The 72089-nt window shown below is 40.5% G+C and overlaps 2 protein-coding genes across 4 annotated transcripts in view; both read left to right on the top strand.

The window, feature by feature from the left end:
• The window catches only part of xilr2.L (Ig-like receptor 2 L homeolog), a 17555-nt gene extending 3708 nt beyond the window's left edge, over nt 1-13847 (top strand). Inside the window, exons 2-7 of one of the 2 annotated variants that reach the window (XM_041568319.1) lie at nt 985-1408; nt 2123-2158; nt 4117-4392; nt 5947-6231; nt 7958-8230; nt 13075-13847. In XM_041568319.1, coding sequence (XP_041424253.1) covers nt 1372-1408; nt 2123-2158; nt 4117-4392; nt 5947-6231; nt 7958-8230; nt 13075-13298 — 1131 coding nt within the window. In that variant the 5' untranslated portion in view covers nt 985-1371 and the 3' untranslated portion in view covers nt 13299-13847. 2 annotated transcript variants of the gene reach the window in all.
• Nucleotides 13848-27671: 13824 nt separating this feature from the next.
• Nucleotides 27672-67963, top strand: LOC108695904 (immunoglobulin superfamily member 1). 2 transcript variants are annotated; one of them, XM_041569610.1, is made up of 8 exons: nt 27672-27728; nt 44307-44465; nt 58010-58045; nt 58162-58437; nt 59823-60110; nt 61439-61714; nt 65348-65617; nt 67323-67963. In XM_041569610.1, exons 2-8 carry the CDS (start codon nt 44429-44431, stop codon nt 67556-67558), a joined length of 1419 nt encoding a protein of 472 aa, XP_041425544.1. In that variant the 5' UTR covers nt 27672-27728; nt 44307-44428; the 3' UTR covers nt 67559-67963. The 2 variants fall into 2 exon arrangements, with proteins under 2 accessions (XP_041425544.1, XP_018080342.2); XM_018224853.2 differs by lacking the exon at nt 27672-27728 and having other exon boundaries at nt 44260-44465.
• The last annotated feature ends 4126 nt before the right edge of the window (nt 67964-72089 follow it).

Here is a 72089-nt window from a genome sequence, read left to right as displayed (position 1 = left end):
ACCATATCCCTGATCTCCTTCAGATATATAAAGGCTAAGGGCTTCTGTCCTGTATTCCTCATAATCCATGGTAACAATACCACCCCCTTTATCTGCTGGTTTTACAATCTGTAGTTTATCATTAGCTAACTCTTGTATGGAAGTTATTTCCTTATGTTTGACATTACTCCCATACCGATGTTTACGTCTGGCATATTGATTTATATCACGTCGTACGTTATTAGCAAATGTTGTAACTGACCTATTTTGTGTCGGTGGCATGTATGTAGATTTAAGTCATAGTTGATTAGTCATATTGGAAGTCAATTGCTCAGTCCCAGACAATGTCGGCTCATCTGCAGGGGTAGAAGCAAAAAAAGATTGTAAGTTTAATTTACGACAAAATTTAAATAACAGATTTCGGAAGTGTGGATACACTCCTGATGTGATCGACCAAACAATTTCAAAGGTAAAGACAGATGTGAAGACAGACAGTTCTGCCTTTTTGATTTTTTGTTTATTTTGTGCCCCTGAGGAAGACCCTTAAGGTCGAAATGCGTTGGGCTCACTTTATTTTTTAATTTTTTGTACATTATTTTTGCATATTTTTCTTTTTTGTAATAAATTCATTGCTTTTTCAAATCGGGTGTGCTATCCATTATTTTTAGATTTCTAATTCAAATGGAGACCCTTATGGGGAGTCGCCTATGGATTTAGCACCCTGTAGTTTAACTTTAGGGTGTGCGCCTTCTATCTTTATTTTGTGAGGTTGTGCCTGTTGCACTGCCATCTTGTGTGCCTGGTTACTGGGGGCTTGGGGTGTCACCAGGTTAAGGAAAGCAGACTCATATATACTACGGCCAACACCTATGGGTGCGCTATACTAATAACAACCAATAAGATTTTTCTTTATTTTCTTTTCATTTTCTATGTACTAATATGGACTCTTTGCCGGAAGGCTTAACTAGGACAGACCTCTCTCAAAAATATTATCATTATTTTTAGGTTCCCTTCACAAGTTTCTATGAAGGTGTTACTGACTCAACTTGTAGATACAGCCTTGCCTCAGTTGCTGCTGTATCTAGAACCAAAAAGGAGGCACAACCTTGCATCCGAGGGGTACTACAGAAGTTTGGAAAGAATACCAGAATACTGGCACCATAATGCATTGCCCGTTCAACTCAGTCATATGTTTCCTCCAGCTGGAAAGTTCCAAGCTCAAAAGATGTGTGCCACCAGCCTAAAGATGTTGTCCTAGCTGGTATACAACCAAAGAGGAAGCAAGGCTTATTAAAAAAAACTTGTAGTTTCAGATTGAGTGGATGTGAAAGTTCCTTATAAGAAAACACGGGGGCAAGATCACATCACAGCAAGAAATCAGCAGGACTCATCATGAGACCGTTCAGTATGTTAATGTTTATGACAATATGTAAGTATCTGTTCTCTTCTTCTCCTTGCCTATCTATATTCTGCCTATAGTATGCTGACTATCGTCTTCCATCGATGCTTTCCTCTCAGTACGCCAACAATAAGGGATTCAAGAAGCAATGATAGATCCCATCAAACTGGCATCTTCAGATATTTCTATAGAGGATTTTGCTAACAAATGCAGTTACTGCTTCATGTTTCTATTTATCTGTTCTCTATTATTTACAAAGAGTGGGCATAACAAAAGAAGGTCCATAGGGACTATTTAATCAGGAGGCAATTAACATGTCTCTATGTTTATGGAGTGTGGGAGGAAACTCAAAGGAAACCCACAAGGAAACGGGGAACATATAATCTGCTGGAACAAAAACTCTAGGTTCTAATCAAACTCGGGACAGACGTGTTAAACTGTAACCTGTAATTGTTCTCTGAAAACAGCAGCAAAGACAGAATTTGATTTCATTTTGATTATGTTTGTCTATGTAGTGTTCTTGATGTACACTGGGCTTCGCTGAATATTTAGTTAACGGTTTGGTGCAAGCCAACTCCTTCTTCAAGAACAGTCAAAGGGCTAAAGCCAAAAGTATAATAAATGTATGTATAATTGTGACGAGCAAGGGAAAGTTGTGCTCCTGAGTAGGAGGTTGTTGTTATTTATTTCTGTCTAAAAAACAAAATTTCCTGGATTTGGTTAAGTAAGATTGCTTTTTTACAGGTCTTCTATTGATCATGGGACAGCCAGCAATAAGTGGTGAGTATATTAAAAAAATGAGTAAATACAATTGTTTTCACTTTAGAATCAGAATCTCCATTAGTTTTGCTTCCGTTAGCCTGTTTTTGTGTGGTGGACTGTTTATATTAATGCCTGTGGCTAGGGATTGCAAGTGCTCTGTCTTTGCAAGCACAATGCAACATTTACCCATGAGGTTTGAGTTGGTGAAGTGATCTTGTCTGGTCTTCTGCTCTGAGATTGCAGAGGAACTGGGATTGATATAAATATACACCCAAACAAATGGGGGGACTTTTTAAAATTAAAGGGATCCTGTCATCGGAAAACATGTTTTTTTTCAAAATGAATCAGTTAATAGTGCTACTCCAGCAGAATTCTGCACTGAAATCCATTTCTCAAAAGAGCAAACAGATTTTTTTATATTCAATTTTGAAATCTGACATGGGGCTAGACATTTTGTCAATTTCCCAGCTGCCCCTGATCATGTGACTTGTGCCTGCACTTTAGGATAGAAATGCTTTCTGGCAGGCTGCTGTTTTTCCTTCTCAATGTAACTGAATGTGTCTCAGTGAGACATGGGTTTTTACTATTGAGTGTTGTTCTTAGATCTACCAGGCAGCTGTTATCTTGTGTCAGGGAGCTGTTAGCTGGATACCTTCCCATTGTTCTTTTGTTTGGCTGCTGGGGGGAAAAAGGGAGGGGGGTGATATCACTCCAACTTGCAGTACGGCAGTAAAGAGTGATTGAAGTTTAGTAGAGCACAAGTCACTTATGACTTGGGGCAGCTGGTAAATTGACAATATGTCTAGCCCCATGTCAGATTTCAAAATTGAATATAAAAAAATCTGTTTGCTCTTTTGAGAAATGGATTTCAGTGCAGAATTCTGCCGGAGCAGTACTTTTAACTGATTCATTTTGAAAAAATTATTTTTTCCCATGACAGTATCCCTTTAACGACACTCAAAAACCACAAATAATAAAAAAATGAAAACCAATTGCAGCTTGTCTCAGAATATCAATCTCTACATCATACTAAAAGTTCATTTAAAGGCAAACAACAACAAGGCCCACAATCCTACTTTGCAAATGGTAGGTGTCAGGCAGAATTGTGGCTGATGCAGCTTGGAGGACAAATGCAATTATGCTGGAATTATGTAGAATAACATGGTAATTTGCATCTGAATGTGCACTTTGCATGCTGCTCTTGTGTTTGTACGATCCATAATGTTTTTTCTTAATAGTCTGATGGGTGGTGAGGTCAGAAACAGTTAGTTTTGCAGTTTCCTTGTTGCTGCTATGGCATTTGGACTATTATCACCTATAGCCCACCCACAGCAACAGGAATTTAATTGCAGCTATATGACTTGCTTTTTACATAAAAGGGAAGGCGTACTGCAGAAATCAATATTCCGAGACAGTTTATATATGTTTTCTTTATGTTTATTGTTTTGTATCTCTTTGTCTTTCACTTCTGCCCCTCTAACCTGAACCTGAAAAATGTGGTTGCCGTGTGACTCAAAAAGCAACTACTAAGTGTTCTACCATTAGTCATTCAGTCTTTAACTGAAACCACTGCTTCGTGGCTAGGGTAAGTGGAACCCTAGCAACCAGACATCACTCTGGTTTCCAAACTGGTAAATCACAGAACTCAATTTTAAATCATCCAAAAATCACAAAAAATTGGGTTACAATTTGGGTTAAAATTACATTTGTTGGATATTGCCAACACTGAAAACAAATAAGAATGCAATTTCTTAAAACGTACCCTGTGAAGATGTAGCAGCAGCCATGTTTGAGGAACATGGACTCCACTCTGACCTCTTTGGATTTATAAGTGGTCCTCAAGTGAGGCTGGTTTCACATAACCGACCCCTTTAAAATCATATACATTTTAATAATGAGGAAAACAAAAAACTTCAAATTGATATATATATTACAAATATAATGTATTGAACCTGTTTTCTGAATTTGAAATCCAGAAGGTCTTCCTCAACCAACCTTATCGGTAATCACAAATGATCCTGATGATGTGATTATGGAGGGCGACACAATCAGCTTTTTCTGTGAAACCACATACGGGAACGCAAAGAGGTTCTTTTTAACAAGTCTCGGCACTAATGAGACAAAAGAGCAGAGTGGATCACAGTTTACTATCAGCCAAATCACCAGTTACTATTCTGGAGCACACACGTGTAAATACTGTGACCAGTCTTCATGCTCGGAGCCTAGTGACCCTGAACACATCTATGTTCGAGGTAAGATTAAAATCAGGAATGGGTGGCAGTTGGCACGGTTTATTGGTGTTTTAAAGAACCTGCTCTGGGATCATATATTGCTATATAATTCAGCAGTTAGCCAGTAGTGATGGGCGTATAAATTCGCCTGGCGCATTTCGCAGCCAGCGAATAAATTCGCAAATTTCGGTTCAATTTTCGAGTTTCATGAAATTTTCACAGTTTCGCGAATGGGAGAAATTCGCCCAACACTATATAGCCAGTGAATAATAACAGAATCAGTTGGATTATAGCCTTGAAGTTCTTGGAGGCCAACTTTTGTACTTCTTGTGTCATGGTATTGTTCCAATAACTAAAACTCCACTTTTGCGCCCGAATAACGTTTTTCATGACATTGGCACCGTCACTGTTAAGATATACAGTTATATGTAAAAGGATGTGGATCCATAGTTTATTAACTGGGGCTGTCTAATCACAGGCTGATCTAGATTCAGTATGAAATGTAAGGTGGCCCATACATGGGAAGATTTAAAGGAGAACTAAACCCCCCATACCAAAAGCCCCCTAAACTGTCTGCCATTGCCCCTATCCCCGCACTGTGCATTAGTAAAAAAAAACAACCCCAATTAAAAATTCTGACCCCAAAATGCAGAGCAGCGCCGGAGTTCCAGGGCACCATCTTCCACAGCATCTTCCATGAAAATATAATGTACTGTTTTGCTGCACTGGTTAAACTGTTGTATTTGTTAAGAAAAACGACTATAGTTCATATAAACAAGCTACTGGGAGCAGCCATTAAAAGCTGAAAAGGGAGAAAAGGCACAGGATACACAGCAGATAACAGATAAGCTCTGTAGTATACAATGGGATTCTTCAGAACTTATCTGTTATCGACTGTGTATCCTGTGTTTGAATGGCTGCCTCCATGGCTACACAGCAGCTTGTTTATATAAACTATAGTTGTTTTCTAAAGCATACACAACAATTTTACCATTACAGGGCAACAGTACATTATATTGTCATTCCTTTAATATACTTTAAATTTTTGATGTTACTATTCCTTTAAGGGGGGATTTTTGGCACTGGGTGGGTTTAAGTACTCCTTTAAGCTGCCGATACGGCCACTTCAGCTTATCTGCAAGTGTACGGGACACTTCAACATGCCTGCTTGTTCAATATCTGGACAAAAATTGGTCAGGTTTAAAAGTTGATAGGGCAAGGAACACACCAGATGGTTGATATAAGATCTCGGTGCTCGGCATGCACAAACTGCGCCGCTCTATGCGCATGCGTAGATGGCGCTTCGTGGAGCTGAAATTTTTTTTTTGTACTATCCTGAATATGGGGAGAGGAGGTCTGGGCCCACCGGGTTTTTTCCGATGGCCTGCAATCCTGTCATTGTGGTCTGAACAATTGAACTGCCCTATATTGTCCTTCTCAAGGTGGACATATCGGGAAAAGATCCGCTATTTTGCTGCTGTATGGTTTTCGAACTACACTCAACAATAGTTCTACCTTAAAGTATTATTTAATTTCATACTTTTGTATACTTGACCTTTCCATTTCATTTCGCAGACACATTCCCAGAGCCAATCATTTCTGTGCAACCACGCAAAATTGTCCACTCTGGAGAAAGAATGACAATCACATGCAGTGCTCACTTCGACAATATCATCTTTTTCATCTACAAAGACAATGAGTTAGTTATGGAAGCCGCTGCCAGCAGGAATACAACTTCATATGAAATACAAAGCATGGCAAAGCAAAATGCTGGTCAGTACATGTGCTGGTATAAGAAAACAACAAACAACAGGCTGATTCAGTCTCACCCGAGTGACCCCCTGATGATACGGATTAAAGGTAAAATACCACAGTTATATCTCTGCAATGGCACACAGTCATTTCAGTCCAGTCCTTGATTCTTTACTGCAATAAATGAGAAGGGGAGGGTTAGTCCCTAAAATCTGAATTTATCTCATTTGTAAAATAAAAAACCACAACCAAATTCGCATACCTGATTTTACCTTATTTGATATTTAAAAAGAGCGATTTAATCGGTTTCGGTAAAAAAATCAGGCGAAAAACTGAATTTGGGTTTTTTACCGAAAAGCCCAATTTTTAGGCTACTTCCAGCACAGACCACAGAAACGTAAAAATACGATAGGGACCTCTGCCATTGACTTACATACAACCTAGGCAGGTCTGAGATGGAGGATTTTCGGATTTGGACTTTTTGCAGCATTGCGCTTTAATTAATCACGAAAAGTTTGAGGTTTTTTTTTAAAAAAAAAATGAAAAATTTGTGTTTTGACCCAAAAATCCCTATCAGAGTTAAGTACATAACCCCCTAAATGTTGAAAAACGTTGTTCATCATTTGCATGTATTAAAGTGAATGGCCCAAATTATAATAGTTTGCACTATAGTGTTTTTAAAACCCGTCCTGGAAGTGACAATACCTCCACTAGTTCTAGTTCAATTGTGTCTATTTTGACGCAGCTCGGGCAACAGTTTTAATTATGCTGGAATTTTTTTTAAAACTCTGTCGGTACAAAATCATGATCAAAAATCATGTCCAAAATTTCACTTTACATGCATTCGTAAATGAGGCCAATTTAAAGGGGAAGATTTACCTTTAAGTTAACGTAAAGGGGCCCATTTACTTAGTTCGAGTGAAGGAATAGAATAAAAAAAAGTTGGAATTTCGAATGTTTTTTTTGGCTACTTCGACCATCGAATTGACTACTTCGACCTTCGACTTGAACGATTTGAACTCAAAATTGTTCGACTATTCGATAATTGAAGTACTGTCTCTTTAAAAAAAAATTCGACCCCCTACTTCGCCATCTAAAACATACCGAACCTCAATGTTAGCCTATGGGGAAGGTCCCCATAGGCTTTGTAAGCTTTTTTTGGTTGAAGAAAAATCATTCGATCGATGCATTAAAATCCTTCGAATTGAACGATTCGAAGGATTTAATCGTTAGATCGAACGATATTTGAAGTCGATGTATTTAACTTTGGCAGTTGAATATCGAGGGTTAATTAACCCTCGATATTCGACCCTATGTAAATCTGCCCCTTAGTATGTTATAGAATGCCATATTCCTAGCAACTTTTCAATTGGTCTTCATTATTTATTTATTTATATTATTTGGTTTTTGCTTCTGACTCTCTCCAGCTTTCAAATGGGGGTCACTGACCCCATCTAAAAACAAATGCTCTGTAAGGCTACAAATGTATTGTTATTGCTACTTTTTATTACTCATCTTTCTACTCAGGCCCTCTCCTATTCATATTCCAGCCTCTTAAAGCAATGTGTGGTTGCTAGGTAATTAGAACCCTAGCAACCAAACTGCTAAAATTGCAAACTGTAAAGTTGCTTAATAAAAAGCTAAATAACTAAAAAAAAACATAAATAACAAAAAATTAAAACCAATTGCAAATTGTCTAAGAATATCTCTCTTTACATCATACTAAAAGTCAATTGAACAGCCCCTTTACAGAAAGCAGCAACATTTTACAGAAAGCCTTGTAGCTTTAAATTTTGCTTATTAAAATCTGATTTTGTGCTGTGACATTTCCTAGACCTGCCCAAACCTACAGTTGATGTGGAAATTCCTAAAGCAGAAGTTACAAGTGTCAGAATTAACTGCACAGTTCTGGGTACAAACAGGAAGTTGTGGTTCCAGTTATTAAGGGAAGATAAAACAGTTGAACAGGAAGTAGAGGACACAGAACAAACCAAAGTGACATTCACAATCATGGATCGGAATGAAAAATATTACTGCATTTACCGGATACGCATTGGTACTGACTTTGCTGACTCTGAATTAAGTGACATGATATTCCTGGGAAAAGGTAAGTGCTAGGGTGCTTCTGTTGCTTTCTTTGCTGGTTCATGGACCTCCCTTCTCACAGTTGTTCCATGTAGTGGTGGGCGAATTTGGGGCGTTTCGCTTCACAGAAAAATTCTCAAAAAATTTGCAAAACGGCGCTGGCGTCTCGTTTTTATACACCGGCACCATTTCGCTGGTGAAAATGCACCGGCGTTATTTTGGACGCCGGCGAATTTTTGTGGCGGTTTCACGAATTTATTCGCCACAAATTCGCGCCTGCCGAATAAATTCGCCCATCACTAGTTGCATGGTCTATTACTGTACAGCTCAGTGTTTAATTACCTGTGACCTTTATATGGTCATGGAACCCTTTAATAACTTCTAATATCTTCATATTTTGCAACACGGAGGACATACTCCCCTGTATAATACACAAGAGCTATAATTACCCTGTAAAATATATCCTTATAAAGAGAGCTTAGTGATGTCATTGGTTATAATTGGTGTTTAGTGATGTCATTTACGTGCAAGTTTAGGAAAACAGTGGGAGTTTAGGGAGCTTAATGCGTGGCTCAAGTCTTGGTGCAGGAAGGAAGGGTTTGGGTTCCTAGAGCACTGGGCTGATTTTTCGTTGGGGTACAACCTATACAGTCGTGATGGTTTGCACCTCAATGGAAGGGGGTCCGCGGTGCTAGGGGAAAGAATGGCTAAGAGGTTGGAGGAGTGTTTAAACTAGGCAAGAGGGGGGTGGGTGAGATAAAGAATTATGGGGGAGCTAGGGTAGAGAGGGCAGTGGGATTAGTAAGGGGTCATGGGGGAGGAGTAAGGGGGGCATACAGTTTACCAGCTAAGGAGGTCCCTCTGTTACAAGGAAAACAGAATAATACTAACTTAACGTATAATTCTTCACTAAGTAATGCAAATTTCAAAAGTAAAAGTAGTAACCTCCGCTGTATGCTGGCAAATGCACGGAGTTTGTCAGGTAAAATGGGAGACCTGGAATTAATTGCATGCTCTAAAAATTATGATATAATTGGTATCACTGAGACCTGGTGGGATGAAACATGTGACTGGATTGTGAATTTAAATGGTTACACCCTTTTTAGGAGGGACAGAGGGATTAAAAAGGGTGGAGGAGTGTATTTGTATGTAAAGCCTGAATTAAAGCCATGCGCTAAAGAAATAACAATAGCTGGCACTGGTGAGGGTGTAGAATCACTCTGGGTAGAGATTTCGACTGGGTAAAAGGTAACAAAAAGAATTATCATTGGTGTATGCTATAAACCACCTCGTATAAGTGTCGAGTATGAAGCCCAGCTACTCTTGCAGATACAAGCGGCTTCACAGCTGGGTCAAGTTGTTGCTATGGGTGACTTCAATTATCCAGACATTGACTGGGGTAATGGGGTTGCTAAGACAGAAAAAGCTAGTAGGTTTGTAAATATGCTGAATGACAACTTTTTATTCCAGCTCGTTCAAGAACCTACTAGGAATAACTCTCTTTTGGACCTTGTAATAACTAACAATACTGAACTCATCTCTAACATTTGTGTGGGGGAGCATTTAGGGAATAGTGATCATAACATGGTCTCCTTTGAGATTCTGTTGCAGAAGCAATTCTATAAGGGAGTAACTAAAACACTAAATTTCAGACGTGCAAACTTTGACAGTATAAGGGCATCTCTGCAACATATTAAGTGGGAAATGCTTTTCACAGGATTAAACACAGAACAAAAATGGGAAGTCTTTAAAATGCTGCTTAATAAATATACTTGTCAGTATATTCCACTTGTAAGCAAGGAACGTCATTGCAAAGCAAAACCTTTTTGGTTCAATAGAAGCGTTGGTGTTGAGGTGGGTAAGAAAAGACGTGCTTTTAAGGCTTTCAAATTAGCTGGTACAGCCGAAACATTTATAAGGTACAAGGAGGCCAATAAAGAAATAGCAAAGAAGCTATAAGGCAAGCTAAAATTGCTATAGAAAAGGATATTGCAGCAAGCAGTAAAAAAAATCCAAAATTATTTTTTAAATATGTTAATAGTAAAAAAATGAAGCAGGAAGGGGTGTGACCCTTACTATCAGAGGGGGGTCAGCTGGTTGATGAAAACAAAATAAAAGCGCAGATTCTAAACTCATATTTTTCATCTGTCTACACAAATGAGGAATCAGTAAGTGAAGGTTTCCTTCTTAACAGTCCCAATTCTAGTAATACAACTAATGATGCATGGTTCACACATGAAGAAATTCAAAAGAGACTAGAACATGTTAAGATTAACAAAGGTCCAGGGCCAGATGGTATTCATCCCAGGGTAATTAGCGAGTTTAGCTCTGTGATTGCCAAACCTCTTTACTTAATTTTTCAGGATTCATTGAGATCTGGCATAGTGCCGAGGGACTGGCGAATTGCTAATGTGGTGCCTCTATTCAAAAAAGGATCCCGTTCTCAGCCTCAAAACTATAGGCCAGTTAGTCTGACGTCAGTGGTAGGAAAGCTTTTCGAAGGGTTAATAAAGGATAAGATACTGGACTTCATAGCAAATCATAATACTATGAGTTTGTGCCAGCATGGTTTTATGCGTAATAGATCTTGCCAGACTAACTTAATTTCTTTTTATGAGAATGTAAGTAGAGACCTCGATTCTGGGATGGCAGTGGATGTGATTTATTTAGATTTTGCTAAAACATTTGATACAGTGCCACACAAAAGGTTACTGGTTAAATTAAGGAATGTTGGCCTGGAACATAGTATTTGTACCTGGATAGAGAACTGGCTAAAAGATAGACTACAAAGAGTGGTGGTAAATGGAACATTTTCTAATTGGACCAGTGTTGTTAGTGGAGTACCGCAGGGCTCTGTACTATGTCCCTTGCTTTTCAACTTGTTTATTAATGACCTGGAGGTGGGCATTGAAAGTACTGTTTCTATTTTTGCAGATGATACTAAATTGTGCAGAACTATAGGTTCCATGCAGGATGCTGCCACTTTGCAGAGTGATTTGTCTAAACTGGAAAACTGGGCAGAAAACTGGAAAATGAGGTTCAATGTTGATAAATGCAGGTTATGCACTTTGGCAAAAATAATATAAATGCAAGTTATACACTAAATGGCAATGTGTTGGGAGTTTCCTTAAATGAGAAGGATCTAGGGGTCTTTGTAGATAACACGTTGTCTAATTCTGGGCAGTGTCATTCTGTGGCTACTAAAGCAAATAAAGTTCTGTCTTGCATAAAAAAGGGCATTAACTCAAGGGATGAAAACATAATTATGCCTCTTTATAGGTCCCTGGTGAGGCCTCATCTGGAGTATGGGGGCAGTTTTGGACTCCAGTCCTTAAGAGGGATATAAATGAGCTGGAGAGAGTGCAGAGACTAAGTGCAACTAAATTGGTTAGAGGGACGGAAGACTTAAATTATGAGGGTAGACTGTCAAGGTTGGGGTTGTTTTCTCTGGAAAAAAGGCGCTTGCGAGGGGACATGATTACACTTTACAAGTACATTAGAGGACATTATAGACAAATAGCATGGGATCTTTTTACCCATAAAGTGGATCACCGTACCAGAGGCCACCCCTTTAGACTAGAAGAAAAGAACTTTCATTTGAAGCAACGTAGGGGGTTCTTCACAGTCAGGACAGTGAGGTTGTGGAATGCACTGCCGGGTGATGTTGTGATGCTGATTCAGTTAATGACTATAAGAATGGCTTGGATGATTTTTTGGACAGACATAATATCAAAGGCTATTGTGATACTAAGCTCTATAGTTAGTATAGATATGGGTATATAGAATTTAATTAAAAGTAGGGAGGGGTGTGTGTATGGATGCTGGGTTTTGATTTGGAGGGGTTGAACTTGATGGACTTTGTCTTTTTTTAACCCAATTTAACTATGTAACGTCAAATGATTCACTAAAATGTGTATATTACAAACATAATATATCACTGTTGTAAAATATAAGGCTGCTGGATGCTACATCAGATCAGAGTATAAAAGGGGTTGTTCCCCTATGAATTAACTTTTAGTATGATGTAGGGAGTGATATTCTCAGGCCCGGATTTGTGGCGAGGCCACATAGGCCCAGGCCAAGGGTGGCACATTTTTGGGGGCAACATGCAGCCAAGCCGCTCTGTGGGGAGCCTGTGCTCCCCAGTGCTCCGGCGCATGGTGGCGCTTTTGCGGCAGCATGTGGTAGTGCGCGCGGGCGCTAGGACCGCCCGCCCAGCGAATCCGGCGCTGGATATTCTGAGACAATTTGCATTAAAATTTTTTGTGTTTTTTGGGTTATTTAGCTTTTTATTCAGTGGCTCTCCAGCTTGCAGTTTCAGCAATCTGGTTGCTGAGGTCCATATTATCATAGCAACCATGCATTGATGTGAATAGGGGAGGGTCTAAATAGAAATATGAGTAATACGTTGTAGCAATAAGAATAAATGTGCAGCCTTGCAGAGCATTTGTTTTTAGATGGGGTCAGTGACCCCAATTTGAAAGCTGGAAAGAGTCAGAAGAAGAAGGCAAATAATTCAAAAACTATAAAAAAATAAATGATGACAACCAATTGAAAAGTTGCTTAAAATTGGTCATTCTATATTCTACAAAACTTTTACTTTTTTTATGGTCATTGAACTGCTCAGTGGCTTCTTATATTTTACAGTTGGGGGTACAATGTTCACTATATAAGAAGTCAACCAGGAGTTTCATGAGCTGTTTAAAAGCAATGATTCTACAGATTTGTACCATTAAATGTGATCCTGAAACTCCTTTGGGCTCAATTATGACCACAACTGGCAAAAATAGATGTAATTTTTGTGTATATTGACACTATTTATGACTCTTCTAGCTTCTCTCTAATGTGATATCCCTTTCATTTTAGGGCTAGCTGATTATACCATGGGCAACTGTTTCCATGTAGTTCTCTCTGCCATCCTCCTTATAGCCACTGGCCTCATTCTCTTCAACCACATCAGACAAAAACAGAATCGCAGAGAACCTGTCCCTGACCTGCCCGCTGCCCGACTCCTGATTGTCAAAGAGTCAGAGGAACTGGAAATGGAGATCCAGCGGGAACCTGCTAAGGAAAACGAATATAAAGACTGACATCTTCATTTTCAATCTGTTAAACACAATGGATCTCATTTATCAACACTTGCAATAACCTAATCATAGAATTGCTTTCATTATTCTGCCTGCAGAAGACTAATGATGTAAAAACAAAAATTGAGAGTTTCTCCAAAAAAGAATGAACCGAAAATTACAATAACTTTTATTAGGCCATTACAGATGAAAGCCTAATGTGTTTCTTGCCTTCGTCGTATGAGTAAGTGTCCAAATAGGCACGAAACGCATCCTAATAAATGTTTTTGTATTTTTAACCATTTGCGGTTGATTCTTGGTGGTAAAACTCACAATTTTTGTTTTTGCCTCATATACATGCACCCATAGACTGGGATGAACTGTGAGTATTCTCTCTCTCTCTCTCTCGTTGTTATTGTTTATTTTTGTTATTGGACTTTAATATACTTCGGTATGGCTTACATTTCCATTGCCATCTTGTACCATTTTCTTTAAATGTTGTATGCAGAAGACTAATTACAATTAGCACTTGATATACTTATTCTTCATTAAATAAGCGTTTTTTTTCTTTTAGAGGGACATTGTTAGTGGTGCTGTAAGCGCTTTCCATTATTTAACAGACACATTAGACAGCCAAAGCCCAATTTTAACTTTTTTTAAGGGGACCAGGAAAAAAAACAAAAAACATGGGAAAATGCAGGAGTGCTTTGGTGGCAGCAGCATGCAAGTTACCAGGGGTGGTAAAAAGCCGCATGCATCCAATCCGATGCAAATAAATCTAAGCAAGGGGGGCGGCATTGACTTGGCAGTACATGGTCCTAAAACACCCCTGGGAAAATTTAAAATTAGGGTGGTTTTCCTGTAAAAATGGTGTAAACTGCAAAAAAAAAGACTTAAAATGTGATAAAACTAACAAGTCGCAAGTTTTAATGCAAATAGGCCAAAATTATAGAGTAAAATGCAGGAAACCCAAATTAAAATCTAGGAAATGCTCTCATTGAAATGCATTAGACCATGAAGGGACAGTTGAAAAAAAAACATGAAACTGTAAATCAGGGGATGTTAAATTGGGGTTTGACTGTATTCATACAATGAAAATAGCTCTCACTGGTCTTCATTCTACTGCTAGAGACTCCATCATATCAGACTATTTGCAGTTAAACATGGGAATGGGAGCTTCCATACTGTTTTTATAGATTTGAGTATCTGTATGGGGCAAATTTACTAATGGTCGAATATTGAGGGTTAATTATCGAATTATCGAAGTCGAAGGATTTATCGCATTTCCTGCGATCGAACGATTGAAGGAAAAATCGAACGATTCGAAGGCTTTTAATCCATCGATCGAACGATTTTCCTTTGATCAGAAATGAGTTAGAAAGCCTATGGGGACCTGCTAACATTGATGTTCGGTAGGTTTTAGGTGGCGAAGTAGTTGGTCGAAGTTTTTTTTAAAGAGACAGTACTTCGACTATCGAACAATTTTTAGTTGGAATCGAATTCGAAGCCGTAGTCGAAGGTAGAAGTAGCCAATTCGATGGTCGAAGTAGCCAAAAAAAACATTTCGAAATTCGAAGTATTTTTTCTTCTATTCCTTCACTCGCGCTAAGTAAATGTGCCCCTGAATGTCTAATGTTGATGATCCTGTAATACAGCTCCTGCACCCCAATATCCCACCCTTTGTCAACTGAAATAGTTTGGGAAGGGACTAATATGGTTGGTCTCTGATGGGCATGGAGTCTTGCGTAACTGTAATGCTCTGTAGTTAGGCAGTGTGCATCATGCAGGAAACGTAAACAAACAGCTTTATGTATACATATCCAACATCTGTAAATATTCACTTATACTCAGAGTTAAAGCTGCACTGGATATCATTGTGGCAATAGGGTCCTGGGTTCGATTCCAAACAGGGCACTAGGCGTGTGGAGTTGCCTCTGGCAAATTTAGGGGTCAATGGGGGGCGTATCGCTAATTCAGCAAGTGTTATTGTGCTCCCTAAGACTAATTTCTGTTTTAAAAAGAGGAAATTTGGCTCAGTCAGTGCAGAGAGCACAATAACACTAGCTGCATTGACCCGCTCAGACACTAAAGTTCTATGCACAGAGCGGGACAGAAGAATACCTCCCAACATTTGAAAATCTGAAAGAGGGACAAAAAGTTCTGCCTCACATAGCATGGCGGAAAATATTTTGATCACGCTCATTTCTTTGCCACACCCCCTAAATACCATGTCCATATTACCAAATTTGGCAGATTATGGACAAATTTCTGGGGGGTTTAGGGTCATGTTTTAGGTGTTATTACAGTTTTGCTAATTAAAAAGAATTACTCTTTAAGCTGCAAGTCTCAGTTCTCCCAAGAGACCTGCTTATCTTAAATAGTTACAATTGTATATCAGCTTATCTTAAATAGTTACAATTGTATCTTTGCTTATCTTAAACAGTTACTATTGTATCTTTGTGTATCTTAAATAGTTACAATGGTTTCTTTGCTTATCTTAAATAGTTACGATTTTATCTTTGCTTATCTTAAATAGTTACAATTGTATCTTTGTGCATCTTAAATAGTTTCAATTGTATCTTTGCTTATCTTAGTTACAATTGTATCTTTGCTTATCTTAAATAGTTACAATTGTATCTTTACTTATCTTTAATAGTTACAATTGTATCTTTGTGTATCTTAAATAGTTACAATTGTTTCTTTGCTTATCTTAAATAGTTACAAATGTATCGAAGTGCAAATGTATTCATGTCTCTGCCAAAAGCCTCTTTTAATTATGTTTTAGAGACTTTGTACCTTTTTCTGGCGTCAGTGCAGGAGATCAAAGAGAAACTCAGGAGGTTTTAGTAAGAAACCGAGGACTGCGGTCAGTTGGGAGGTATGGAGAAGGACGGCATTGGGGCTGCTCCCATCGGAGGAATCGGTGCTGAATGTGACAGAGATTGATGCAATTTATTAACTTCCATCTCTGTGACACAGTTACCATTATACGTAAAGTGTATTTATACAAATAAAGAAGTAATACTCATATCAGATCTCTGTGGTGGAATAATTAGCTGACTTGATGAAACCAAAGGACAAAACTTCTCCTTTCTCGGACAAACTGTCTCTGCTCAGACTTGGCAGGGTTCTGTTTGAATCAATGTGTCCTGCTGGAGAAAATGAAAGCGGTTGTTCACATTCTAAACACTTTTTTTCAGTTCAATTGGTTTCATATTGTTCACCAGCAAAAAAGACTATTTACACTTGCTTTTTTTTTATTTTTTGTTTTTTTTTAAAAAAAATTTAAGTTTAAAGTTGAATGTTTCCGTCTCTGGTGTTTCAGCTCAGTAATTCAGGCGCAGACTCTAAACTGTCACAATTTTGCAACATTGAGTTGATACATTTCTCAGCAGCATCTCTGGAGTATTAGCAACTATTGTATCAATTCTTACAGCTGCCTGTAATGAAACTCAGAGATTCTGCTCAGCAGGGACAAAGATAAGAAATGTATCAACTAAATGTATCCATTTAGAACAGTTACAGGGTCGGCGACCCCCCTCCCAGAGCTGCTTTAGAAATTAAACTTTACACCTAAATATTAGAAAAACGGTCACGCATAGAAATAAGAAAGTAATTGGAAAAAGTCTTTATTTCTGGTGAACTATCTGAAACCGACTGAACTGAAAAAAGTGTACGAAGCTGAACAACCCCCTTTAAAGCTGTGTGAGGTGTTACTGCAAAATTCTCTAAAGCAGGCACTCAGAAAGGCAGACTTCCACCAGGCAAAGGTTTTCAAAGTGAAAGGTAATTTATTGTATCCACAGCCTTACGCGTTTCGTGTTAACAAACACTTAGGGGCACATTTACTAATGGTCTTATATCGAGGGTTAATTAACCCTCGAAGTTCCCCATAGGCTAACATTGGTGCTCGGTAGGTTTTAGTTGGCGTAGTAGGAGGTCAAAGGTTTTTTTTAAAGAGACAGTACTTCGACTATCGAATGGTTGAATAGTTGATTTTTAGTTGGAATCATTGGATTCGAAGTCAAAGTTGTAGTCGAAGGTCGAAGTAGCAAATTCGATGGTCGAAGTAGCCAAAAAAATACTTCGAAATTCGAAGTATTTTTTATTCTATTCCTTCACTCGAGCTAAGTAAATGTGCCCCTTAATCAAGAGGTGTTACTGCAGCCTCACAGCCTTTTCTTTCACTTTAATACTCCAGTACTGTACCAGTCCTATTTTTTTTTTTATTATTATATAAACACTGCCCAAAATTTTCCATTAATCTACAAAAATGTCTGCTCCCAGTTTAGATTCACTGGCTCCTTCTGATACTACAATATACCTGGCCGCAGCCTGTCATGGTGCACTGGGACTTCTGTAACATTGTTTTAATATGACTGCTGAACAATGCAAAAAGCATTTGACAATTAAAATCAAGAGAATTCCAACATACGCCCAATGCAGTTCAATTCCAAATCATCAACATCTTTCAGGTTGGAATGTGTTGTGCCTGCGTTGCCTATGTCTGGATTTAATACATTTTGTATTATAAATTGAGTAGGCAATGTGTTTTATTTATAATTTCAGTGACTTCTACGGAGTTGCTCTATGGGTCTTCTCCTCTGGATTTGCACTTCAGCACATAATTGGGTGGACACTGGCAATTGCATCTTATTCTCCTTTTATTATCACTGCTGAATCTCTTTATAGGAAATGTAAAACTGCTCAAAACTCTCTTCTAAGCACTTTTGCTATCTGCATTATTTATTTATTTTTAGTTTTTATTTTGTTTGCAAAATGTAAGCATTTTTTCAATGTTGAGCTTGATACAACATGGCCACCTGCTGGACATTTCGCCTAACTGCCTATAGTCGGCTATAAATTAATTTCCTTATGGAAAAAAATTTATGTCATGCCCTGCGTGCAAAATCAAGTTAGTGAACAGAGAAGATCCATTTTAAATGTATCTGGTCAGTTCTAAGCAGAATAACATCACAAGACCTTTTCTCAGGAAATTATTTTAAAGTTTGTAGACAGCCGGTAGAAATGACAAGTGGGTGGTGCTATTATTATTATCAGTTTAAAAAGAGTGAATATCTTGAAAACTAGAACAAAAAGTGCTAATCATTCATGTAAATTGGAAAAGTGCTCAGAAGAGCATTCATTTGTTTGGAAGGTTTATATTGCCTTTAAAGCCGCCCTGCCTTTGTTTTATGCCTAAAGCTCAATAACTTGATATAACCTGAAAAATATCATATTGTGTTCTTTTTACAATAAGTTCAGCAAAGTGAGTGCAGAGTCTCACAAAGGGGCATCTCCATAGAGGCGCAATGACTGGACAATAGAGATGGAGATGTTGATGTCCTGCAAATATATAATTACTGTCACTAAAGCTGGCCATAGACGCAAAGACATGATCATACGAATCAAGGATTCGTGCGATTTTCGAACCATGTGTGGAGAGTCACGACATTTTTCGTCCGGCCGGGATCGGTCGGGATCGGTCGTTCGGTCGATCGTCCGATCGTCCGATTGTACGATCTTTGCGTCTATGGCCAGCTTAAGATTGATCTCCCCCCCAAAAGCCCTTAAATTGACTCCATCCACGTCATAAGGTTCAGCCACATGATTAGCAGTGCGCAAAACCACAAAGTTGCAGTTGTTATTGTTTAATTCTACTTTTAAATGTGTCCTTTTGTTCAGTAAACAACACATGGTAACTGCATGGGTACTCCCTAGAGTAGGGACCTCATTGACTTGTCACACTTTGGGAAGAAAACCCCCCTCTACAGATATGATACATTAACGATGATGAGTTTATAACACCAGCCATATAATAAAGAAAATAATGAGGAGAGCTGGCTTTTGCTACATGGTTTGAAGTCTAATCCAGCAGTGCAGATAACAACTACAAATACTGTTTTCAGTTGGAGTTCTGCTTACAAATACATGGAATAATTATTATTATAATATAATATATTATATATAATTAATGAATTAACTAATATATTATTATTATTGCATGGAATAATTGTAATTAATGTTTATGGAAAGTTGCTCAGGATTACATTTTCTTTTTATATGTAAAAAAAATGTCATTCGTCTGTTTTTTTTCATTAAGCCCATCAAGTTTAACCTTCCGCAGATCCCAGTATGAGGACCTAAGAGAAGTCAAAAAGGAAAATGAAAGAAAAAAAAAAGATATCAAAGTTTTACCCTTTTCAGTTTAATGTGAGAACATCGACAGTTAGTCATCTGAATTTCTACCACACGCACAAGCACATTTCCTCTTCCGATCTCAACCAGATTCTGACTCTTACTTCTCCTTTCCCTCCAGCCCTTTAAGTGTCTCCCTGTACATGTAAGGGATCCATTATCCGGAAACCTGTTATCCAGAATGCCCAGACCACAGGGTCTGTTTCCTCTATCGTGTTGATATCCCCTTCGGGGTGCGTGCAGGAGTCCCTATGCGCGCTGGGTCCTATGGTTTCTGGGTGAGATTTCTATGACCCTATGATTACAGTCTAGATGCAGAGTCGATGTCCTGAAGAGTCAAAGTCCTGAAGAGTCGAACAGCCAAAGTCCTGCAAAACGAGAAAAGACCCAAAGCCACGAAAGGAACCGAAGTTGAAGTCTCGAAGCCACAAGGCTGCTTCTGGTTAAAAAAAAAAATTAGAAACATTTCTCAAGTGTTTTCTAAGCAGAAGAGTATCAGAGCAGCCTCTTTCTCCTGACAACTTCCTTGACTACTTGGTGGTCAGACTGGTCAAGTAGTTGTAACAAAATTCATTCATATTAACAGTATATGTATCTTTTAAGATCTTGGAATTTAAAATAATAATAATAATGAATGTACATCCCAAAAGTGCTTAGAATAGCCCCCTCATCAATTTTACATTCACTTGTTTTCAAGGTTTACTTATCCTTTGAGAGACGACCCATAGGCTTATGCTGAAGATGATATCTATGCCCTACTGTGAAAGACAAGAATGCGTGTAGTCACAGGTCATGGACAGGCAGAAATTAGTGATGGGTGAATTTATTCACCAGGCATGAATTTGCGGTGAATTTCTGCGTTTTCGCCGCCGACGAATAAATACTGATGCCCGTGACAATTCTAGGCGCCCATTGACTTTAATGGGCGTCAGAATTGTCGCTGGCGTCGGAATTGTTGCTGGCATCTAAAATTTGCGTTTTTCTAATTTTTTGCCATTTCGCAGGAAATTTGCGAATTTTTCTGGGAAACGAAATTCGCCCATCACTAGCAGCAATGAATTGAAATCTGAACGGAGGTCAGTGCAAACACTACAGATTCAGAATAGATGTAGGGGATTGGAATTGGGTGCCTAATAGGCCGCACCTTCAGTGAGGGAAATTATTTTTCGTAATAGGTGCCCTTTAACCAGGGCAAGAACTTGGGGTACGCAGAGTAGGCAGGTGCCTAGGGCGCAAAGCTGGGAGGGGGGCAGGCACGTACCTGCTGTGTCGCCTACACCGTGTCTGGTACCGTCTGTCCCCGACTGAGGCTGGATTTTTTTGCTCAAATGGGCTTCTGCGCATGCACGCACACCGTTTCGCGCAAGCACGCTCAATCGCAGTATCGCGCATGCGCACTTGAGAGCATTTTCACGCATGCGCAACCAAGAGTGCACTCAGCCGGCGCCGTGGCTGGCCGGGTTGGCCGGGTTGGCCGGCTCTGCCTTTAACTCCACAATGATATATATACTATCATAACAGCTGAGTCCTAACACATACACATTACACATTCCCTCATATTCAATCCATTCTTTCCTACCTAGTTCGGTCCACAAGAAAAATATCCAACATGAGAGAAAATTATATTCTCTGCTTTCAGATTGTAATGTAAATGACTTGTTATTTTCATCCAGTCAAGTCAAGTGGATTTTATTGTCATTTCAGCCATATACAGTAAATACAGTACATAGTAGAAACGAATTGATGTTTCTCCAGAACCTCCCGGTGCTATACAATAACTCTAGTACACGGACATGCTGGGCAAAGTGGACATTTCAGTTCCTTATGAATATATTTAGTTCAGTCCTTGGGAGTTGAGATACCTGATGGCTTGTGGAAATAGACTGTTTCGCATTCTGGAAGTCGGCACTCGAGTACTGCGGTATCTTTTACAGGATGGCAGGAGGGTAAAGAGATCATGTGCAGGGTGGGTGCTATCCCTGACAATGCTGGTCACCTTCTGGAGACAGCGGGTGTGGTAAATATCCATAATGGCAGGAAGCGAGACCCCAATGATCTTTTCCGCTGTGCTCACCACCCGCTGCAGGATCTTGCGATCTGGTACAGAGCAGTTTCCATACCAGGTAGTGATGCAGCTGCATATTGTGACATTTCTATTCTATGTGTACTGTATATTGTGAGTGGGTCCCTAAGCTCAGTAAGTGACAGCAGCACAGAGCATGTGCAGTGAATCAGCAGAAAAGAAGATGGGGAGCTACTGGGGCATCTTTGGAGACACAGATCTTTACTGCTAAAGGGCTGTGGTTGCCTTGGGCTGGTACAGAAGCACAAAACATAATGTACAACATTTCTAGCTACTTCTTCTCCTTTTAAAAAAAGCTCTTCACTTGTGAGGTTGAGACATAAGGGGTCATTAAATTAGACCCTGGACAGAAGTGCAGCATTACTCTTATCCATTATGAATACAGAGCTGCAAATGCAGGCAGTGCTGTATTCTATATGCAGGGCAGTTTGCAAAATCCAGAAAGCATGACTTATTGCTCTCGTTTCTTGCACTTTTCTTCCTGCTCTGAGCATAATGTACATAGTGACTCCTAAAACGACTATATGAGTTATGGTGGTGAAGCATAAAACTCTTACCCTTCATTATTACACTTCAGACTTGTTAAAGCAAAATGCAAAAAAAAAAAAAAAGCTCCATGATGCATTTCACCCATCAAACTGTTAGGTGAATTCTGATTGGCTCCTACTATATGAGTGTAAATGAGCTGCCCATGGTGGGTATTCACATGCATGCGTCCTACTCCATGGTGGCTAAGTAGGAGCACCTGCAGGGGTTTGAGGAGTAATGTATTATGTATAATGTATAATGTTTATTTATATACCTTTGTGTGTTCTATGGGTCTGGCTCATAACATAACAGGAATCAATTCTCCTTTAAGTCTTTTCTATGTTTAAGCAGTCAGAGCCAGCAGCGCAGAGAATATAAACCAGACAGATACCACTTTCAAGAGCCATTCCATGTCCTAATGACTTTGGGCTAAGGAAAGTAGGTGCTGTTAATAGGAATGAATTTTGTTACAACAGCCACGCCTGTTTGTCAGTTTCTGATCGTGATCCAGTCAAGAAACTTATCAGAAGAAAGAACCAGGGCTGGTGTGATTTTTATCTGGTTAGGAAACCACATCAGAAACTTCAGATAACTTCTCTCATGGTTCCCTAAACAGAAGAACATCAGACCGGCCCCCTTTTTTTCTTTTCTTCCGACAACTTCCTCGACTGGATCACACTCATAAACCATAAACATATCCCTCAATGTTGGAATCTTAAAAAAAAATAGTTACTGTAAATGACAAAAGTGCTTAGCACTTAGCAATTTTACATTCACTTATTTTAAAGGTTAACTTATCCTTTAATGACTGTATTTTGGCATACCTCCCAACTGTCCCTTTTTCGGAGGGACAGTCCCTCTTTTGACAGCTCAACCCGCAGTCCCTCATTTGTACTGGAAAGTCCCTCTTTTCTCTGCACTGAACAGCCAGAAAAAGAAACAAAGTTTCTCACTTAACTGGCTTTTAGCAGAGAGCCCAGAACAGCTAACAGGTGCAAATAAGATACTTTGTAACAATTTTGAGACACAAAAATACAGTTTAGATAAGGAGAAATATTTTCAAACTTTTATAACCTGCCAAATTTTGTAAACCAAACATGGTAATTAGGGGGTGTGGCCACAGAAAGGGGTGTGGTCAAAAAAATTACTGCGCTATGTGCGGAAAAAAATTTTTGTCCCTCTTTTTACTTCCAAAATGTTGGGAGGTATGTTTTGGAAAGCTGCTAAGCATATTTTCTTGTGCTATACAAAAATAAATTTAGACCTCTGTAAGTACAGGATTCTCTTGTGCCACTTAGAGCTGTTCTCTACCCATTGTTATTTCAACATGGGAAATGGATCTGGACAGGGTCGGACTGGACCAGCGGGACACTGGATAAAAACCAGATGGGCTCTGCCTACAGCCTGTGCTGCCAACTGATCGCAACTGCAACTACAGCATAGGAACCCATAGGGACCCTGAGTGCAGGTGGGCACCCTAGGCCCACTGCCATTCGTCGCTCCTGTCCCCTCCCCTTTATTCTTGCAAATATTCATCATCTGGATGGGAGCAATGGGGGTTGGCACATGGGAATTAAAAAAATTATTGTATTTCCAGCGCATCTCCAGTGTTTTTGAACCAATGTGGGTGTGGTTGGGCAGTATGCCGCCCCCCTAAAATCCTGCCGCCCTAGTCCCGGGCCTTGGTGGCCTTTCCACAAATCCAGGCCTGCCTGAGTGGGGTTGTGGCTGGGATGGGGGGCCCCTAGAGGGGTGGCAACAGAAGTAGGGGGCCTGGAGTGGGGGCAGGGGAGCCCAGCGGGGGAGCCTGGAGGGTGAGGTGGGGGGCCCTGTGGTGGAAGCCCCGGTGGTAGGGTTGCCACCTGGCCAGTAAAAATTATGGCTTATCCTAATGTTATTAATAGGGAAAAAAGATAAATATATAAAAAGGACAGAAAAGGTGGCAACCCTACCCGTGGGCCTCCAGTCCTGGGTCTGGGTCAGTATCTAGCATGACAAGGCGAAGGTATTGCTGTATAGACTGGGTGCTTGTTAGTGATGTGCGGGCAGGCCGATTACCACAGAACCAGCGGGTCGAGCAGGTTTGGGCCGACCTCACGCTCTTGTTCACGGGTAGTGGGGAGGATGCTGGTTGAGCTCTTCTCCTGCTCTCCCCGTCTCGACCGTCAAATGCCGGCTTCCGACTTCCTGGTTCTTCTTTTATAGACGCTGCGCCTCCTCACCCCACCTCTTTTGTGACATCATCGGCAGGACGGGTCGGCGCGGGTCTATAAAAGAAATCCGGAGGTCGGATGCGGGCGGGTGCTGGCTAAGGAAGGGCGGATTAAGCAGGCCTGGATTTGTGGAAAGGCCACCTAGGCCCAGGCTTAGGGCGGCAGGATTTTAGGGGGTGGCATGCTGTCCAACCACACCCACATTGGTTCAAAAACACTGGGGATGTACAGGAGATACAATCATTTTTTTAATTTCCCGTGCGCCAATCCCCATTGCTCTGGTCCCAATAGTGAAATTTTGCACAAAAGGAGACTGGACAGGGGTGACGTACGGCAGTGGGCTGAGGGGCGCTCGCTATGTAAATACGGCCCTCGGGTTATGGTCGGGTGCGGGTTGTGGAAATCCCAACCCCAACATAACTAGTGCTTGTCTAAAAAGAAGCAGGAATTAAAACAGGATACATATTACAGGATGCCTATTAGCAGAGATGTACAGGCACGTAGCAACTTCTCTGTTGTGACTGCTGAGTCACCTGTCTTTACTGCTGTTTACTAGAAATCACACTAATTTGTGGAACTCATCTATGTGCATCACCTCAAAGCTGTACCAACTCCTGGAAACTGAATATGGTGTGGGGGGCATTTATGAAATGTGTTCTCGCATCTGTTGCACCCATTATCATAAATATGGCACAAGAAAGCTTTGTGCTTTAAAGGGGTTGTTCGTCTTTAAATTATCTTTTAGTATGATGTAGAGCAGGGATCCCCAACCTTTAGAACCCGTGAGCAACATTCAGAAGTAAAAGGAGTTGGGGAGCAACACTAGCATGAAAAATGTTCTTGGGCTGTGATTGGCCATTCAGTAGCCCCTATGTGGATTATCAAACTACATTGAGCCTCTGTTTGGCAGTACAACTGTATTTTATGCAGCCAAAACTTGCCTCCAGACCTGGAATTAAAAAATAAGCACCTGCTTTGAGGCCACTGGGAGGAACCAGTTGCTCACGAGCTACTGGTTGGATATCACTGATGTAGAGAGTAGATGTGTAGCCTCACTAAACATTTGTTATGTAGATGGAATCTGTGAACCCCATTTGAAAGTTGGAAAGAATCACAAGAAGGAGGAAAAAAATCCAAAAACGATATTAAAAAAATGAAGACCAATTGAAAAGTTGCTTAGAATTAGCCATTCTTTAACATAATACAAGTTAACTTAAAGGTGAACCACAACTATAACCTATGGATTGGGAAATTGCCGCCATTCAACACGAGTAGTACAAGCAAATTGATTCGCCAGTCATGGATTCACGGCGGGTTTCCGCACTTAGCCACCTGTGAATTTATTTTGCAAAAATTTGCCACGGAAAAATTAGCTGCGACAAAAAAGTTGCGCACGTAAAAATTGTCTCTCGTATAAATTAATTTGACGCCAATTTGCCTTAATGCATTTGGACAAAAATGGTTGTGCGCATAAAAATGGTTGCCTTTAAGGGTAAGTGCACACGCTAAGATTCAGGGAGATTTAGTCGCCCATCGACAAATCGCCTCTTCTCCGGACTACTAACCTCCCCGAAAAGCCTTCCTGCCGGCTAGAATTTAAATCACCGGCGGGATGGTACTCGGAGCACTTCATTTTCCATCGTCGCCCCAAGTTGCCTCACAAGGAAACTTTGGGCGACTTCGGAAAGCCGAAGCGATGCCAGTGCCATCCCACTGGCCATTTAGATCTAGCTTGCAGGGAGGCAGTTTGGGGAGATTAGTCACCCAAAGAAGAAACGATTTGTCCCTGGGCGATTAATTTCCCGAAATAGCAGCGTGTGTCTCTGCCCTACTAGTACTTCAGATATTACATTTATAAGTGAGCTTTTCCAAAACTACACGGCTCTACTACATAGATATGCATGTTGGACATCCCATAATGACGGAATTAATTCTCAAGTCTTTCTTCCTCCCACAGTGCTGTCATTTCTCTAATTTAATTCCTGAGAACAGAACAAAAACTATTGCATGTATTGTTGAGATGCAATCAGGAAAGAAATTAGCTAATAACCACTCTGTTGTGACTGCTGAGTCACCTGTCTTTACTGCTGTTTACTAGAAATCACACTAATTTGTGGCACTCATCTATGTGCATCACCTCAAAGCTGTACCAACTCCTGGAAACTGAATATGGTGTGGGGGGCATTTATGAAATGTGTTCTCGCATCTGTTGCACCCGTTATCATAAATATGGCACAAGAAAGCTTTGTGCTTTAAAGGGGTTGTTCGCCTTTAAATTATCTTTTAGTATGATGTAGAGAGTAGATGTGTAGCCTCACTGAACATTTGTTATGTAGATGGAATCTGTGACCCCCGTTTGAAAGAATCACAAGAAGGAGGAACATAATCCAAAAACGATATTTAAAAAATGAAGACCAATTGAAAAGTTGCTTAGAATTAGCCATTCTTTAACATAATAAAAGTTAACTTAAAGGTGAACCACAACTATAACCTATGGATTGGGAAGTTGCCGCCATTCAACATGAGTAGTACGAGCAAATTTATTCGCCAGGCATGGATTCACGGCGGGTTTCCGCACTTAGCCACCTGTGAATTTTTTTTGCAAAACTGCTGCAAAAATTTGCCACGGAAAAATTAGCTGCGACAAAAAAGTTGCGCACGTAAAAATTGTCTCTCGTATAAATTAATTTGACGCCAATTTACCTTAATGCATTTGGACAAAAATGGTTGTGCGCATAAAAATGGTTGCCTTTAAGGGTAAGTGCACACGCTAAGATTCAGGGAGATTTAGTTGCCCATCGACAAATCGCCTCTTCTCCGGACTACTAATCTCCCTGAAAAGGCTTCCCGCCGGCTAGAATTTAAATCACCGGCGGGATGGTACTCGGAGCACTTCACTTTCCATCGTCGCTCCAAATTGCCTCACAAGGAAACTTTGGGCGACTTCGGAAAGCCGAAGCGATCTGATTGCCATCCCACTGGCCATTTAGATCTAGCTTGCAGGGAGGCAGTTTGGGGAGATTAGTCACCCAAAGAAGAAGCGATTTGTCCCTGGGCGACTAATTTCCCGAAATAGCAGCGCGTGTCTCTGCCCTACTAGTACTTCAGATATTACATTTATAAGTGAGTTTTCCAAAACTACACGGCTCTACTACATAGATATGCATGTTGTACATCCCATAATGACAGAATTAATTCTCTCTAGGAATAGACTCAAGTCTTTCTTCCTCCCACAGTGTTGTCATTTCTCTAATTTAATTCCTCAGAACAGAACAAAAACTATTGCATTTATTGCAATTTACATGCAATCAGGAAGGAATGAGCCAATAACCAAGCAGTTTAATTGTGCCGTGCTTTAGTTTCTTATCAGACACAGATCCTCAGCAGACTTGGCATAAAGCATGGATACTTGTATGTTCTGTACAGTTGCCTGTGAGTATGCGTCAATTTCTCTCTATTGTAATAACCAGAGCAGGGCAGTCCTAAAAGCCTGAGGGGTCTGGGGGCAAGCTATTCAATGTAGGGCTCCAATATTGATGAAGGAGTCAATGAGCATCAGCATGGGGCCCCTCACTGTCTTTCTATTTCATTAATTTATCATGAATATCTAATACGAATGTGGGATTCCTTAGCCAGGACTTGACATCACCAGATACACGGCAGTGTCAGAACTAGATGTTACTGGGCCCTACAACAAATTGATTTAGTCCCCCAAAAATATCCAGCGGTTGAGCTGTTTTCCAATACATATTGAAATCGCTAATCAATTAGGGCTTCATGGGGCCCCCTATTCATCCAGGGCCCCTCTGCAGCCGCAGGGTCTGCTTCCGCACTCAGGGCCGGATTTAGATAGTGGGCGCCCCTAGGCCCACTACAGGATCAATGGGGATTGGCGCACAGGAGATTTAAAAAATTATTGTATCTCCAGCGCATCCCCAGTGTTATTGAACCAATGTGGGTGTGGTTGGGCAGCATGCCACCCCCCTAAAATCCTGCCGCCCGGGCCTAGGTGGCCTTTCCACAAATCCGCACTAGTTATATCCTTGATACTTGTTTTTCCAGGATTTCAGTTCAATACACTAATCACAGACTGATCAGCCAGGAGTAAAAACTGCCGCATCTTTCTACCTCATCTGCTTCTTCCTCTTCTCATTTCCTCATGTCTGGGGTTGGGAGAGAGGATAAAGGGGATGCGATCCAGATTCCATCTTTGGGATGTATTTTCTGGATTAGCGAGGGTGTTGCAGGTTCCTTGGGGTGCTGTTTTTCTGAGATTACACAGGCAAATGGGTTTAGTACTAATTTGGATGGATCTTACTAACAAATGCAAGATTGCCATTAAATCACCTTCACGTTACCTATGTTATAGAATGGCCAATTCTGAGCAAGTTTTCTGGCTGAGCTTCACTTTTTACTTTTTGTAGTTTTTTATAGGTTTTTTTTCCCCATTATTTGCCTTCTTCGTTATTTGCTTTCTTCTTCTGACTCTTTCCAGCTTTTAAATGGGGGTCACTGACCCCAGCAGTCCATATCCTATTGCTTTGTGACGCTACAATGTTGTTCTTATTGCTCATTTTCATAACTTATTATTTCTATTCAGGCCACCTCCTATTACTCTGCCTGTCATTTACACCACTGCCTGGTTGCTAGAGTCATTTTTGACCCTAGCAACCTGGTCGCAGCTGAAATGACCCTATAAAAGCACTGTGTTGAAGACCTTTAAAGGGGTGCTTCAATTCTAAGCAACTTCTCAATTGGACTTCATCAGGGTCAGACTGGGCCAGTGGGACACTGGGAAAAAACCCGGTGGGCCCAGCCGGCCCAGACCAGCTCCTAATCCTCCCTACCTGGCCCCTGCAGGCACAAGAATAAAAAGGTATTTGCGGGGGGTTTGCTGCTCAGGAAGGGGGCATTTGATGCTGTGGCAGGGGGGCTCTGAAGCAGCTCCAGTGGGCCCATAGTTTATATCCAGCTTTAAATGGTAGTCACTGACCCCATCTAAAAAACAAATGCTCTGTTAGGCAACTGTAATACAATTGATTACTCATCTTTCGATTAACACCCGTCCCCGATTCATATTCCAGTCCCTCATTCAAATCCACGCATGGTGCATAATTTGGACTATAGCAAACACATTGCTGACACTGCAAGCTGAAGAGCTGTCGAACAAAAAGCCAAATAATTTAAAAAAAACACAAATAATAAAAAATGAAGACCAATTGCAAATTGTATCAGAGTATCACTCTCTATAACATGCTAGCAGTTAGTTTTAAGGTAAACAAAAACAATAATAAAAATAATTATTATTTGACCCGGAATGACTGATTCAGGGAAGGCATGATTTCATGCTTCAACTTGTAGGAATACAGTACCCATTATTCTGGTAGCGGTATGCTGGGGGTTGTAGTTTTGCAAGAACAGCCGTAACTGTCAACTAAGGTTACTGAGCAGCAACAAAACTTCTGTTTAACTACACGTTCACACATTCACTTTCCTAAGAATAACATTGTCACTGCCTGCGCCTTATACCTTTCTCTATAGCACCTATGTGCCCGGCTCTCTTTAACCACTTCTCATTTCTACTAAATTCATTGCTAAATTAGATTGTTCTTGTTTAGTTCCTCTTTATAATCTATAGTAGAGAGAGCCAATATTTTTCAGCAGAACTACAACTCTCTGAAATCCCCATCCTTCCTGGAGAGCTGAAGTATTTTATTGGAGATGGTTGTTTCTGTAAAAGAGGAGCAGCAGGGCTAATGCCCAGGATGTTTTTTTTTTCCAGTTATTTAGCTTTGTATTCAGCAGCTCTCCAGTTTGCAGTTTCAGCAATCTGGTTGCTAGGGTCCAAATTACCCTAGCAACCATGCAGCGATTTAAATAAGAGACGGATATATGAATAGGAAAGGGCCTGAATAGAAACAATGAGTAATAAAAAGTAGCAAAAACAATAAATCTGTTTTGAGATGAGGTCAGTGACCCCCCCTCTATCTGAAAGTGTCAGAAGAAGACAAATAATGAAAAAAACTATACAAAAATAAAAAATTTAAAAGTTGCTTATAATAAGCAATTATATAACATACTAAAAGTTATTTTAAAGGCAACGATGCATTTCTTTTTTCCTATCGCCTTCTGTCCTGGTTTTCATTTGTGGTTTCCCCATATTTCAGTTTCACGTTATTATCCACTTCTTCATCATCTTCCATCATCTCGGCTGTCTTTGGTTACCCGTATTGTCAACCATGACTCTCCTTTCTCTTATTGGCCCTTTTTTCGTGAGCAATGATGCTCAGGGGATGTGAGGGAAGGCGTTCTAGGACATTGGTCTGCGCAAAGACGAGCCGATTAATCGCCAGGCGACTAAATCTCCCCGAAACGCTCAGTGTGACCTTATCCTCAAACTAAAAATACAGAGAAGGAAGGCAGTCCTTTAAGTTTAAATATTACCTCGTGGAGAATCGGAGGCGTGAATTACTGTTAACTATTTGTAAATGAGAAAAAGATAGTAAAAGCCCCCGCACTCTCGAATAAATTAAATTAATTATCTAAATTATATCGTGAACCAATCAATTTTTTAGATATCAAGTGCTTGCGCTGATAAAGAGAACTTGCTTGGTTAATTAAAACCTTCTAATAAGTTTAATTAAATAAACATTCCCACGGCCAATGATCGCTGCAGACCCTCGGAAGATCGTGCAGCCTGGAGACCCCATTACAATAATATGCTCTTCTCGCTATGAAGATGTCAACTTTTCACTTTACAAAAACAATCGTTTAGTTGTTGAAGATGGCAAAAATGGCCAGTATATTTTATTATAAAATCAAACAGACGGATGAGCGGGATGCTGGACAATATACCTGCAGATTTACAAAAATAATGGCAAATAACCTGCAGCTACAGTCTGACCGCAGTGATCCCCTTCAGATTAGAGTTAAAGGTAAAACACTTTATTTGCTACCATTGTAGTGTGTAATAATTGTTCCGCTTTATTTTCTACATATCTTAAATATGTCCAACCTGTGTCCCTCTAGTTGTTATTAGAAGGAGCATGGAGTTGTGGTTCATTAAAAAAAAAAAACTTAGAGGTCGTTGGCTGGATATTCTAAAATCTCAAATCAGGGTTCTCACCTCTGAATTGTTTGAAGGGTGCGCATATTGCTTGCTAGTGTATAGGCATGACTTCTAGAAAATCAATATATTTGTTAGACAACTTATATTGCAGAGTATGAGCTAGAGGCAAGCAAAGCAGTTTGTGGAAAAATTAAAAGGCAAGCTATAATGGGATATTTCCAGTATTAAACAAGCAGGAGTTGATTTATGATTCCTTAAAGTAGTTGTTCACATTTTAATTAAAGGGATACTGTCATGGGAAAACATGTTTTTCTCAAAACGCATCAGTTAATAGTGCTGCTCCAGCAGAATTCTGCACTGAAATCCGTTTTTCAAAAGAGCAAACAGAGTTTGTTATATTCAGTTTTTGAAATCTGACATGGGGCTTAACATATTGTCAGTTTCCCAGCTGTCCCCAGTCATGTGACTTGTGCTCTGATAACTTCAGTCACTCTTTACTGCTGTACTGCAAGTTGGAGTGATATAACCCCCTTCCAGCAGCCTAACAAAAGAACAATGGGAAGGTAACCAGATAACAGCTCCCTGGTAGATCTAAGAACAGCACTCAATAGTAAAAGCCAATTCCCACTGAGACACATTCAGTTACATTAATTAAGAGAAATAACAGCCTGCCAGAAAGTAGTTCCATCCTAAAGTGCAGACACAAGTCACATGACTTGGGGCAGCTGGGAAACTGACAATATGTCTAGCCCCATGTCAGATTTCAAAATTAAATATAAAAAAATCTACTTGCTCTTATGAGAAATGGATTTCAGTGCAGAATTCTGCTAGAGCAGCACTATTAACTGATGTGTTTTGAAAAAAAACATGTTTTCCAATGAGAGGATCCCTTTAACTTTTAGTATGTTGTAGAGAGTGATATTCTGCAATTGGTTTTTTATTTGTTATTTTTTTGTGTTTATTTTATATCACAGATCTCTAGATTGCTATTTAAGCAACCTGGTTGCTAGAGTCCAAATTACCCTAGCAATTATGCATTGATTTGAATAAGAGACTGGAATTTGAATAGGAGAGAGTCTGAATAGAAATTGAGTAAAAAGTAGCAAGAACAATTTATTTGTAGCCTTACAGAGCATTTGAAAGCTAGAAAGCATCAGTAGAAAAAGGCAAATCATTAAAAAATCATTAAAAAACTATAAAAATAAATAACTAATGACGGCCAATTGAAAAGTTGCTCAGAATTGGCCATTCTATAACATACTAAAAGTTTAATGAATGGCGACCCACCCCTTTTCGCCTCTCTGAAAATCTGCGAAAACGCTTAAAAATTTGTGTAATTTTGGCAAAATTAGCCAAATGCATTGAAATAAATGGGTGGTTTTTTTTTGCCTTTTTCTTACACCAAATGCATTGAAATCAATAAGTCATTTCTCTCACATGAAATGAATTATAGATAATAGCTGTTTTTCCTGGCCACTTCACATCAGCAATACTACGGTTATTTGCCCTGCCCCCATACCCCGGTTAGCTCTGTCCCTCCCCCCAAAAAAACGATGAAGGACCCAGCCCCTCTTTTTTGCTTAGTCTTCATTCAGGTCTTCTGATTCCGTCAGGTAATTAAATGCCTGTTTTACAGAAACGTTTGGTTTTTCACACAATGCTTATTGTTCTCCTGTATTGCTCATAGTACACCAAGGAGATTCTGTACTGGTGATCTTATAGCCTCAGTTACAGCTGCCCTTGTTTCTTGGTTTATCCCTCTTTGGTTTTCTCTCTGTGTTTTTACACCTGAAAAATGTTTTCATTGTTCGCTGTATTCCATGCATGCGTTTTAGGCGTACACCTTTTGTTGTGCACAAGGTCTGATGCGCACACATTCAAGGTGAGTCCTGACATCAGAGGGGCATAGTGTTGCCACCTGGCCGGTATTTTACCGGCCTATCCGGTAAAACACCTGCCAAGGCCGGGGCCGGTATTACAAATTTACCGGCAATGTAGCTGCCGGCTTCTTGCCAAACGCACACAGTGGCTCCGCCCCATTTGACGGCATGACCCGCCGTTAGGGCCCACCGTTTTATTCCTGCCCCCTCCACTGGCCGGTGGAGATTTTTTTAAAAGGTGGCAACCCTAGAGGGGCGCTATTAAGCATTTTAAAGAGCTTGGTCACCATTTTAGTAGGCTGTTGGCTCCTTCTCAAGTTGTGCAGGCTGCTTTGATGCTCCATTGCCAGAAAAAAAAAAAGGAGTTCATGCTTTAGCATTTTGCTACAGAGTACGGCTATTAGTGGAGTCCCCTTTGATCCAGGACCTTCAGTGTCCAGAGAGGATTCCTCTGATTTCCTCTGAGGATGAAAGTCTTGAGAGACCAGTATCTGAATTTTTCTGAAGAGGAAGAAGAAGAAACAGCATCTTCATACTTGATTTAGCCTTAATTCTTCATTTTGATCAATTTGATCAGAGGACAGCGGAATCCCAGAAGTCTAAGGTATTCCCTTCTTCTTCTAAGCTGAAACAATTTGTTCCTCTTTTTCCGGAAGTGGCTGAATTAATTCTACAGAATGGGGATGAGCGGAAAAACCTGGGATTCTGCAATTCATTTGGTGAGGAAAACAACTTAGCCTACTGACAATTCGTCAGTCCTAAGAGATCCCATGGATAGAAAAGTGGAGACAGAGCTTTGCAAAGCATATAAAGTGGCAAGAGCCTCGTGTAAACCTGCAGTTTCAGCTCTAGTTGCGGTGGCAAAAGCAGCCTCCTTGTGCATCAACAGCTCAGACAAAGCTATCTCAGGAGGTACAGATACAGCCGACATCAGTGCTGGATTATCTGAATTGAAAATGGCAGTAGCTTTTATGTCGCAGTGGATTTAACAAATTTTGCTTCCATATCCATGGCAGTGTCGGTATCAGCAAGAAGAGCCCTATGGCTCAGATCTTGGAGCATGGATAAAGTGTCTAAGCTGAGTCCATGTAACTTGCCTTAAGTTGGAGGAAATCTCTTTAGTCCTAGGCTGGAAGAGGTCATGGCAAAGGCCACAGGAAAAGAAGAAGTCAAACACCCAGCTCTTTAAAGGTTTTTTTTTTGAGGCTCAAGTCGAGCTAGAGGTTATGCCAGTAACTACAGATACCTTGGCATGAACTGCCCCAGACAATCATCTTGGAGAGGAGGTCACTCCACAGTCATCAGGGGGAGCAAGATTAAACTGTTCCCAACTTCTTAAAAGTACTCCTGACAATCATTTCATGGGGGATTCTGGAGTTGGGGCAAGATTTTAGCACAAGGTCTGGGAGCGCTCAATTTCAGACCAGCGTGCTTGCCGTATTAAGAAGAGGTTACTGCATACAATTCTTCTATTCCGACTCAAGAAATATTTTTTGTTTCTCTTAATCCTCAGGGTCAATAAAAGAAAGAGGCCCTCGAAGAGTATGTGCAGATAATGTTTAGACCAGGAGGTAGTACCTCAAGAAAAGAGGGAAAAGGGTATTTATTCCCTTTTTCTAGTGAAAAAAGTCTCGGGAGGTTGGAGGCCTTACTGGCTGGCATTACCGGGGCAATATCCTTCTGTCCGCAAAGTCCCCAAAAGTGAAGTGGAGCACATTGTGACGGAATTATAAGACTGGTAAAAGTTCAGATTCGGCAAGGCAATTTATGTCTCTCCTAGGTCTGATGGCAGCCTCTATTCCGATGACCAGATGGGCCAGATTTCATATGCGGGAGGCACAACATTATTTCCTAAATCATTGGAATGGTTAGGAAATCAATTGGAATCAGTTAATTCTGTTTTCTCCCCAACTCAAGGTCAACCTTTAGTGGTGGATGAGTCCTGTAAATTTGTCTAAGGGGTTTCCCCTTATTCCAATTGATTGGAAGATGAGGTCAAGGGATGCCTCCTCCCATGGTTGGGGAGCTGTCCTGGAAGGCAATGTGGCCCAGGGAGTTTAGAAGTCTCCACTGAAAGTGCAGGCGAATGTGTTGGAGTTACAAGCAGTGCTTCAAACACTGAAAAACCTTTGCTCCAGACATAAAAGGAATGGTGGTAAAAGCCAAAGTGGACAATGCCTCAGCAGGGTCCTATATAAGGAAACAAGTAGGAACCAGGACTTGGCCTCTATGGTAGGCAGTGTCCCCAATCCTGAGCTGGGCAGAACAGAATCGGGATCATATGAAGTCAGTTTATGTTCCTGCGGTTCACAATCAGAAGCAGACTTTCTGAGTCGTACGATTTTGTCAAAGCACGAATGGAAGCTTGATCCAGAGGTTTTCCACCTACTGATTGAAAAGTGGGGTCTTCCGGAAGTGGACCTCATGGCCTCTCCAGACAATGATCAACTGCCAATTTTCTTTTCAAGAGTTTTCAGCCCTCTAGCTCAGGGGACAGACGCACTTCTTCACCCCTGGTTCAGTCCTTTGGGTTTCCACCAATTCCCCTTGGGTTTAAACAATTGTTTATCTGTAAGCAGTTCCATTGTGCAGTGCTGGCTCTTTCTGAAAGTTCAGGCTTAGGCAGCATGACCTGAGATGGCTGCCTACACACCAATATTATAACTAAAATAATATACTTGTTGGTTCAGGAATAACATTTTATATAGTAGAATAGATTATTTGTAACGTGAACAGTGTAATTTAGTAATAAAAACAACACAATAAAAATCATGACAGTTGACAGCTGTGACAACTAGTGATGGGCAAATTTGCGCCGTTTCGCTTCACCGGAAAACGTCCGTTTTGACGCTGATGTCCGTTTTTCTCTGACGCCGGCGAATTTTTTTTTTGACGCCGGCGAATTTTTTCGCGGGCGTTTCGCGAATTTATTCGCTGGCGGCGAATCGCGCAAATTCGCCCCGAATTCGCGCCAGGCGAATATATTCGCCCATCACTAGTGACAACCCATCTACTGTAATTTGCTATTATCCCCTCTATAGACCAGGGGCTAATGTAACAATTGCATAATTTGCAAGCATGCTTGACAAAGGGGATCACCCCGAAACGTTGCATCACGCAAATAAAAATTTAGCAAGGGTTATCCCTGCTTGATACTAAAGACCTGTGTGCCGGTGGAATTATTCATTCCAAAAATGTAACATTCCTCATCAACGATCCCAGACACTCGGAAAATAAATATTACTGTGATTATCGTATTCGCTTTGGTAACGACTTTGCCTACTCTAAAGTGAGTAATGCGGCCATCATACGATCAGGTACGTGCTCTAATAAAAGTTCACATTTATTGGTATGTGATTTCTGGCCACATTTCTCCAGGCTACAAGGAATGGACAGAGAGGTTCTAGTACAGTTATTTGATCTATTATCCAGAATGCTCAGGACCTTTTCTGGAAAAGGATCTTTCCATAATTTGGATCTCCATAAATCTACTAAAAATAATTTAATTATTAAATAAACCCAATAGGATTGTTTTAGTTCGGATCAAGTACAAGCAACTGTTTTATTATTACAGAGAAAAAGGAAATACATTTAAACACTTTAGATAAAATTGAATTTATGGGAGTTTTCTGGATAACGTGTTTCCGGATAACAGATCCCATACCTGTACTGGTTTTCAGTCTGGGCTTTCTGTGTTATCTGCTTAATCACTCCAGTAGGGGAATGGTTTTAAAGAGGAGAAACAGTAATGGAGAGGAAATAAGAGACAGAAAAATTGGTGAGAAATGTTAAAAGTGGTAAAGAAAATAAATGATAAAGAACAGAAAATTAAAGGAGACATATAGGATTGGTTTAAAATCCACCAAATAATGTAAGCAATAATAAATCATTTATAGCACTGGTTTTACTTTGGGCTAAAAATTAATATTATTTTTAAAAATGGCTCCTTTATTGTAGATCTGCTTCAGTCCATGTTTCAAATGAGGGGTGGGCTCGTCCTAACGATTCCTGCCAGAAACACAGCAGGAGGGGGACAGCTAACCACAGTCCTGCAGTCACACAAGCATAGACAGGCTTCAGTTCCCTATCAGGTCATGCTAGCTGCTGATTGGTTCCTGTCATATAGTGCAGTGCGCTGAATGCCGCCGCTCCCCGGCACAGCCAGAGAATTGAGTGGGCCATAACAGATGGGTGGGACTAGTTGGGTTTGGGTATTTTTCAATAAATCAGCCCGAAACACATCTTTTTACATTTTTCACATTCCTTCTATATTTCAAAGAGTATAATGCACTGGCATATTTTTGTTTTTTCAAAATATGTCTCCTTTAAGAAAAGAGGACTGAAAGGTAGAGAAAATGGAATTGGGAAGACTGGATAAATATTCATGATTAAGGAAGGAAAAAAGAAGATGGTGTAAGAAACAGCCCCCCAATAATAAGTCATTATCAACATGGTTTTGCTAAATTGTCACATTTAGTTTGTCTCCATTAAAGCCTAATCCCATATGTAATAACTTATGGTGCAGTAACTCACAGCCACAAATAAGATGTTTTCTTTTAAGCCAGGTGACCAGTAAATGCTTCCTGCTGATTGGTTGCTATGGGTTAATACACCTGAGTAAACTTAGTGCCTTTTATTACATAACCGTTTTAGGTTTCCTATATAATCAATTCATAAAGGGTTAAAGATAATTCAATTTTTTTTTTGTCCATCACATATGACCAAGCTGCCTCCTATAGTCCCCATGGCAATGTGTTGCCTACGTCTCCCCACACACACATACAGAGAGAAGCTTAACATGGCACGGCTTTCCCTGCCCAAAAGACTTATTGAAGAGATTGTTATAAAAGTCACAATGTTTTACCAATAGCAACCAATCAGCAGACAGCATTTACTCTGCGCTTGTTTGAAAGAAAATATCTGACTCTCCCAGGAATACAATCTATGGGTTTGTAATTGCACTGCCCCTGCTCAGGGTATAAATATAAGTGACTCTCAGAAAACACAGGAGGCCTGACAAGTCTGCTAAGGGTTCATTGACATGGTGAAAATATTGTTAAAAATATTATACTATCCTCAAAATAACCTGGTTGCAGAGCCGGGCCAACCCGGCCAGGCACCCTAGGCAACCTGGCGGGCCCTCAGTGCATGCTTGACTGCGCATGCGCAAAACTGTGCACCAGCGTGCATGCGCGAAATTGTGTGCGCGCATGTGCAGAAGCGCATTTATGCTAAAGATACACACGGCAGTCGGGGAGAGATGGGACCGGACACGGGGTAGGCGACAGAGTACGTGCCTGGCGTGCCCCCAGCTTTGCACCCTAGGCACGTGCCTACTCTGCCTACCCCTAGTTCCGGCCCAGCCTGGTTGTACAAAGAGATAGTTACAGCTTCACTGACGACTGCAAGTTTGGGTGTAAATCAGTGTGCTTATTGATACTATTCATTAGAGGTACATCAGGGTTGGACTGGGCTTGTGGGACACCAGAAAAAAAACCCGGTGAGCCCCAATGACCCATACCCAATCACAGTCTGCCCTCTGCTGTTGCTCCCCCGCTGCCCTCTCTCCCCCAATCGTGGCAAAAGTAAAGGGGACCATAGGCATTACAATTATGATCTTTCCTGGAAAGGTCGTTCGTTTCAATACACACGCGTAGAGCTGAATTGTCAGATATAAAAGTAGAAACAATAGAATTCCACCTGTATCTGACGAATCAGCACTAACAATGGCCGGGTGCCTTCAAAGACGCCCGATCAAAATTTTCCAGCAAGCCCGATCAACGAGCCGACTGATATCCAAGTCCTCCGCTGATATCGGTCGTCTCATCTCCCACCATACACGCACCGAATATTTTATGGAAAAAAATTTCTATGATATTATTGGTGCATCTATGGCCTCCTTAAGTATAAGGTGCGCTCAGGAGGGTTAAGGGGCTGGTGATGGGTGATTGGATGGGTGGTGGGTCCCTAGCGCGGTCCTGTGAACCTCGTACACCCTATTTTGACCCTGGGTACTTGTACTCAAACTGTCGCCTTTCTCTTCCGCAAAGTTGTGCTGAGTCCAATGCACCCACTCATTCTGTGATTAATAATGCACAAGGGAACCTACTGATGCTTGGAACTCTGGGAAAAATGCTGCATTATGATAAAAAACATGGTAATGTGGCCTTGAAAATTGCACTTTGCACTGCAGTCAAGCTTGCGGCTTAGAGTTGCCTGCGAATAGTGTGAGAGGCATTTCGTTTTTTGGCCAGTGCAATATGAGAGAAAATAATATATATTTTAGTTCTGATGACATAAATGTACATATTTTGCCTTCCTTCCTTTTCTATTGTAATTCAAGTTGTTAACCTCAATTTCAGCACATAATGACCATACCGCAGTAAACATCCTCCGGCTAATTCTGGCAAACCCTTGTCCTCCTTGTCACTGCCGCCATTACTTTCAACCATTTCAAGGCGCTGCACAGATCCGTTCTGCTTGAGCGGCCGTCGGATAACGTCACATTCACGATGCAGTCAGAAGTCATAACGATGGGACAAAAACCTGGATATGAATATATTGACTGAACTTTCATATATTGATGAATATATATTTAGACTTGTTACTTAGTTTACTTTTGATGTTATATATATGGATTAGGGATGCACCAAATCCACTATTTTGGATTAGGCTAATCCCCTAAATCCTTTGTGAAAGATTCGGCTACATACCAAACCGAATCCTAATTTGCACATGCAAATTAGGGGTGGGATGGGGAAAACATTTTTTACTTCCTTTTTTTGTGACAAAAAGTCATGCCATTTCCCTCCCCGCCCCTAATTTGCATATGCAAATTAGGATTCGGCCGAATCTGAATCCTGCTGAAAAAGGCCGAATCCCGAACAGAATCTTGGATTCAGTGCATCTCTAATATGGATGACACACTGTCCATAGAGCTGCTTTTTCAAACCGTCCTCAGATCCACAAAGTTGCAAAGTCTTTGTAAGTAGTGATGGGCGAATTTGCGCCGTTTCGCTTCGCCGAAAAATTAGCGAATTTCGCGCGAAAATTCCCGAAACGGCAAAAAATTAGCGAAACGGCGCCGTCTCGTTTTTGACGCCGGCGCCCGTTTTTTTTTTGACGCCGGCGTCCGTTTTTTTGACGCCGGCGTCCGTTTTTTCGAAAAAAAATTTTTTGCCACCGGTGATTTTTTCCGCCGAATTTTCGCGGGCGTTTCGCAAATTTATTCGCCTGCCGCGAATCGCGCGAATTCGCGCCTGGCGAATAAATTCGCCCATCACTATTTGTAAGACATTGCTGGAATAAACCAAGAACAGCTTACTACTAATCATAAACTGTCACCTGGAGGTGCCAAGGAAAGCACGTCTGCAATTACCATTTTCTAACTGTCACCAAATGAAGAATAGCTTCCCTTATTTCTTTTGCAGGGAGCACTATCATTAAAATAATTCATTTTTTTGCCTGAAACCCATATACATGGTGCAGCAAACAAAAATCCCGCTTGCTTCCACTATGAAAAGGTGGAACTTTTCTGCTTGCGCATCTCCAGGAGTGCAGGGGGACTAACTGCTTTCTTCCAGTTATGTCATTCTCATTCATTTGTATGCAAAAGAGCCAGTTGCTAGAAATTCTTTTTCTTTATTTAAGTCACATGATTTGCCCAAACCTTCCCAGACTGCAGAGTTATAATACAATAACAGCTCTTATTCTGATAAGAACCTCAGATCTGGCCCTTTTTTACCAACAGATAGAAGCTGGAAAGAAATACATAGGCGCATTGTAAGCAAAATAAAGAGACAGTATTGTGGAGCTTTTACTGTTGAATTATGGGAGATGCTTTCTTTGCATGTTGTTGTAGATATGGGTTATTGAAATATAAGTTTGTAGACATTGACAGTTACCAAGTATTATCCTTATTACACGGCTGCAATAGAAGGAAGGGGAATTATTTTTATAGCATTTTTCTCCTATGTGACTCTGAGCACTTTACAGCTGTCAAGGCAGTTACAATAGGGACACTACAATGACTTGGCCAAAATCATAAGGAGTTGCCACATTAAATCAAACCAGTACTCTATGTTTGGTCCCTGTGGGGTAGATAATTAGATTTCCAGGTCACAGATCATCCCACTGCACAATAGACTCCTGCTAACAAAACAGTCACAACAAAAGAGAAATGGAGGGGAAAGCTTACTGTCAGGGCCAGTGTAAACCATCTGCCTAAGGTGAGTTTGTCAACTCGCTTCATTAACACAGCACCCCTGCTTACTTCCATAAAGATTTAATTCATCCTGGTCATGATATACAGTTCAAATGTTTCACCACTCACCCAAGCAGCTTATTTAGAACTATCTACTACAGGTATGGGACCTGTTATCCAGAATGCTTGGGACCTGGGGTTTTCTGAAAAAGGGATATATCCATAACTTGGATATCCACACCTTAAAGGAATACTGTCATGGGAAAAAACATTTTTTTCAAAATGAATCAGTTAATAGTGCTGCTCCATCAGAATTTTGCGCTGAAATCCATTTATCAAAAGAGCAAACAGATTTTTTTATATTCAATTTTGAAATCTGACATGGGGCTAGACATAGTGTCAATTTCCCAGCTGCCCCGGGTCATGTGACTTGTGCCTGCACTTTAGGAGAGAAATGCTTTCGGGCAGGCTGCTGTTTTTCCTTCTCAATTAAACTGAATGTGTCTCAGTGGGACATGGGTTTTTACTATTGAGTGTTGTTCTTAGATCTACCAGGCAGCTGTTATCTTGTGTTAGGGAGCTGCTATCTGGTTACCTTCCCATTGTTCTTTTGTTTGGCTGCTGGGGGGGTGGAAAGGGAGGGGGGTGATATCACTCCAACTTGCAGTACAGCAGTAAAGAGTGATTGAAGTTTATCAGAGCACAAGTCACATGACTTGGGGCAGCTGGGAAATTGACAATATATCTAGCCCCATGTCAGATTTCAAAATTGAATATAAAAAAATCTGTTTGCTCTTTTGAGAAATGTATTTCAGCGCAAAATTCTGCTGGAGCAGCACTATTAACTGATTTAAATTTAAAAATTTTTTTCCCATGACGGTATCCCTTTAAGTCTACTAAAATATCTTTTGAACATTAATTAAACCCAATAGGATTGTTTTTGCCTCCAATAAGGCTTAATTATATCTTAGTTTGTATCGAGTACAAGCTACTGTTTTATTATTACAGAGAAAAAGGAAATCATTTTTAAAAAATTGCATTATTTGATTATACTGGAGTCTATGAAAGATGGCCTTCCCAGAGCTTTCTGGATAATAGATCCCATAACTTTATTTACTAATTATTTAACTCGTAAGGAGCAAACATGGAATAGCTTCAGTTTCCCTGTTTAGCTCAAGAAATAAAAAAAGCCATAGATTTTTTTTTTTTTTGTTCACAACAATAGGCAAAAAAGTATGTTGAACACCAGCCCTGTTCATTGAACTCATGTGGAAGGAGGTTTTATACTGCCCCTTTAAAGACAAAGATCATGGAGCCAGATTTAAACAGATAAACTGGGATTCTATTTAGAGGATTATTTTGCAACAGTCACTGGTTCTGCAGATTTGGAGAAAGTTTGTATTAAACAATACAAAAACTATAAAATCCACATTAGATTACATGACAACACAGGACCCAGTGCAGTCTGCATATTCTGATTATTGCTGTATCAGCTTCTGGCAGATATTATTTGACTTGTACTGTTTTGATAATTTATCGAAGATCCCTAAGCAGCCCAGACCACACTGAGCATGTGCACAGTCTTGGTCTTGCAAAGATGTATAACAAAGTTACAAGATGGTGGCCCCCTGTAGCCAACTTTGAAAGCATAAATTATTTATTTGATTAGGCTTGTGGTGCAGTAAGTTCATGTTTATGTTTAGTATACAAAATACAGCATTTCTAGCCTTATTCTATTTTCTAGCTTTCATTTGTGAAACTTACTAAGGGTTTATGTTGCATTTGCTACTTCTATGCGATATTAGGAGTTTTATTTACAGTAATACCAGCTCTCATTTAGAGAAGGGTTCATATAACAATGCACCAGGTGCAAGTACAGGAGCACTAAGAGGTAATGATGTGTAGGCCAGCCCGAAACCTGCAGGACCCATGGGTTGGGTGGTTTGTGCAGACCTTATTCTAGAATCCTCTATTTATAGGCCTCAGAGATGGGGTGGATCTATAAATAGAGGTGCCTTGCCGGGTCAGGTCGAGCGAGAGTTGGGAGCAGGCAGGTTAGGGTTGGGTGCCGGTCAACTTTTAGTCGACTCGCACATCACTACTAAGGTGCACAAAATCTAACTTCTTAGTGATCATTGTAAAAAAGATTTGTACCTGAGGCATATCTGCATTGGCAGGTGCAAGTCAATGCTTTACTTACCAACTGCCATAGGCAAAGCAGTAAGATATGGTTGTTTTGCACCTTTTTGCAAGTTAGAGGACAGGTAGGCAGCTGGTAAACCTATGTGCTTCCCTCTGTGTGCCCCTATGAATACAGTGCTGCCAAATGCATATGAAAAGCACAGGTCCTTAAGCTTCAATCTGGAGGAGCTGAAATGATAGCATCATAAATGTGGGATTTTTATACAGACAGTTTGCCCTGGGATAGCTGCTGATACTCGGACTGTTGACTTGACAGCCTAACAGCAACATTCATCCTCATATGTAATAAAAGGCACAAAGTCTGCCCAGATCATTGCTTTTTTAACAGGTGATCAGTAAATGCTAGTTAGGTATAGGTGACTAGAACTGTAAGAAACGTTGCACCTTTAATTATATAACCCCTAAGCTAATATCTCATGAAACATTAAACATGTTAAAATTAAGTAAATAGCAGAAGTGCCCAGGGGGTGCTCTGATTACATTTATATTTGTGTTTTCTTTGATTTCACATCCCCTTTCAACAATCATTTTTTTTTTTTTTTTTAAATAGTTCTAGTGTAACCCATTCAGAGATTAACGGAAATATCTGTCCTGCATTTATAATACGGCTCCCTCTGTTCATTTTGTTCATTGCTGTAACTCTGCTTTGCCTAAAGGCTGATGCTCCAGCAGACAGGAAGAAGTTATCGTTTCTGCCAGTTTCAGTTTGAGTTTGTCCTTCCTGAGAAATAAATAATACTTCTGACCATTTCATAACTCAAATCCCACCCAAGTCACCATGGAATCATTTCTCTCGCTCTCACTCGCTGCAGCCTGTAAGTACCTGATTCTTTATGTCTCATTGTCTGTTTCCCAGGGACCAGTCATTTTTCAGCAGAGCGAAACTGTAAGAGGAAAGGAAAAATAAGAGATTATTTGCAGAATGTAATTATTATTTGAATAATAATAATAATGCCCAGTAGAGCCCTGTAGATGTAGAACCAGCTTTACCTTCTATATCAGTCACTATTGGGCAGATTTATCAAGGGTGAAAATTCGAACTTGAATTTTAGAGTTTTTTTATGGCCAAATGAGACTAGGGAATTGTTAAAATTTGATTTGTTTTTTTTTTTAAAGAATTCGAATTAGATTTTCAAAATGTATCATATACTGGGCATTTAAGAACTCGAATTTGACTATTCGCCGTCTTCAGCCTGCCGAATTGCTGTTTTAGCCTATGGGGGACGTCCTGGGATCAATTTGGAGTTGGATTTGAGGGGTTTTTTTTGGAGAAAAATTCGAATTCGATTCAAGTTTGCGTATTCTAATAAATTAGAATTAGAATTCTAATTTTTTAATAAATTGCAGTCAGTCGAATTTCGAGTTCATGGAAGTTTTTAAATAACTCCCATGAACTCGAAATTCGACCCTTGATAAATCTGCCCCTATGTGTATGAAATCTGTTTGATGGCTTCAGAAATGGATGTTGTTCAATTACAAACAAAACTAAATATTTTTAGGTCTTTTTAAGTCGTGGCATTTTCTCCCAGGGGGAGTTACACCCAGATGTGCTGTGACTATAATTTGTCTGACACCATTGAAACCGGCAAATCCCAAATTATATTGCTTTGGGGGAAATTCACTCTTACCAGCAGGTTAATAGTTAATGGCAGGAGGCATGGAGGGGAGGTCTATGCCATGGGTACAGTCAAATCTCAATTCTACATTTTTCGGGGGACCTGAAAAAAAAAAATAAAATCGGGAGAAATGTAAAAGGGGGTTTGTAAAAATCAGGGGTTTTCTGTAAAAGAAATGTAATCTACAAAAAAATACTTAAATGCAGGAAAAATCCCATTACCAGAGAAAAACAGAGGTATTTATGGAAATTGGGGCACAATTATGATGAAACATGCGGGAAAGTATAATTCAAGTCTGGGAAATACTCCGATTGAAATGCATTACAACAAGAAGAGACTGTTTAAAAAAAATGTAAAATCCCTGAAAATGTAAAATTGGGGTTTGACTATATTAGCGTAATGTAATGAGGTTAATAGTCCATGATACAAGCACTTTCTTAATACAGGTAAGGGACCTGTTATCCAGAATGCCTTAAACATGCTAAAAATCATTTAAACATCAAATAAACCCAATAGGATTGTTTCCCGATAAGGATTCATTCTATCACAGTTGGGATCAAGTACAAGATACTGTTTAATTATGACAGAGGAAAAGGGAAATGTGTTTTGAATTATTAAATTAAAATGGAGAAAATGGGAGATGATCTTCCCATAATTGGGAGCTTTCAGGATAATGGGTTTCCGAATAATGGATCCTGTACCTGTATTTGACACCAGTAAAGTCGGGGCACCCCTAGTTTCAAAAGTGTGTTCTCCCCTTGTCTGACCCTCGTCAATATATCGTTAGTCATTGCTGTATTCTAGGGACAATAAATGTAAAATCCTGCAGGTTATCACACAAGCGTTGTAGATTGTATTGAATGGCAATCTATCTCCCTACAGAGAAGGAACAATCATTTGGCATTTTTATTTATATTGCCTTCAAATAGGAGATTTTTTTATGCCTTCTCATTACAGCTTTGGTGTCTTTGTTTTACTGTGAACACTGAAGAGAAGGATTAACAATAAACATAGTGTCCTCTAATCAAAGATAATTATATCCCTAAATTAAAAAAAGTTCATAGAACTTAAAAATGAAAAGATGAACCATTGAATAATGGCTCAAATGCATTTTTTGTGCTTGGAAACAATTCACAGGTATAGGGCTTATCTGAAATGCTTTAGACCCGGGATTTTTTCATCAACATTTTTTTCGTAATTTGGATCTCCATACCTTAATGTTAAGGGCACACGCGAAGATTCGGGGAGATTAGTCGCCCAGGGACAAGTCTCCTCTTCTTCGGGGCGACTAATCTCCCCAACCTGCCTTCCCTGCCTTAATGCCAGCTAGAATGTAAATCACCGACGGATGGCACTCGGAAAGGTTTGCTTTCTGAATTTGCCGAAGTTTCCTCATAAGGCAACTTCGGGCGACTTTGGAAAACGAAGCTGAGTTCCATCCCATCAGCGATTTACATTCTAGCCAGCGGGAATGCAGGGGAGGCAGTTTGGGGGAGATTAATAGAAGTAGACGAGATTTATCGGCGGGCGACTAATCTCCCTGAAATCTTAGTCTGCTAAAAATCATTTAAATATGAAATAAACCCGATAGGAATGTTTTGCCACTAATATGGATTCATGTAGCCCAGGTACCATCAAGCACAAGGTAATGTTTTATTATTACCGAGTCAAAGGAGAAACGGTAAAGAAAAAGAATTTGATTGCTTAAATAGAACTCTACTGAAAATGGCATTCTGATATACTGGAGCTTTCTGGATAATCGGTCTTTGGGTAATATCGTCTTCATTGTACAATTTCATGAGCATTTTTAGTCTCAAAGAAGCAATGGCAGTTATGTTCGCACAAGGTAACTTCAAAGACTTCCCAGTCCCAGTAAGTGGAAAGGATCCAGGTCTACGAAAGGTGTCAATCAAAACTAAACCCAATGTCCTTACATAGCTACCCAACAAAAAATATATCTATATAGAGAGAGAGAGAGAGAGAGAGAGAGAGAGAGAGAGAGAGAGAGAGAGAGAGAGAGAGAGAGATCGGTGGAGAGCCGGCAGTACTCGTGATCCATAGTGTTATTTGCCTGGCTGCTATCAGCAAAAGAAGATTGTAGATATCCAAGAAACAGGCGAGCACTCTCAGGTCTTATCAAGCTTGTAAAAGTGTTTTATTTAGCAAAAAATAGCTGACATTTCGGCTAGCACTCTAGCCTTTCTCAATATATATATATATATATATATATATATATATATATATATAAAACAGGTCTTGCAAAGTGAAAAATTTGGTGAAAAGACTTGTGAGTTCAGTATTACATGCTGTTAGATAGATTTTATTCATTCTGGCAATAAGTTTATACAAATAGAGTGCACACTGATATACACAGGCATGGGATCTGTTATGCAGAATGCTCGGGACCTGATGTTTTCCGGATAAGGGATATTTCGGTAATCTTATTTCCTTACATTAAGTAGACAAATAATTGTAAGCATGATTTAAACCCAATAAGGTTATTTTGCCTCTAATAAGGATTAATTATATCTTATTTTGGATCAAGTACAAGCTACTGTTTTATTATTACAGTTTTTTGGGGGTGTATAAATGGACAGCACCTTTTCCAACTTGGTTATAGCTGCCCTAGTGTTCTGTCACATATAATAAATAATAAATGACATCAAAAAACCAGCACACAGGGACTTACATCTTCAGTTAGTGTATTGAGAAAATTGCATGTACAACTGTTTTGGTTCCCATTGGGGCTTTTTAAGGTACATATACAGGTATTGGATCCGTTATCCGGAAACTCATTAACCCAGAAAGCTCTGAATTACGGAAAGGCTGCCTCCCATAGACACAATTTTATACAAATAATCCAAATTTTTAAAAATGAATTCCTTTTTCTCTGTAATAATAAAACAGTAGCTTGTACTTGAAACCAACTAAGATATAATTAATCCTTATTGGAAGCAAAACCAGCCTATTGGATTTATTTAATGTTTACATGATTTACTACTAGACTTAAGGTATGAAGATTCGAATTACAGAAAGATCTATTATCCGGAAAACCCCAGGTCCCAAGCATTCTGGATAACAGGTCCAATATCTGTACCAATGCAAAGTGCACTTCTATAGTATCCTCTCCCAAACAGACAGTGATAACGTGTGATCATATTAACCCTTGCGTAGCTGAATGCTTGTTAGCAATTATAATCATTTCCATCATAAATATTAAATAGTGTTATAATAGTATTAAAACATTATACACATGCCAATGTAGTTACCTAAACTGCTTTTCCTTTTTCACAAGAAGCTAAAACGAACCCATTATAACCATACAATTCATAGGATCTAACTATATGGAAACTACAGTATTTCTCCCTTGTGGCAACTCTCTCAATTCCCATTTTAATAACCAACTATTCCTGCCATAAGCCAGTGTGGCTTTAACGCAACCATGGAGGCACTTACCTAAAAAACAGCTCAATTGTAACATTCCATTATATATCTTAGGAGTATTTTTATATATTTTTTTTATATATTTTTTTACTATTTATATAGTGTAAGTACAGTTTATTTTGCTAGACTAACATCATAAAATAATTATTAATTATTAATTATATTATTATAATATATTAATGGATAACATGTAACCTGTAGGTATATGGCAGGAATAATTGGTTATTAAAATGGAAATTTATAGAGATTGGGCACAAGGGAGAAATAAGTTTCCATATAGTTAGGTCATATGAATTGTATGGTTACAACGGGTTAGTTTTAGCTTCTTGTGAAGAAAGCTAAAAGCGGTTTAAGTAACTACATTGGTATGTGTATAAGGTTTTAACACTATTTAATATTTGTGATTAGTGATGGGTTTATTTATTTGGCAGGCGCGAATTTGCGGCAATTTTCCGCGATTCGCCGCTGCAAATAAATTTGCGAAACCTCAAAAACGGACACGGGCGTCATTTTGCGAATTATTTGCCGTTTCGTGAATTTTGCGGGCAATTCACGAATTTTTCTGTGAAATGCCCCAAATTCGCCCATCACTATTTGTGATGTAAATGATTAAAACTTCTAACAAACATTCAGCTATGCAAGAGTTAATATGATCACATGTTATAATTGTCTGTTGCACAAATATGGCAGCCCCCCCATCAGTGTCAGACTGGGGTGCCTGGAGCCCACCAGGAATCCTCATCTTGAGGACCCGCACGACCCCCCCCCCAGTACAGAATAAAAGCCACAAATAAATATTAAAACATTTTTCTTAAAAAAAGAAACTGGAATGGCCATAACAGTATTAATTAAAATATTTTGTTCAACTCTCCAGGTTGGAATTTTAGCACCAGTCTGGTTGCTAAGGTCTACAACCCTAGCAACCAGCCAGAAGAAGAGAGCAAATCATTTAAAAACTATACAAAATAAAAAATGAAGACCAATTGAAAAGTTGCTAAAAATTGCCCATTTTGTAACATAATAAATTTAACTTAAAGGTGCACTATTACTCATGAGGTTAAAAAACAACAATGTTCAGATACAGTACCTATATAATACAGAATTTATATATATAAAACAGGATGACAGTGGCAGACTTACAAACTATACCCCTGAACACAGAGGTATTGGCAAAAGATTGGCCGTAAGGCAGAGTCAAGAGAAGCAACTCTGAGAAAACATAAATCTGGTTAAGTAATGAAACTGTGGAAATGGGGGTTGTTAAAACAACTTTTAATATGATGTTGAAAGTGATATTCAGAGACAATTGTTTTTCATTTTTTATTAGTTGTGGTTTTTAATTATTAAGCTTTTTTTATTCAGCAGTTCTCCAGTTTGCAATTTTAACAGCTATCGGGTTGCTAGGGTCCAAATTACCCTACCAACCAGGTAGTGGTTTTAAGGAGGAGAGACCTAGGAAGAAGATTAGTAATAAATACCAACAACAACAAAATTTAGTCTCTTAACAATATAGCCCATAGCATAATATTTTATGGGCTGCCGTGGTCAACTTTGTGACCCCCATTTCAAAGCCAGGTCAGAAGAAAGCAATTAAATTACAGAAAGCCACATCAGTTACAATGGGTAGGTAATGGCAGTTAAGCAGGTTAAAATTGAACTTGATGGACGTGTGTCTTTTTTCAACCTATCTTACTAAGTATGTTACTATGTACATCCCTTCCATTCAAATATTTAATTGTAAGCATATGAGGCAAACAGTAGGGCAAATTCACGAAGCACCTAACGCTAGCGTGAATTCGCTAGCGTTGGGCATTTTCGTTACTTCGTAAATTCACTAACGGACGCTGGCGTAACTACTCTAGTGTTACTTCGCACCCTTATGCCTGGCGAATTTGCGCAACGGACGTAAATACGCAAATTCACTAATGCGTGCATTTTTCTGAACGCTACCTTTTACGCCAGACTTCCTTCGCCACCTCAGACCAGGCGAAGCGCAATAGAGTAGCTAGGGATTGCTTCAAAAAAAGTTTTTGAAGCAATCCCGTTTTTTCTTTATTATGGGTGGTAGGCTGAAAACGATCGAAAAATTTTTTGGGGCTCCCCTCCTTCCCCCCTACATTTCCTAACTCATGGCAACTTAACTATACAGTGGGCACATGTGTAGGGCAAAATAAAAAGTGTATTTACTGTTTTGAAGGTTTCCCAGGCTTGTGTAGTGCTGCTACATATACCTCCATTGGAAATTGAATTTGGCGCCGTATGCAAATTAACCATCGCTAGCGTAACTTTGCTTCGCTTGGCGAATTAACGCTAGTGCAACTTCGCAACCTTACACTACCCCTGAGCGCAACTCCGGATTTTAGTGAATTTGAGGAGCGCTGGCGAAAATACGCCTGGCAAAGTGCGGCGAAGTAGACGCCAGCGCAACTACGAATCTTAGTGAATGTCCCACAATGTGTTTTGAAAGTCTCCACATAGGAAACATAAAAAAATTTGGTTTGATATTTTCTAAACTAATTGGCTATAAAGGAATTTGTATTTTGACGTATGCAAGAATAATTTCTCCAATACCAAGGCAGTATTTGTCCAGCATCAATCAAGTGGCTGCTGGCATTTACATAAAAATATTCAGCCCTCATTCAGTTTTTCCTCTACCTAACCACCATCACTATTAGAAGGAATCTACAATCATCTCGGTTAGAGGAGGCCGTTTGGAGACGTAATGTACCTTTTAATATCAGGCGGCTCAGGCCCAATGCAGATTTCTAGTTCTGTAATGAGACGACAGACTGTCCTACGCTGCCACATCCACTGCCGATCCAGAGTAGAGAAGGCGTATGGTAACTGGCCAACGCGATACTCGTCTCCCTCTGTAGCGGTGCTTCCTCCTGTCACCTATTTGTTAGTAACTATTTATCAGGTGATAAAAAAATAAAAATAAATAAAACAAAAAACCTTGCAAGTCAGTGGGCCCTTTTTTTTTGTCCTGCCTTGGGGCCCACCGACGCTGCCCCTCATACAGGACCATGGGACATCAGACAGGTAACGTAAAACCATTGTGCAAATATGGCAAAGTTATAAGTTGCGTTCAAAGGCAATATTATGATAGATGTAAAAAAGAGTTTAATTTCTGGTGTCAGTATCTCTTTAAATTTAGAATGTAATGAAGCAACATATGGAATGTCTTATGGGTAGGGGACGTGTATCCAGTCCACTGAGGTTGTACAGAGGAACTGGTTCACACATCCAACTAAGGGGCAAATTTACTAAGCAGCGAAAATTCGCCAGCGACGGCTTCGCAGCCATCGCAACACTTCGCCAGGCAAAAATTCACTAATTTGCTAAAATACGAAGTTGCATCCAGGGCACCGAACGCTGGCGAATTTTCACTAGCGTTACTTCAGCAATCAAAGCGAAGATGCGCTAGCGTTCAATTATGCCTAGCGCAACTTTGTTAGAGGTCTTCACTCAGGCTAATTTGCATACGGCAGGAAATTATAAAGTTGAATGGACGTATATGTTACAGCAAATACATTACACTACACAAGTCCAGGGAACCTTAATAAAGACAATAGAGTTGTTATAATGCCCTACACGTGAGCCCAGTGTATAGTTTATGTTCCATATGTTAGAAAATGTATGGGGGAAGCCGGTTACCCAAAAAATTTTTAAGGACTTTTGCAGGCTATCACTCTGAAAAAAGGAAAAGGTACCAGCGTTTTTTTTGGATTTAGAAGCTTTTTCCACTAAAAATTTGATGTAAGTAGGGATGCACCGAATCCAGGATTCGGTTCAGGATTCAGCCAGGATTCAGCCTTTTTCAGCAGGATTGGGGTTCGGCCGAATCCTTCTGCCCGGCCGAACCGAATCCAAATCCTAATTTGCATATGTAAATTAGGGGCGGGGAGGGAAATCACGTGACTTTTTGTCACAAAACAAGGAAGTAAAAAATATTTTCCCCTTCCCACCCCTAATTTGCATATGCAAATTAGGGTTCGGATTCGGTTCGGTATTCGGCCGAATCTTTTGCAAAGGATTCGGGGGTTCGGCCGAATCCAAAAAAGTGGATTCGGTGCATCCCTAGATGTAAGTAACAGAAGATTGAGGAAGATCTATGTACTCCAGTGCACTTCGTCTGGTCTGAGGTGGTGAAGGCAAAGTCTGGCGAAAGAGGTAACGTTCAGTAAAATCTGCATCTTAGTGAATTTGCGGAGTAACGTCCATTCGCCTGGCGATAGAGTGTGAATGACTACTCTTTTGCTAGCGAAGTTATGCTTGCGCCCGTTAGTAAATCGGCAAAGTGCCTGAAAGCGGCAACACTGGCGAATTGTTACCAGCATTAGTCACTTCGCCTTTAGTAAATCTGCCCCTAACTGTCTAAACTGTTTAATTCATCAGCTCCCTTATGATTTGAATTGGCTTATGCTCTCCATCAGTCATTTATTCACACTCACACTGACTCCGTTTCCATAATGTGTCATTCTACAAACTGTCTGTATAAACTGTAGGACTGATTTGGTATTTAAGATACACAGTCATTGTACAAGAAGGTCTGGCTACTCGTCTTATCTCTTTCGTATATCTCATGAGAATTGTTAACTTCTTGTTTCGTCAGTTCAAATCTGTCTGCTCTGAGTCAACAACCCTTGAGTGCACGCAACTCGCAGGAAAACCACAGACGGGGCACATACAAGAGAAACCATAGATGCTTATTGTAAATGTGAAGGAACTGTCAGGATAAAACAAAAGGCCAGGCAAATGTTTTTTGGAATTCTAGGCAAATCGGGTTCACGGACAGAGAATGGTGGAATGATTCTGTCACTATAAAATAAATAAGGGGAGAATTATCTACAGCTGAAATGGAAACCCTAGCATGTTCCTAAGTGTAGGACTACACGGGCGTTTTCTGTGCGATCCGACAGTCGTGAAGCATCGGATCAATGCTGCAACACCATCCCACAATGCATTCACTTACCTTATTACTGTCGCATGCGATTTGATGCCTACGTTTTTGCGCAGCGCGTCAGATCACACAGAAAACGCCCGTGTAGTCCTACCCTGACAGTCTGAATTTTAGCACATGTATTTAACTGTCCCTGACATTCTGGAGTTTTTTTTAACCAAGTTTGCTCATTTATGAAAGCATTTGCCTCTCATCATTTTCCTCAGAATGTGTTCACCAGCGTGGAGCAGTTGAATTCCATTGGTTCCTGTGGGCTTAAGTCTTACTGAACCAATTCTTACATTTTGTTTTTTCTTTTTGCATGAGAATCCTGGAAAACACTGTTTGATATTGGTCCAGTTCTTTGGGGCAGCCACAGGTCTCTGGACTTGCAGCAATTCTGAATCAGAAGAAAGCAGTGGGGAAAATTGCAAGAAACAGGAATTCATTTGCTTGATGTTGTAAGTGGCCTAATGCATTTTGTGCTTATTGGGGCACTTACTCATAGTAAGTGCCCCATTAGGCATAAAACGCGTTAGGCCACTTTTTTTATATGTCCTAATAAATTATTTTGTACTTTTAACTACTTTTGCGTTGAATTTTGGGAACCTCACACTATACTTAAAGGGATCCGGTCATCGGAAAATATGTTTTTTTCAAAACGCATCAGTTAATAGTGCTACTCCAGCAGAATTCTGCACTGAAATCCATTTCTCAAAAGAGCAAACAGATTTTTTTTATATTCAATCTTGAAATCTGACATGGGGCTAGACATATTGTTAATTTCCCAGCTGCTCCCAGTCATGTGACTTGTGCCTGCACTTTAGGAGAGAAATGCTTTCTGGCAGGCTGCTGTTTTTCCTTCTCAATGTAACTGAATGTGTTCAGTGAGACATGGGTTTTTACTATTGAATGTTGTTCTTAGATCTACCAGGCAGCTGTTATCTTGTGTTAGGGAGCTGTTATCTGGTTACCTTCCCATTGTTCTTTTGTTTGGCTGCTGTGGGGAAAAAGGGAGGGGGATGATATCACTCCAACTTGCAGTAAAGAGTGATTGAAGTTTATCAGAGCCCAAGTCACATGACTGGGGGTAGCTGGGAAATTGCCAATATGTCTAGCCCCATGTCAGATTTCAAAATTGAATATAAAAAAATCTGTTTGTTCTTTTGAGAAATGGATTTCAGTGCAGAATTCTGCTGGAGCAGCACTATTAACTGATTCATTTTGAAAAAAAATGTTTTCCCATGACAGTATCCCTTTAAATTTTTGACCATGTATAATGTACCCTTAAGCTGGCCATAGATGTTGAGATTTTTAAAAGATCAGATCCTGATCGTGAGACCATGATCTTCTCAGAACGATCGTACGATCGTACGAATTTACCATCAACTAAAAAGACCAATTTACCAGGAATACAAAGGGGAGCTGCCTGCTTGGCCCTGCAAACATAGATACATTGCACTGGGACCGATCAATTTCCCGACAGATGTCGGCCGAAAAATTGTAAGATGTACGATCGTTCGAATACCACTAACCGCACGATAATTGGTCGGGCTTCCCTAAAATCGGTCGTTCGGCAAGAAGAATCGTCGCGTCTATGGGGAGCTTTAGACTGGCGTGAACCGTGAGACCATCCCCTAGTTTTATTTACTATTTTTTGGTTTGACTTATATACTTTTGTTGTGGTGACCTTATTTTCCATTGATTTTGGCATTTTGCTCCACTCTTTCTTTTTTACCACATGTTAAGAGACAGGGGGTGAAGGAGGTTCCTGGTCTGTAGAGAGAGCCGCCATTAGAAATCACATGTGCTGTGCTGTGTGTGACTCTCAAGTCTCTCAATACTTATGGGGGGTTCACACAAAAAAATACATATGGAGAGAGAGAGAGAGCACCTTCCACTGGAACAGAAATATGGGCAAAATGATTTGCAGGGTTAAAAGATACTGAGACTTGAGAAAAATGAAAGTTATTCTTATAAAATGCTCCTCCGTATTCCCCCCTCTCGCTGATTGGCAAGACTTGAGTTCCATGTTGAAATGTAAGCTTTGTGATGGCCAAAGAAAGCTAAATACCTTGTTAAAATGACAATTAGGCAATGTACAAATATACTGGGGGTACCTGGGCCCACCTGGTGCCTGACTTGAGGGCCCTCCACCCAGCCACAAAGAGGCCCACCAACCAGCCACTGTCACTCTCTGCTCCCACTCTGTCCTCAGCCACTGCCGCTACCCACTGTCAGTGCTACTTACTTCCTTTTTGGCTGCACCTCCAGGGGAAAAAAATTAAACCTGGCTGCATGTTCCACAGGAGAACGTGTGGCAGTTGAGCTGGCTTGCAGACAGGTTGGGACCAACTGGGATTTTTCCCAGTATGTCAGTGGGCCAGTCCAACCTTGCTAATATATAACAATTCCTGAATAGGTAAACAAAAAGGAAGGAGGTCAGTAGAGGATCAAGAGTGCAAATACTGTGTGTTGATGATAGAACAGATCACATCAATTGAAAGGCTATTATCTCAATGTTCTCATGGATTCAGCCCTGAATATGTACTGGTCACAAGTACAGAACCTTGAGGCAACCCAGTACGAAGCTGAACTGGAACAGCTGAGTTGCCTATTTAGCCCTTTTATTCATCCAGTTCATGATATACAGCGTCCAGTTGTGTCTAGAGATATTGCACTTGCTGATCTTGAAGCTCTGAGCAGTTTCCTAATGTCCAGCTGAGTGGTAGGTACTTGCAATTTAAGCCCTCTGAAAGGTATTGCGATCACTATGAAACATGACAATACATAAATAAATCAGTGTAGTGACTAGAAGTTACATTGGGTGCGCCATCTTCAGTTTAAGAGAGGATCCTTATTAACATATAGTGGCAGATTTACTAGAGAAGTGGCCGTCGTTATCGTCAATTCATCAAAAATCTCATCCACTCGTCAATTCACTAACAGGCGTAGAGGGTGCGGGCCCTGGCCTAAATCGCACCCCCTGCTCCCCCGGTAGCTAGCTAGCAAAAATAGACCGTCTGTAGCATTCATTCTCACCCTTTCACCAAGCGACTTTTCACTCTGGTGAACGGTCGTTACTCCACGTCACTACAGTGTGAATTTTACAGAACGTTACTTCTTTCGCAAGAGTTTCCTTCGCCACCTCAGACCAGACGAACTGATAAAATGAAGCTGCATCCAGGGCCGCTCCAGCCATGAGGTAAGAACTTTGCCTCAGGCGGGAACTTTGCCTCAGGCGGCACAGAGCGGCCAGTTATCAGGGGCGGCAAAAGGCCGCCTCTGGTAACTTTAAGAGCCGAATTTCCGTTTTTTAAACAGAAATTCAGCTATTCGTGACGTACATACAACTTTTAGGTACCCCCCTATTCAAGTTAACCTACAGTAAGCTCAAGACTGCTAGCGAAGTTTCGCTAGGCAGAAATAAAGGCTAGGAAATACTCGGCCAGCCGAAGTAACACTAGCAAAAATTCGCCAGCCAGTGGCGTAACTACCGGGGGAGCAGGGGGTACGATTGGGCCAGGGCCCGCACCCCCTCAGGGCCCCCCGGCAGCTCGCACGCCATTTATTCCGGCCAGTTCCGGGTGTATGGAGGGGGGCGTGGGTCCCGGCTGCGCGTCCTGCACCAGGGCCCGCCCCCCTCTAGTTACGTTGCTGTCGCCAGCGTTCAGCTGCTGAGAAGCAACTTTTCATTTAAGTGAATTAGCGTAGTGGCAACTAATTTGCGCCTGACGAAGTGGCGAAGCAGTTGATGGCAAAGATTCTCCCTTAAATGAATTTGCCCCATAGATGGGTGTTGAACAAATCTGTTGCACCTATTAACATAACACGCTGTGGGACCTTGGAACTACTGGTAGGTTCAGGGTGGTGGTAGATCCAGGGTTTGCTGGTGTCAGTAGAGGCATTTGTCCATGATTCAGCATGGCAGGACAGACCCAATGGAACTTAGCAAAATTTATATATATATATATATATATATATATATATATATATATATATATACGTGGTATGGTGGCTTATCAATTTTATGATCATAACTTTGTAACAAAACAACCCCTGTTTTGGGTACATATGCAATAGCATTTATTATACTTATATATATATATATATACTTTAAAGCCTTTAGAGTGCTCCCACAACCCCCCTGTTTTGGCAACATTTGCATCCATGTTAGAGTGACCATACTAGTGGTTGCATTTATATATGACCATACTATTTTGATAAACAAGGTATCTATCAGAAGTCTAATGTGATATTTCACAGAACCCCCGCAGGCCACCACAAACATACACCACCAGCACTCTTGTTTCCTTTTTGTTTCTTATTTCTAACACCACCCTCTTTTATCTTCCAGGCTGTCTATTAATAGTGAATAAACAAGCCTACGGGGGTGAGTGTTTGGCTTCCAGCCTCGAAAACATTGAAGTTCGTTTTCTGTATGTATTTATATTTGTAATCTAGAAAACATCCAGGAAAGGTATCTTGTTTCTCTGTGTTTTAATGCAGGTCTCCTTCAAAAGCCGAACTTGTCAGTATCTAAAATTAATGGAAACAACATGATTGTGTTGGGCGATAGCATCAGCCTGGATTGTGAAACAACATCAAAAAACATAAAGAAGTACAGTCTGCTGAACAATGTTACTTATGCCTTACTGGAACAAAGTCAGTCCAAGTTTATATTAAATAACGTCCAAAGAAACATGAGTGGCTCTTACACCTGTAACTACTGTGATGCGACGGAATGTTCTGAACACAGTGAATTTGTGTATATCGATGTCCACGGTAAGGCCATGCTTTAAATATCAGCAATGTTGTGTCATTGTCATCTAAAAACAAGTAAAAAGCAAATGTCATGAAATTGTAAATCCACTTTAATTTACAGCAGGGTTATTAAATGAGCCACGGTTCATGCCGAAATCACAAAGTTTTCCTACTCCTTTTTTTATAATATTCACTGATATAGGGGTCATTTTCTATGTGAAAATAGGGTGCAAAGTGCAAATGCGCCCATTTGTTTGGACTTTTCATCCCACTCTGCATTCTAAATGACATAGGTTACATGAGGGGTGTGTGGGGGTTAGTCACATCAACGTCCTCCCCTAACTTGCATTTCATATAATATAATACAGTTTAACCTGACTAATATTCTCGTTTGAACATTTTTTTTGCCCTCCAAAATGAACTGCCCCTTTCTGGACTCTATACTATGCACTATGTGTTGTGCAATGTCCGTGTTTGATGTTGCCAGTGGCCCAAGAAAGGAAGGTTTGCTGTAGTCACCCATGATGCATGCAAAATCAGATGACCCGAGATTTGCTTGTTTCGTTGGTGACCCAAGATATTTCAGAGGGGGTCACCAGGGGGTCTGGAAAAAAATATTGCCAGGGGTGCCTGGGCCCATATAATTACACTAAGGGTTGTTGCCTCTCAACTGGAGACTTTGAAGACCTTTAAGCTCTTTAAAACCAGTGTAGGAAACACAGTTGCAGTAGGGGTAACCCATGTTGAGTAACCCTATCATGTATATTCAAAGCTGAGGGGTACAAGTCTAACCTATTGAGCAGGGCCAGGACAAATCGACTGGGTGCCCTAGGCAACATGTCCTGCCACTTTGCGCCATGATGTCACGCGGGGAGGTGTTGCGGTGACACAGGGGAGAGTGGCAGAGGGGAGCAAGCACAGACTAGGGGGTAGTCAGAAGACCCTGTAAACAGGTACCTGCCCAGCACCCCCTCTATTGTTGTGCCCTAGGCAGGTGCCCCTAGTTTCGGCTGTGCTATTGCGCTGTGAAACCACACAGTTGGCTTCGTACAGCACCCTTGGGGAAGGGAAGACTAGGAGAAGTCCTACAACCCACAAACACCTACATTTAATGGCCATTTCTTTATATATTCATGAGCCTTGACCTCCTCCTGTTGCCTCAATGTCACATGCTAGCTTACTTACTCCATGGTATCCTACTTGACAGACCCTCTTTCTATTGGTTTATGATAAACACGTATGAGGTTCTACACCCTATTATAATAAATGATGTTAAAATGTACTGTATACAATGACGGCTTGGCATGTGAATATGTTTGTTGTCAGTGTATGCTGATCAATTTCATCTACATGATTAAACTTACTATCGTTTCCTCTTTTCTTTTTCCTCTTTTTTTCTTTTTCAGATACCTACCCAGCTCCATCCATCACTGTCACACCTCGAAGAATTGTTCTACCAGGAAACAACATCACAATAATGTGCAGAACCAATTATTCCAACATAATCTTTTCTCTATATAAAGACAATGTCATTATAAAAAAATACGGTAAAGGGGAAAATCCAGTCACTTATCATATGACAAATGCATCAAACAAAGACAACGGACAGTACACCTGCATGTTTGAAAAAAATTCCAGTGGCGTAGTAGAAATGGAATCTTTCGAAACCAATCCTATGATGATACAAGTTGTGGGTAAGATACAACACAATATACTACATTGTACTTCAAAGAGCCTCCACTACAGTGAGTGCAATGATTTGGATATGAGTTGCCCACTCAGTAGAGCTTCCTTAATGGGGTGCAAATAGACCCCTCCAACAGAGAAGCTGTTGTAGGTAGGAAAGGTTGGGAATAGTGGTTATAGTAAAGCAAGACTGTGACAGAAGAGTACAATGGTGACAATAGAGCAAGATGGCAACAGTAACCCTGTTGGTCACCTTTGAGTTAGCTTAATATTATGATGTAGAGAGTGATTTGCAGTTGGGTTTCATTTTTTATTATTTGTGTTTTTTGAGTTATTTAGCTTTTTATTCAGCAGCTCTCCAGGTTGCAGTTTCTGGTTGATAAGGTCCAAATTCCCCTAGCAACCAAGCATTCATTTAAATAAGAGACTGGAATATGAATAGGAGAGGGCCTGAATACAAAGATGAGTAATAAAAAGTAACAATAGCAATCAATTTATAGCCTTACAGAGCATTTGTTTTTAGCTGGGGTCAATTATCCCCATTTGAAAGCTGGAAAGAGTCAGAAGAAGAAGAAGAAGGCAAATACTTCAAAAACTATAAAAAAAGAAAAAATGAAGGCCAATCGAAAAGTTGCTTTGAATTGGCCATTCTAAAAGTTAACTTAAGGGTAAACCAACCCTTTAAGTTTTGGTCCTTCAGTGGTTGTTGGGATATGAAGATAGGGCCACAGGCCAAGACAACCAGAAGCTCTGAGAACACTGACAATCCCTATTATAGACTGATTCAGGAGCCCACTTAGCCAGTATGATTTGACCTGAAACTAGACAACGACTATGCTTGTAAGTCTAACTCCTGGTAGGTCACCTTCCCTGTAAAAGTCCTTCCGTGACTGTAAACGGTGTAAATACCTGGAGGTGTGGCAGATAGCGGATAAGCTCTGTAGAACACAACAACAATCAGTTATCCACTATTTAACCTGTGCCATATAGACTTTTTTGAATTTCCGCCATTGCTACACAGCAGCTTGTTTATATGAACTATAGTAGTGTTTCTGAAGCAAACACATCAGTTTTACCAGGACAACACTACATTATATTTTCATTACTTTAATTTCACTTCATTTTTTGGTGTTACCGTTCCTTTAAGCCTCAATAAAACTCAAATAGGTGCCCCTCAAAGTCCACGGTGACCCCTAGTTTCCTGGCAGTTATTTCTAGGGAAAGTATTGCAGTTTAACAGTCTTGCATGATATCTTGTTGTTGATGGTTCTTTCTCAGATTTTAAAATGCCAATTTATATTTCCCATTTTACTGCGATTTCTGCGAAATCTTTCAGACCTCGAAAAACCTTCTATCACCTGTGAAGCCCAACCCAAAGACAGCGGGAAGATTAGAATCTTTTGTGCCGCACCCAAAAATGGAATACATATGTGGTTTAAACTCCTCAACGATAACAATGACATTGAATATGAAACTGAAGGGCGAAAAAATAATGTGACATTCATCATCAAGCAAACAACTCAACCCAAAAAGTGCATCTGCGCGTATCGTGTACGGCTGGGAGATGACTTTGCAGATTCCAGAATCAGTAACTTGAAGACCATTCCTGAGGGTATGTTTAAAGGGGTTGTTCACCTTTAAATTAACTATTAGTAAGATGTAGAGAGTGATATTCCAAGACAATTAGCAGCTGGTTTTCATTTTTTATTAATTACGATTTTTGCGTTATTTCGCTTTTTAATTCAGCAGCTCTTCACTTTGCAGTTTCAACAATATGGTTGCTAGGGTACAAATTCCCCTAGCAACCATGCATTGATTTGTATAAGAGAATGGAATATGAATAGGCCTGAATCGAAAGAGGAATAATAAAACGTAGCAATAACAATACATTTCTGAGTAGATTGTTTCATAGACACAAGACAGAATAAAATTGGAAAGAATATAGGTATAGTGGTCTTTTAAAATACATTTTGTAGAATACATATTATTATTGTAGCACACCCTTGAGTGTACTTTTGCTGTGTATTATGGCTGTGTGTGACCAGGCTAAACTGCTTGTAATGTGCCCCAGACCCCAGTGTACATGTGCAACTCCCTGCAACTCGCAGTACCTGCTGTAAGTCAATGAATGCAGCAGGATAATCAGTCAGACACAGTTCTTTGCAGCAAATTTCAACTGATTTATTGAACTGAACAGAGTAGTAGAATACTACGATAATCCCTCTAGTGGGATAACGTATGCTCCAAGACAGACAATATGCAATACAGATAGTCAGCAGCAATGATTCACACTTCAAAGGATAGTAACCCTCTCACTAGGTAATATCCCCTCTCAGGTGGGGTCTTGTTTCTTGGCACCAGATTTGGTCCTTACCTCACCCATTGTATTCAGCCTGGGGTCTTGGGTCTTGGTACCCTATCTGGTCCTCAACTCACCCCATGGTGTCCCTGATTTAGTGGTTTGCACGCCACGGGGTCCTAACCCCACTATTTCTCCTCGTTGGAGCCACAGCTGCTCTCTAGCTACCCTGAACTTTCATTAACTCCTAGAGTGACTATCACAGGGACTTCTACAACTGTCTGAACTTAACTTTCAAAGAACCAGAGCCCTGTTCCTGTAACACCTCACTGGGAGGCACGGTCCTAGGGGAAAGACCCTGAGCACATGGTGCTAAACCCCTTTATACTTTATTTTGCTGCCACCTAGTGGACAAACCCTTTAATTACTGTGGACCCAGGAAGGGACATTGCTGCCTGAGTTAAACTAAAGGGCTATTAAGTGTCCTATTACCATAGGGAGACTGAGTTAAAAAAGTACCCAAACTTCAGGGTTCCTACATTATTATTATATATATATATATATATCTGTTTGTGGCTTAGTTTATTTGTTCAGACATGGTCAGTGGCGGAACTACCGGGGAGCAGGTGGTGCGAGTGGGGCAGGGCCCGCAACCCCTCAGGGCCCCCGGCAGCTTGCGCGCCACTGAAATGTGGGCCGAAAATCACGTACGATGGGGGGCAGGGGGCCAGGCTGCACATCCCGCACCAGGGCCCGCCCCCTCTAGTTACGTTACTGGACATGGTGCGACCAAATACAACAAAAATTCTCAGGTTTAATAAATATTTACATGATTTTTTCTTAAAGGGGACCCATCACCCAAAAAAATTATTCAAAATCCTATTTTATCACATTAGTCAAGCAAAATGAACTTTAATTACACTCTATAAATTATTTGAATCTTGTTTCTTCAGTCTGGGAATTCATAATTATAACAAGCAGGCAGGAGCCATTTTGTGGACACTGTTATTAAGACAAGCCTTGTATCATCTCAGAATCTTGTTTGTGCACCAGAATGGGGGACCTGATGTCCATCCCCATGCCCTGGTTACACAATTAAATGGTGAAGAGAACGGGGGAATGTGTGGAGAGCCAGACCCGGACTGGCAATCTGTCTCTTCGGGCCGCTCTATATTTTATTCAAGTGGGCCGCTTCTTACCTAGAACACAGCAGAAGCTCTTTCAATGCAGCCGATGGGCTCTAGGACTGCTCCGCCATCCAATCTCCCACATGGCTCTGTCCCTCCCACTCCTCTCTGGTCTCACACTGCTGTCGTGAGAGTCCCAGCAGCTCAGCATGGAGTTCACCCCCCGCAGTATTTATATTTCTTATCTGAAGAGCAAACAGTGTCTGCCATTTCCTTTTATTTTAACTGCCAAATACATTATTACTAAAACTGGATTTAAAGCTACGCACAGAATCATTATCTCTTTTGTACGGTCAGTTCTATTGGGGAAATCATAAGTTCTGTCTGGGGATCCAGCCAAAGATTCTATTGGGAGATGCAATCAAGAATTTGATAAACAGTGGTGCATCGTGTTAATTCAATACTTATTTAACCTCATATTGCTCATACCTCCCAACTGTCCCTTTTTCGGAGGGACAGTCCCTCTTTTGACAGCTCAACCCGCAGTCCCTCATTTGTACTGGAAAGTCCCTCTTTTCTCTGCACTGAACAGCCAGAAAAAGAAACAAAGTTTCTCACTTAATTGGCTTTTAGCAGGGAGCCCAGAACAGCTAACAGGTGCAAATAAGATACTTTGCAACAATTTTGAGACACAAAAACACAGTTTAGATAAGGAGAAATATTTTTAAACTCTCATAACCTGCCAAATTTTGTAAAACAAACATGGTAATTAGGGGGTGTGGTCACAGAAAGGGGTGTGGTCAAAAAATTTGCTGCGCTACGTGCGGGAAAAAAATTTTTGTCGCTCTTTTTACTTCCAAAATGTTGGGAGGTATGTGACTGTGGTAGTGCAGGTATATTAGGAAGAGATGGTGCCTATAGTAACAGATACCCTACTGTAAATGATAAGGATATTAGAAGTCACTGAGATTTTCTGTGCCATATAAAGACACAAGGCTGCAGAATCTTTAAAATATTTTACATGAATTACACTTAGGTTAGAAAGGCAGCTCTTTATGCACACAATTCTTTGCAGTTTTATCCAAAGATATGAGTGGATCTGTACAAGATCATCACACGTTTACATGTGGGCTGCTTTGATGTTTTTGCCCCGGCTGCTTTTTACTCCCAGTCTGGCCCTGTGGAGAGCAGTGACATATTGGAAGTGCTGAATGGAAAGTGAAAGTAATTGTCTGCCCTGCCTCTATGCCCATGGAATATTTGATTGACAGCTGAGATTTTTAAATGAGCTTACAACAGCTATGAATGCTTTAAAAAAAAAATAGAAATTGGATTTCATGTTTAATTTGAAAAGAACTTTTATTATACAGATTTTTGTGTCTGGGTGACAGGTCCACTTTAAGGTACGAAGATACAAATTACTGAAAGATCCCAGAAAACCCCAGGTCCCAAACATTCTGGATAATAGGCCCAATACCTGTATAAGCAACAGCTACAGATATTCGACCGGTTATCTAGAATGCTCGGGACCTGATAATGGATCTCTCCATAATTTCATACCTTAAGACTTTCAGAAAACCAAGTAAACATTAAATAAACCCAATAGGCTGGTTTTGCCTCCAATAAGGATTAATTATATCTTTGTTTGGAAAAAGGAAAAAATTTGGATTATTTGGATAAAATGCATTCAATGGGAGACAGCCTTTCCATAATTCTGAGCTTTCTGGATAACAGGTTTCCGGATGACGGATCCCCTACCTGTGTTATTTGCTGACAACATTGTTTTCATTATAATTTATGGTTTATTTCAATATTTCAGTGCAAGGCAGACCACTAATCACTAAGGAGACTGATAAGGATATGGTACTAGTTACATGTAAAGCACCAAAGAGGCACCCGGGAATGTGGTTTCAGCTCTTAAACAAAGACAAAGAAATTCAGGAGGAACGGCGAAACGTGGATTCTGATAGCGTGACATTCCACATCAATAAAACTGAAAATACAAATAATAACTTCACATGCGTTTATCAAGTAAAGATGGAATGTGGCTTTGTACCTTCTGCCTACAGTGAGATAATAGATTTTAATCGTAAGTACTAAATTAAATGAATTATATATATATATTTCAAAAGGAAACTCTTATGCCCAGTTGTGGAATAAGACTGTAATGGTCATTTTCCTGGGGAGTGAGGCACTTTGTACCCTGGGGAAAGCTACACTTTGCTTCCAAGGAGCAGAGCATCAGGAGCGGCAGACAAGCCTGTCCTTAGTAGTAATCGGCCGGGCGGGTTCAGGATGGTTCTGAACCCGCTGAAAAGCAGGAAGTAGTGTTCTGTTCTGTTAGACATCCAGTCACTCCAGTCTTTATCCATGAGATTTTTGGCTAACTAACTATATTAGAATTTTTTTTTATTTTGCACATCCTATCTACCGTATATACTCGCCGAGTTTTTCAGCACCCAAAATGTGCTGAAAAACTCTACCTCGGCTTATACGCGGGTCAGCTAAAAAAGGTTGCCGCTTACTCACTGATTGAAGTGTGCAGTGACTCCTCCGTGCTGCCCATACTTCTCCACGCTCGTGGCTTCCTTAGCCCTCAGCCCCTCCCCTCTCAGCTCTCGTCACTCAGTACTCAGTACTGTGTGCGCATTACAGTATTGCGCGTAGGAGCGCACAAGAGTTTTGAAGAGGAGCGCTCGAGACGTGGATGAAGTGTGCGCTCACTCTGTGATACGAGCACGCACCTGTACAGGGAGCGGAGGCGTGCGTCTTCTCCCTTTGTGACGTGCCCTGGGACGCTGCAGCCTCATAATAGGGGGAAAGGAGGCGGCAGTTTACTTCTCCTTTAACCCTCCGTGTAAGTTTGTGAGCTACCATTGTCATTTGAGAGGGAGGACTGATTGACAAGAGCTGAGAGGGGAGGGGCTGGAGCAGAATTAAGCGAGGAGGGGGAGAAGTATGTGCAGCAGCATGGAGGAGTCAGTGCATGCTTCAGATCAGTGAGTAAGCAGCAACGTTAAATCTTTAAATTGGCCATGTCTTAAATAATTTCTCACCCCTAGGCTTATACACGAGTCAATACATTTTTCCAGTTTTCTTAGGTAAATTAGGTACCTCGGTTTATACGCGGGTCGGCTTATACACGAGTATATACGGTATTTATCCAGTTTTTTATTTTTACTCTGAACTGTTCCTTTAAGTTAGTAGCCAACCTGGCAACCCTGTAGCTTTGCCAGCTTCTGGCACCTAAATTTAGAGACTGGTGCCCGCCACACCCCTTTTATGATGTCACTTTTGGTTGGGCACGGGTCTATAAATAGAGGGTGAATGGTGGGCTGGGCAGGTACAGGTTGGGAGGGGCCGGGTTAGGGTCGGGTCAAGAATTTATCAACTCGCACACCAGTAGTCCCTAGGGAGCGGAAGTAAGTGCAGTTAGCAATGGAGCCCTAGCCTTACCATCTATCCTAACTTGCAAGAATGGGGACTGTCTCCGTAGGTACGCCTATGTGCCTTTGAGTGTTTCACTTTGTGCCTAGAGCCTCATTCACTTTATTAATACATTAAGCATATTGGTGGTTGGCACAAGGAAACTTATGAGCCTGTAACAAGTGCACACTAGCATGTTGTTCTGTGGCTATTGTTTGCCCCTATAATAGTAAATGAGGCCCAGTGTGTTCCTCTTTTGGTTGCCAGGTTGCCATCATACACAGTAATATTTTCCTTTATTTTTTCCTATTGTGCTTCTGCATCTGCCCTGCTTATGCACCAGTGTTCTTCTTTTATTTCACTTTTAGCAAAGGACTATACCTGGATGAATATCATCCGACTGTTTGTGGCGGCAGTTATACTTCTTGGCATTGGTGTGCTCATTCTATTACATTTCAACATCTTCCCAAAACGATATGATAGAGAACGAAACAAAAAAGTAATAGAAGAAGAAGAATACCAAGTGATACAACAAGATAGTCCACCTGACCTTCCCCAATGTAGCTTCAGATATGTTTCAGCCGCTGCAGAGCAACAGTTGTAATAACCGGGCACAAAAGAGATGGCCACGCTCATTCATTACTGGAAGCGCAAGAAAAACAAGAATATTCTCAACACATGTCTATGCTTTATCTGAAACACCTATTTCTATCATTGACAGATATTTAGATCAAACACAATTTAGACAATCTATGTTTAATGGGAAAATATTCCGAGATAATTTGCTATTGCTTTTAATGTTTTATTACTTGTGGCTTTTGTGTTATTTTTTTATGCAGCAGCTCTCCAGTTGGCAATGTACCCTATCAACCATGCGTTGATTTGAATACGAGACTGGAATATAATTAGGGGCGGGTCTAAATAACAATGTGAGCAATAACTATACATTTGTAGCCTTACAGAGCATTTCTTTTGTAGAATGACCCCCATTTGAAAGCTGGAAATAGTCAGAAAAAAAAGGCAATAATTAAAAAGGTATAAAAAAAATAAATAACGAAGACCATTGGAAAAGTTGCTTAGAACTAACTATTCTATAACATACTTTCTAAAAGGCTAGAAATGCTGTATTTTGTATACTAAATATAAACATGAACTTACTGCACCACAAGCCTAATCAAACAAATAATTTATGCTTTCAAAGTTGGCTACAGGGGGTCACCATCTTGTAACTTTGTTATACATCTTTGCAAGACCAAGACTCTGCACATGTTCAATGTGGTTTGGGCTGCTTAGGGATCGTCATAAATTATCAAAACAAACAAAGCTGCTTGAGTTCTGCATGGCTGGGAAGTAAGGCGGGGGCTCCCCCTGCTGTTCATAAGTATGATTGTTTCCATGCAGAGCAGTTAGTCAGACAATTTCTTTTTTTTTAATCAAATTCTTTTTATTTGTGATTTACATTTTACAACAATTATACCCACAAAAGAAAAGGGAAAGAGAAAATAAAAATGACCAAGTAAATTATGTTTCACATGTATCATTTTTAACCGCCTCCAACAATTAAACAGGGTACATTTAACTATTGAGTCAGAGTCCGTCATGGGGGTGGATTAGCTACACTGTCCGGTCATTAGGTGAGTCACCTCAATCAAAAATAAGAAACCTATCTCATACACCTTACTATCACATCATACCAACATGTAGGCTGTGACCCTTATGAATTACACTCACAGAGTATCCAGAGCCGTCCATTTTGCCCATATTTTTTTGAATTTGCTGGGACAATTTCTGGAAATATAAATTGCTTTTATATGAGTTAAGTTAGCGTTCACAAGTTGCTTCCATTCACCGATTGTTGGGGCTTGGAAGTCTTTCAAATGGAGTAAGATTAGTTTTTTTAACAAAAAAAATAACTGGAGAAGCAGTAATCTTTCCGGTCTTTTAAGAGGTAGTTCTTCTGTTGTACCCAGCAGACTGATTGGGGGTGTGACTATGTTTGGTACTAGATCCAAACGTGTATGCATGAAATTCCAGACATCCTTCCAGACATTCCAGACATAGTTTTTGAATTTGGACACACTGCCAAAACATGTGAAAATAAGTGCCTTTCTCTGGGCAGCCTCTGTAGCAGGAGTTCCTTGTGTTTGGGTAGATTTTGGCAAGTCTTTCCGGTGTATAGTAAATGTGGCTGAAAAATGTAATTTGAATTAGCAGGTCTCTGGCCAGGATAGCTATGTCTTTTATTTGGCTCAGCACATCTTTCCATGTGTCCGGCTCAATAATCCCCAGGTCTTGGTCCCATTGAGCTTTGGCTTTGCTGAGTGGATCAGGCATTAAGTCCATTAGCCCACAATAAAGATTGGAGGTTACATGGGAAGCTTTTCCAACAAGGGCTCTCTTAGTTGCACCGTTTGGGTTAAAAAATTGTGCTGCAAATGCATGTTTGAGTTGCAGAAACCTAAATAGGTAATTGTTTGGTAGGCAGAAGTCACTTTTAAGTTGGTCAAAGGTTTTAAGAACATTCTCATGAAGGATGTGTCGCAATTCTGTAATACTTTTGCTTATCCAGACACTTGGATCCGGTATTAGGATAAGTGATCCATCAATCTCTTGTTCCACATCAGCATGGTCATGGTTTGTGTTGATGTAGGCTTCTTTAGCCACACTCTGCCTGCACTTATATGTAGACATAACTGTTGTTGGGAGGTCGCCTCCCGGTTGTGGACCAGTGAACGCTAGTGACTGTAGATTTTCCTCTGACTCCGTGCGCAATCTCCTAATTGAGGGTGCTAGGGGTTCCGCTGTAATGGCAAAAAGTAGGGAAGAAAGAGGGCACCCCTGCCTGGTACCTCTAGTGAGTTGAAATAGTGTTGAGAGAAGCCCGTTTACTAGGACAGAGGCCTGCGGTGAGTGACACACCAATTTCACCCACGCAATAAATTTGTGGCCGAAACCAAATTTTGTTAAGGCTTCGACTAGATATAACCAATCGACTGTGTCGAATGCCTTTTCTGTGTCTAGATAGACTACTGCCCTGTGCAATGCGTTGCCATGTTTTATATCCAGATTATGGAACATGCGTCTTATATTCGTATATGTAGAGCGTTTGGGTATAAAACCTGTCTGATCAGGGTGTATCAGGGTTTTGATTACTAGGTTCAGGCGTGTGGCCAGCACTTTAGTTATGATTTTGGCATCCATATTTAGCAACGAGATGGGTCTATAGGAACTGCATTGCGCAGGGTCTTTGTCTTGTTTAAGAATTAATGCTATAGTTGCCTGATAAAAGGATTGTGGTAGAGAGTTGGTTTTGGAGGCCGAATGAAATAAGTTGAGTAATTTGGGGGCTAGGAGCTTCACATGGGTCTTGTACCATTCTGAGGGTAGGCTGTCAGGGCCTGGGGCTTTGGAGGATGGGAAGGAGGCAATAGCAGCTTCGATTTCCTCCAAAGTAAAATCTGCATCTAATTCTAGTCGCTGTTCAGTGTCAGTAATATTGGTGCCATTTGCTGTTGTAATCAGGGGAATTGAGGTGGAAGGTTGTAACTCTTTAGTAAAAAAGGAGATGTGTTTAGCATTTTTGTTACTGTGTTCATATAATTGATGGGCCCTATAATTCAGATATTTTTTGGCGGAGTCCAGAAGTAGTAATTTAAGATATCTCTGTGTTGTGGATAACTGATCTTGTGTGTCAGGAGTGGGATGAGTGGCATGAGCTTGCTCTGCCTGGTGGGCGTCTGTTTCCTTTCCGTAATAAAATGGCAGCACCTGAGGAGTATGATGAGTAATGTGCATGAGAGTGATGTGCTACCCAAGGTTTTTTAAGAGACATCATCTTGCTTCCTGTCAGGTGTGTCTCTTGTAAAAGAATTATATCTGATTTGTGATCTTTGAGAAACTTTAGCACAACGGTGCGTTTAATCCTATCATTTAAACCTCTGACATTCCATTATGTCATTCTGATTTTGTTTTCAGTCATGAGGGAATGGTGAGGGGAAATGGGTGCCCCCGTACTGTCATTGTCACATACATCATATTCACATACAAAACGGTGGAATATTCATATTCACATACAAAACTGTGAATTATATATAATAGTGAAACAAAAAAAAAAGAAAAAATTCACCCAAGATAAACCTTGTCCCACCCGGTATCATCCTAAACAGGGATACTGTCCTAAACTCTAAACATTTACTAACTTAACTATCTGTGGAAGTAACAATTAAACCTTACTGGCCAAGAGTATCTCTGACCTCGCTCCACAAGAGCTATCCTCACAGGTGCCTTGTGCAGGGTGTTCTTGAGCCATAGGAACCTGTGTTTGTTGAGTCAGTTGGAGGTGATGGTGGCACCCTTATTTTAAGCCTTTGCTGTCTAGCCAACATTCACTTCTTGTGGGTCAGTGAAGAATTGTGTTTGCCATCCGATTGTAGCTGTAACTTGGCTGGATACAGCATTGCATAAGGCATGTTGTTGTCTCTCAGGCGCTTTTTCCCACCAACAAAGGAGGCTCTTTTTTTCTGTATGCCAGATAAAAAGTTTTTTCCCTTGGAATTGCACATTGCCTATATTTCTTGCAGCGGTCAGCGCCGCATCCCTATCCTTATAATTTAGGAATTTGGAAAGGAAGGGGAGCAGAGGGGCTCCTGGGGGAGCTGGCCTGGTTGGGACCCTGTGGGCTCTTTCCACCACTAAGTGGGGGGAAAAATTGGACTCACCCAGGTGCTGTTTCAGCCAGTCCGTGAAGAAGGCCTCTGGGTCTTGTCCCTCCACACCTTCCGGTAGGCCAACCACCCTCACATTATTCCACCTTGACCGGTTTTCAAGGTCTTCTATGTGGGCCACCGCTTGTTTGATCTGAGTGCGAAGTTGCTGTACCTCATCCTAGAGTGGAGCGCAGGTGTCCTCCAGGTTACTTTTGCGGGTTTCAGTTGCAGCAGTACGCTCCCTTATGTTCTGCGGAGCTCTTCTGTCTTATTTGTAAAAGTAGACATCAGTGTTGCCTGGCACTCCGCAATTGCAGTTAGAACCTGGTTAATCGGTAGGTCTTAAGGTGCGGTCAGCGGTGCTGGTTGCTGGGCGGTGGGGGTGGAAGGCCTTCTGGTGTCAGAGCCGCCATCTTAGCCTGTATCTCT

Source organism: Xenopus laevis, chromosome 7L (assembly GCF_017654675.1).
Source record: "Xenopus laevis strain J_2021 chromosome 7L, Xenopus_laevis_v10.1, whole genome shotgun sequence".
NCBI classification, from domain to species: domain Eukaryota; kingdom Metazoa; phylum Chordata; class Amphibia; order Anura; family Pipidae; genus Xenopus; species Xenopus laevis.
Note: the sequence above shows the minus strand (reverse complement) of the source record. Positions and strands in the feature narration are given on the sequence as shown.

Bases quoted from the DNA above. Each gene is read 5' to 3' on its own strand.
- LOC108695904 (XM_041569610.1), top strand. From the start codon at position 44,429: ATGGAATCATTTCTCTCGCTCTCACTCGCTGCAGCCT. The intron at 44,466-58,009 runs GTAAGTACCTGA...TTTATCTTCCAG, and splicing joins GCTCTCACTCGCTGCAGCCT to GCTGTCTATTAATAGTGAAT. The intron at 65,618-67,322 runs GTAAGTACTAAA...TTTCACTTTTAG, and splicing joins TGAGATAATAGATTTTAATC to CAAAGGACTATACCTGGATG.